At 35.4% G+C, this 72,089-nt stretch overlaps 1 protein-coding gene across 1 annotated transcript; it reads right to left on the bottom strand.

Moving 5' to 3' along the window:
• Window positions 1-19,490: 19,490 nt before the first annotated feature.
• LOC145690622 (uncharacterized) lies at window positions 19,491-59,868 on the bottom strand. Its single transcript, XM_081765688.1, has 4 exons — window positions 59,656-59,868; window positions 48,429-49,398; window positions 31,791-32,888; window positions 19,491-20,046 (listed from the first exon to the last, which is right to left on the bottom strand). The coding sequence occupies exons 2-3, from the start codon at window positions 49,352-49,354 to the stop codon at window positions 31,826-31,828; spliced, it is 1,989 nt and encodes a 662-aa protein (XP_081621814.1). The 5' UTR covers window positions 49,355-49,398; window positions 59,656-59,868; the 3' UTR covers window positions 19,491-20,046; window positions 31,791-31,825.
• Between the last annotated feature and the right edge of the window lie 12,221 nt (window positions 59,869-72,089).

Genomic DNA, 72,089 nt, shown 5'->3' with positions numbered 1-72,089 from the left:
GACTTTTCTCAAAGCATTTCCTTTTCCTTCCACTTTCTCATTCCACCAATTCTTATATCATTTTTCTTACTTTAATTATCTTCTCCCTTAGTCTAAAATATCAGGATTCTAGAACACTGGTCCGTATACCAATTGAGTGGTGATGAAGAAAGCAATCAAACTGGTTAACCTGCCTTCACTCGCTATCGCTTGCTCGACATTACTATATGAATTGTGTATTGAGAATTGATAAAGAAAAGAACCAAACTGGTTACTAATCCAAATTCTCCTCTATGTGAGGACCAGCAATCTAGAACCTTCCCGCCTAAAGGGCGTAATAGTGGGATGTTAAATATTTCATTTCATTTTCTAATTTAATTTAGCTCTTCCACATAATATTTTATCTGAAATAATAATAAGATATTATCAAGTGCTCGCAAATCTGGGAGCGATCTCGGAATCTACCGTAATGTGCGGTAATCTTATTAAATATGTTTCACTACTAGATCAGTTGTTGAATGTTTCATAATGCTATACTAAATTCCATAAACATTCAAGCGAAATAAGTAAAATTGATGAGACTGACAATTTAAACCGCACAGTATTGCAAAGCTGGCGGTGTAAATATTTACTCCATTACGCAAACTCTGTTTCAAATACAACCATTATTATACAGTTCATTTTCATAAATTTGTTCTTATAGCAACTATATCATTTCCTATTTAAATTCAATTTATAGATAATTTTGTGTTACATATCAGCTGATACTCATGCTATAAACTATACAATAAGTTAACATTCGATGTAAATAAATAAGAAATGTATAATGTTACAGATTCTGGAATTGCAATTTAATTCAATTTTAAACTGTATACATTTTCTATATGATTGTTTCGTTTACTTTATAAAAATCCAGATTATGATTTACACTAACTGTTTTAATTAAAAATACAAGGTTATACAGGGTGCGGGGAAAGTCCCGGAACGGTCCAATATCTCGCGAAATATACAGATCAGCAAAACAAAAATAACACGTGTTAAACAGTTTTGAAAAATCTATCCAATGATACCAAACGCAACCCTCCATTCCCACACGGGGGGTAACTTTAAAATTTTAAATGGAAATCCCCATATTTTGTTGCACATTTGGATTCTTCAGAATAAGTAACAGTGATTTGACCCAAAATTGAAAACAGTGCCTTCACGGATAGCACTTGAATAAACACATAAAAAATGGAGGCGGCAAATCTTTATGAAAATGTGGTCTCTGAGTGTCGAGCTCTGGGTCATGCAGTTAGCGTACGGGACTGCGGCATGAAAGGTCATAAGTTCGATTTCCACGCAGAGTAAAATTTTCATGTGATTTTTTTACCCACATAACGAATTCATACATTTTAACTTCCATAAAATAATGCATTTGTCCATATTTATTAATTTGCAAGAAAATACAAATGGTGACAAAAATGGCTTATTTTTGTTGTAAATAACCCTACTACTAAGAACTACTTCATAAAGCTACTTTGCAAAACAATTATCGATATTGTATTCCATGTAACTTCATCTTCGCACACACTGTTTTCAATTTTTGATCAAATCACTATAACTTTTTCTGGAGAATCAACATATGAAATAAGAAATAGGGGTTCCCATTTAAAATTTTAAAGTTATCCCCCGTAGTCCCCAAGGAGGTAGGGATAGGTGATTGTGTTTTCTATCATTGGATAGCTTCTTTAAAACTATTTTATTATTGTGTTATTTTTGTTTTGGTGATATTTATACTTCGCGAGATATTGGACCGTTCCGGGAATTTTTCCGCACCCTGTATACAGTATTTTATCGCTCTTTCGCACTCTCACTCTCTATATTACAACTGAGTGTTGCAATAGGTATCAAGAACATGAATAATTTTCATTTTGGACGTATGGTTTAAGGTTGGTATTCAGATCACAAATCTGTTCTCATTATAACGGATGTGGTATTAACGTTAATAAGGATCGTTAACGTTCCACATTTTAGTGTCTTCGTATATAGCCTAATTGATGAACATAGTGAATAAATGTGACTGAGCTTTGAAAAGTGATTGTTCATCTGGTCTTGTGTTTTTAAGCACTTCAAACTAGACATTTATATTTTAAAAAATATTTCACTATATTGAAAAAAAAAAAGCGTTCTGCACTCAGGCTCGAACTGCCACCCTTCGGTTCTAGAATTTCAATAGCATTGCTAAACCCGCTTGGCCACGCAGGCATGTTACGAAATAACTCTTTCTGATATTAGAAATAGACTCGCTCCAAGCGCAGGTTTACACTTGGAGTTTTAAATAGCCATTTTCTGTTTTTTTTTTTTTTTTTTTTTTTTTTTTCAGTAATTTCAACTGAAGATATTGATTGATTTCCCATATTGGAACTTCACGTGAAGTGTGAATTGTATGTTCATCTCAAAAATACATTATTTTCTGTTCCTTCAATTTTACGTATTTGTGAGTGCTCCTAATACCTGTGCACTGCATGGAGTGAATTTCCCTCGGGATATTCTTCGCGTAATTATCTGACAGACTAAAGTTTCATAACAATCACAGTTTTTTGCTTATAATTTTCTTATTTTGCTTTATTTTTTCACATAAATCATAAATAATTATTCATTACTACACTGCTTTGTTAAGGAAAGCACAAAGAAGCTATAATATATTAAGAAAACTGAGTTATTAATGAAAATGTGGAAGTTACAGTATATGCGAACTTTTTTTTGCGGATGACGATACAGAAGTGTCCCTTGCACAACAATCTGTACACGATTATGGTCCCTGTAGCCCAGCTGCACGATTCCTACCGAGATCTGAAGCGGTGCTGTGTTTATTACTCCTGACTCTTAAGGATAATAAACGGTCTTATTGGGCAGTGATATTCCTTGGAATACCTCCGTCGAACTTCCGAGAGACGTCTTCATCATATTGGAATCGTCACCAAACTTCTGAGATAACATTCTGTGGGATACCGAATCCACGCAACACTTCCAATTGGATCTGGCCTTCCTCCAGTGGTTTGTTTCACCATCCTCCTACACATACACTAACAATAAGGTCAACAATACAGCTGTATGTTTGCTATATTTGACTCCTCGAACACAACTGTCGGCGTGTTGAAACAGCACTCTCGTTAAACATCCGGTCAATGGATATATACAGCACCGGCAAGCGATAACATCGAGAATAGCATGTGGCAAACAGTTAAAGACTCGTCCTGGGATAAATTAAATGCATTTACGACTTTTCTAACAACATATTTTATGCAGTTTCTCAGTGTTAAGGTTTGTACATGAGTATTTGAAACTATTATCAATTTCCGCTATCTTACTGATGTATCGTATTCCACATCGCTAATTATAAGGGATTGCTCTCATATAAGTTGCGGAGTACTACCGTCAATATTCTCTACTAGGTAGTAATATAGTTATTGATATAACATTTATTTTCGTCCTTCATTTGACTTCTCTGTATTTAAGGACATATTGTATGCAATCTAGAGAACTCGTGCGATCTTGAGTGACCTTAGCATGAAAATAGATTTTGGCTTGCTTAGTACACATGTGGAATATTTTCAAGTACACACCTTTGATTCGCAATTCGCAAAGTTCGGATTTAGACTAAGTCAAATTATCAAAAACAAATTACAAACTGCTTAAAACAAACATTAGAGGAAATACATAAAAGAAATCTGTTTAAAATTTATTTGAGGTAAAACGTTAAGTACATGCAGTGTCTACTTATAACAAAGATTTGATGAAATCTATGATGGACAAAAGTTCGAACTCATTACTATTAGTTCATTATAAGGGAAAAAGCTAACGCCTTAATCGCACTGGAATATCGCTTCTCGTAAGATTAGCGAAGTCAGGCAGTACCGGGTTCAGTCCGAGGAAAGATGAGAGACCGTCCGTGTTTACATTGCAGCATCCACCCAGTGTTATAAGGCCAATTGGAGATGTACTTGAAATAAATCAATAGCGAACTCTGGTTAAGAAAGCCAGAATGTTGTTAATTACTTCATTTCAAAAGCATAAGTATCACAAGCCAGTGGATACGTCCTGACCCCTAAAAGCTGCGGTGTCATGAGTTTGGTTAAGGAAAAAAACAGTAAATGAAACTATTAGCAAAGAAATCATTATACATAATTTATTTTTGTACTTGTTCAGTGTAGTCTACAGTTTTGATTATATTGTGAAAAAAAAAAAAAAACGTTAATAACTGTTCATGACATATGAAAATATTTTACACATCTTTATTTGTAATTTTAAACTGAAACATGATCAACTTTCTCAGTAGCATGCAGTAGAATATAACTCAATTCAACTCTCTATGAACCTAATTCAAACTGGTAGAATTATCTCAATTAACTCAGAAAATACTACCCATGACAATGATCCATAATAACTACATATAACCCCCTACAATATTATCCTTCACCCTACAATATTTACTCCTATAAATCTGTAATTATAACAATTTGTTCACTCACGCCGTGTTCTTACTACATATTTCTTGTAGCTTCAGAACAAAGCGACTGATTTCAGTAGTGTTTCCTATAAATTGATGTGACAGTTGTATAAATTGTACATTATAAAAGCTGCACTTACATTGACAAATTTAACCAGCAATCAGTGACAAGAAAAGATTCATTACAAAAACGTCACTTTTCAATGTGACTATACATTACTGAAAAACCTCTTCTCAGAAATACAATAGATGCTCATCCCATACATGTTCTTTTATGAAAACTTCGAAAACAATAGACCACTTTTGTTTCCTTCATGATGTTGAGGAAATATGATTCCGTGTACATTAACGGAAACAGTATTCTAATGATCCCATTTGTTCCATGTTATTAATAAAAGAACATATAGTATGTGTATTACCATTTTGACTGGTGGGTGTATATGTTGGTAATCATTATCTACAACTTCAACTTCTTTGACTGAAAATCTACCTTCATTATCATTATGTTCTAAATGTAATACAGACATAAATAAATAAATAAATACTGTATACCATAGCTTCTAAAGGAACTTTAAAATCATTATACTTATTCTCGAAGAAAAGTTATTTTGTTACAATTTCCTCATTCAGCACACAAGAATAGTTTTAGTCAATCTACGCAACCTTGTGCCTAATTAGATAAATTGAACAGTAGAGAGATCTAGTGAGTTTAAGTGTTGCTCATATCAGCAATTTCCAATTTTTTTCGATTGTTTTTCTTAGATCGCACTAGAATAAATGAAAAAAAAAAAGAAATGAAATCTTTGAGTTTTACGTCCTACGATTATGCCGGTTAGGCTAAAGGAGACGGTTATGATGAGTAATGAATGAAATGGTGGCATGAAGAAAGTGGGAGGAAACGGGAAAACCCCGAGGAAATCCACGCACACGGTAGGAGAATAAAGTAAGCTAACACTAACAGTCTTTATTTTATATATATTGTGATTCAAACGTCCACAAACGGAAACTTCACCTGTGTAAATAGATTAAGGTGCCTTAACCGAAGATACTTTCCGAGTCATGGCATCGGCGTTACATTTTATAATTGGCATGGGAGTCACATGAGATATCAAATAAATGAGAACTTTTCCATACATGTAAGTCTATGATTAGTTTATTGGTAGCTGTAGCGGTTCAAAGTTATCTATACTTAAAGCATAATGAACATTTAACCAACCTTTAAAAAACGTGGGTACAAGTAAAAAATAGTTTGTTTGTGTTTAAGTACGATACAAAGCAAAGCTTCTACTTATGGAAAAAAATACTTTACCTGTTATAACTACTATTTATTTAATTTGATTTATTATAAACCAATGTTTTTACGAACACATACAATATTACATTGTATCTATCTATATAAGATCGATTAAGTTTTATTACTATGAGGGCTGCTGGTAAGGTTCGCAAACTATTACTTACAGTAGAGCTTGTGTTCCGCTACTATGAAATTCGGAAGAAAAGACCTTGGTACATTTAAATTATCTTTTATTGTTTGTTTAAGCCGATTCGTTTATTTTCCACAGCAGTTTGAAGACGTACTTTTATGTGACAAGTGAAAAACACTTTCCGACAATATTTTCTTATGTTTTCTAATGTAGTTTGAAACCCAATCAATGCATCGGATGAATTTATTTAGATTTTGGGAATGAAGCACTATCCATTGGTTTTCCGAATTTCAGCGTGGTTGTACACTTCTCAGTGATGAATTTCGTGCAGGTCATCCATCCACGTCTGCTGTTGCTAGTAATGTTCATGCTATCTGTGAAATGACTGAAAGAGATCATTTTCAATAAAACTGTCGACTTAAGGGATCATTATCCGCATTACCTTGTTTAACACCTAATGGCCTTTTCTCCATTCTCACACATGGAAACTAAGATGCTTATGAGCAATTTGTGTTGCCTGAAGCAGCTGTAGACGTATTCCGAACAGCACTTTCTGTGGTATTTCTTCAGTGTGCTGTGAAAAACGAAAGGCTTAATAAAAATCAAAGTTAATTTAAACATAGAAAGGTCTATTCTTCCAAATTTTATATCGGAAGAATAGCGCCACTGTAATTAGTAGTTTATAGAAACTTTTCCACCAACCGTCGTAATTAAAGTTAAAGTTATGACAAGACAAATAAATTAATGCCTAATTTAAAATTATAGTTTAAATAACAATTTCATAAAGCATTAATTTGTTTGGCTTGACACAGAAGACAAAGAAGCCATTTCAGGACTAACATCTGCAAAATCGAAACATACGGTTCTGGATATATTGCAGCACCTCACAAACTGAAAATATTTTTTTACCCTACATCATCACTTAAAATCCGGGTCTTAACACTGAAAAAGGAAGGCTAGACAAAGAATGGGATGATGTTAATAATTTTGTTGACAAACTCACAAACTACTTTTTACGTATAGGAATGCAATAATTATTCTGTACATTAAGGGTAAACAAAATCACTAAATAATTTTTGTCCATATATAATTGATACAAAACTTTATTGATTTCATTGTTGAGGATATGGTTAGATTTAAACAAAAAGGAATTTCATTATAAGGAAGGTATTATATATATATATTACTACAAAAAAGACGAATATATATTTTTTAAATATCCCTAAATTGGATTCAAACTTATCATGACAATATTGAATCCCCAAGACTAAATCGTATTTAAATGCGTGGAAATTTCTATTACTGTGCTGTAGAGCAAGAAGACACATTCTTTTCACGAAGTTTTCAATAGTGACCAGACGGCTGGTAATGTTAACCTGTTAGGAAAAAAAAAATCCTTCATAAAGGCTTAATGAGTGTACTTTTAAGTCATATATAAAAATACGACATAAATATAAAACACTTTTACAGAGCACTTTCGTTATTTTATGATGTAATAGAATATATTGATTCTTACAATTTAATTATTGCTACTGATGTGCTATACTCAAGGTGGCGACATAAGTTACGGGAAAGAATTCCGATTTTTCCCGGTTTTCTAGAACATATTTTGAATTTTTTGTTGCTATAAAAAATGGATGTTGATGGAAAGACAAAACCAAGAAAACAATAACGATGTAACTTAATATATTTTTCCCTAATGAACTAAAAAGAAAAAAGAATTAATATAAAAACATTACATCTTTTATTATAAAATTACAAAACATTTATCTAATAAAAATTCCTGCACAAAGAAAGAAATTAAACATCTTCCTGAAACTTGAATCAGTAACTTCAGTCACACGATGAAACTTTCGTCATATATGAAAGGAAATCTCAGTGGAACACATATCGAAAAAGGGTGGATGTACGTTTAAAATTAGCTGCGGTATATTAACAATATATTTTTAGAAAAAGTCAGTAGTATTATATAATTCATTTCACTTTTGAAATGTTTCATTTCCTTATCAATATTGCGGATATTTTCCATTATTCTAGTCTTCTTAGCTTCAAGCTCGTTCACAATAAACTTTATTTTTCTGTCTTCAGCTTCTTTTCCTCCTCCTCTCGTTGTTGATTTGTTGCTCTGCAAAATGAGTATGAGCATTTCGTGCATAATGAATCCAGGATTTCCTGATGGATAGTTTCTTCAGATCACCCAATATGCTATCGTAAATAAAACCCTGTTGTTGTTGTTGATTGCATTAAGCATTTTTCTTCTGCCACGTACATCGCCTCGATCCACTGCATAGATTAACTTGCATTTGTCACTCCATAGTGTACTGAAGACAAGATATTAATTTACGCTAATTTGAATTACAAATTCTGACCCTCCTTTTTTGTTATCTTTCATTTCACTGAGAACTGTTAAATAAAGAAATCCTGTCTCTGTTATATATTTTTGGAGAGGGGGTGCTATGCTAGTACAGATGTCCTCATGAGGACACACCCTTCAACCCCTAGAATAGTTTCTGAGCCCCTCTCTCAAAAACTGCATTTCAGATACAAAATATTCTTTACATGTCTTTTCTTAAAAAAAAAAAAAAAAAAAAAAAAAAAAAAAAAAAAAAAAAAAAGTTTTATAAAACTTTGTACACATTGAAACATTGAAAAAATATACAAAAATTTGGCTCATAAAATGACTAAAGACAGAAACACTGAAACTTTAAAATTTGACCTCACGTACAATAAATATTGTTTGCAAATTACTCCATAATATGTCAGAATAATTTTAAAATAAGAATATATCGTCGGCGGCAATTCAAAACCTGCTATGTGCATTTTGCAGGAGAAGCGAAAAACAGTATCCTGGTTAGCTTTTTGGCTTTATAAAAGTGATGTTATAAGTAATATTTGATGCTGCACGTAACTGGTACCTTCTCAAGTAACTTGAGAAGGTACCAGTTACGTGCAGCATCAAATATTACTTATAACATCACTTTTATAAAGCCAAAAAGCTAACCAGGATACTGTTTTTCGCTTCTCCTGCAAAATGCACATAGCAGGTTTTGAATTGCCGCCGACGATATATAATACGCAAATTATCATTAAAAATGAATGGCTAGTAATGGTAATGTACCTATAAATGTGTAACAATAAATACTGCATTATAAGCACAAAACACAAAGTATTACCTGACCAGGATATTAGTGCAGTTTTTCGCGGAGGGCGCTACTGTTGTGTTTACATCAGTTTCTAGGTAACCGCGGTGGGACAGCGGAGCGGAGAGCGTCACTCTGCAGTGTATCTAACGATTTCTAAAAGTTACAGTTTACATGTTACAAGTAGCCTAATCTGTTTCGCTTAATAAAGAACGCCATAAATTATATAGTTGTTATTGAATGCAGGAATGGTTATTCCTGCAGTAATGCAGATGTATTGTGGATAATGGCATGTGCATGGAAATTAATAATTTAAGAACAACATAGTACGCAAGTGAGTTTCTACCTGTATTAGGCAGACTGTATAAAAATTGATTACGTTTTACTTGATTTCATTATAAGACAGGAGCAACATGTAAAACGCATGGAAGACGATGCCAATGACTAAAAGATTAATTAAGGGTTGAAAGCTTAGAGACTTGCGCAATACCTTGTAAATGTAAGTTTAAATCAAGTTAAGGCTCGCGATGCTTGTGTTTGTTTTAAATATATGTTTATCGGTTCACAAATTATTTTTTCGAGTTTTAGCCAAGGAAGAGTTCCGATACGTTTCCATTCGAGAACTGTGGAAGTCCTCTCTGTTGGTCTATTAATTAACGCATGTGCCTTTGTTGTACAGCGGGGGACACTTCTAAATGGTACACCTTAGCCGTAAATCTCCATATGGCTGTACCATTTAGAAGTGTCCCCCGCTGTACATGGTTCTGGGTTGAAATACCAGTAAGAGCTCAAAAATTAATTTTACAATTTTTCACGTTCATTAATCATCTGTCTCCTCTAGCATAAAGAGCATTATCATGGGACGTTAAACTAAAGAAATTTCATTTTCTCGATAGTGTGAACCCTTTGAGGGAAAAGGTGAAGAAGAAATTTTTCCTTCATTTTTTAAAGGGCTGGATAGCTTGCCTTTCGGGATTGACTTGTAAAATCTGATTACAGCGCATATTTCTTTTAGAATTATTATTGAAATCCAGCATTTTGGTAAATGTGAAATAAAAGTATTGATGAAACATCCGCATAAGCGCAATGTAAGTGTAAGTATCATTGCTTCAACGCATAATATACTCACAACTTTTATTTATGAGTACAGAACTTTTCCTTGAACTCCTTCTGAACTTCTTTCAGACTCTAGGTCTCAGATGACAAAGAATTAATTTTACTATCTGTTTTCATACACAATATAATTTTAAAACTTAGGAGGCTAGTGTTTTATTTGTGCCTGTAATACATAATCATTTGTCGATTAACTTCAGAGGACTGAGTTTAGCCAGTAAACACAAATTGTATATAGTTCGAACATATCAGGTGGTGGTCTTGTTTAACAAAACCTGCCCCTCCCCTACCTTTATATGAAAAGCCTTTATCATTGTTGTCCACATATGAAACTCAAATACAAAGGCAATTATCTTTAAACAGCTGTATTTTTATTTCAAGTCTAAGTATTAAAATGTGCTACGTATGGTTGCAAGAGTCTTTTTTTTTTTCTTCCTAATACCGAACTTAGGTACCTAACATTGGCACTCATCATCATATTCATAATTTGATGTAAGAAGCAGCCGCGTGATTTCCAGCCAATTCTTTCATCGCCGGTATCTTTGAGCAATGAGATAACAGTGGAAGACAAACTCTGTTCTTTAAACTTGATACTTTGAAAAACTTATGCAAGTGGTTTTGTTATTCAAATACGTATCTATTCACTCTAATCAGTTTCAGAAGTAGCATTAATTTTATAATAACATAATGCCTGTAAAAGTTACAATGAAAATGTATTTTGTATTTCTTTTTTAATACGTTATTCATTTTTTTCTGAATTTCATTGGAGTTCAATTCCTTGAAGAGACAAGGAACCTTCAATTGTCAGGCACCCAACTTTAAACTTTAATCGCTCCCCTATTGCCTCCAATGTAACACTGGGTATATTTCTGTTAAATATAGTTTTAAAAATATGGTAGAAATACTGGATTTTTAAAATTATCAAACCAACTAAATAATGACAAGTTAGACATCAGAGTCTACCATCTCAATCAGGCGAGGATCCAAGTCTCCTTCGGAGGTGATTAGGAGTGTGGCGGTGAAAGATTGTCAGTTTCTCTCTGACCGGACTTTTGCAACACATCCGAAAATGACCTCAATGCAAAAGAATTTTGTTACTCAAGACACTGCTTAGACAATCGATCGGAGATCACATGGTCCAACTTGGTCACAATTTTGAAGACGTCTTATCTCAAAACTAAACAATAGAACTTGCGCAGTTGTCTAAGTATAACTTTGATTCACAAAGATGAACTTCGAGGTTTTGTTAAAAGAAGTAGGAATTCCTTACACTCGAATGCTACGAAGTTTCTAGTGTCTCTTTGAACAATGCTGAGGTTAGTTTATTCGCAACTTAATGCCAAATTAATAAGGAGGCTGTATGTACTTTTTTTCATGTCTCTTAAAGTGTTCTGGAAATAACTTCTATAACTTTTGAAACTGTTTGTCTTAACTTGAACATGTGCGTGAAGTGGTTTATTAAGAACAGGACAAAAATAACTGTGATAGATTAATTACAAGTAATCCAGTTAGAAACACTGTTGTTTGTATTTTAGTTCCAAAACCGGCGCCCGCACTCGTTCGCTGGTCAGGTAATACGCTTTCGTATCAATAAACGTCTACCATATTTAAAGACCAACAATCCGACGAACTTATTCGATAAGTGTTGACCAAATGTATACGTTAATGTGTAAGTTTATCACTTTTCGTAAACTCATAAGTAGTTCCAAAATAAACCTCTTCACGAAATAAAATTCACCACAATGAAAACACAGAAGCTAAGATATGAGTAATTATATTCCAAAATCCTATCATTTGTGAAATAAGCTATACTAACTTAATGCAGGGCAGGAAACAAAATCGAAACTAGTGGGAACGAACGAACAAAAATGGGGGGGAATATATAAATCGAAAATTAATTTCCTATTGGATCGTTCATAGAACTATCGAACTACATCTTATGGATGATTCATCAATATGAAATTCCACTGGACACACTGCGTACAACTGCACAACCTAAGTTTGATACACACAAAACAGATAAGTTTCTAAGTTTGAGTACGGCAATTAATAAAAAAAAAAAAAAAAAAAAAAAAAAAAAAAAAAAAAAAAAAAAAAAAAACCAAGCGTTCAACCGCATATAAAATCGTCTTAACATTTTCACTTCAAACGTTGTTAAAATTGAAATTCCCTGATCTTTCCTTTACTATTCCCGGTCTTGTCAAATTCCCTGAATTTCTTCGATTCTCTAGATTTGTCGCCACCTTATATACCCTAGATTGTGAACAACTATCAAATATCTTTACAATTTAGCTTTAAAAATATCATGAGGAAAGGCATTCGATTATGCCGGAAATATCGATGAGGAGTTGAAGGATAAAACTGATCATCATTACAGCAACACACCAAGGTTAATAATGTGTTTGACAAGGCATATGTTTTTAAAGAAGTTAACTGAGAATAAAAATTATGCTTTAAAAAGTATTCTTTGGTTGCTTCATTGGTCAAGATTAACACTCCATACTCTTAAAAAAGAAAATGTAATTAAACCACTACTTTAGTACACACTGAAACAAAATTGAATTCAACCAGTTGTTTGTTTACGCTAATAGAAATTCGACCCCATGCACATTTTCTAGCAAAAAAAAAAAAAAAACAAATGTTAATGCCAATAACAATGCAATTAAACAAACTTGTGCCAAAGTAACATAAATAAATATATACGAGGGTAAGTCAATAAGTAACGGCAATATTTTTCTATTTCTTTTCAGGTTGCCTCTACGGCATTGTGTGCTCACCAGACGCTAAGTGTCACCGTTGGCTTCGCCTGTGGTAGTAGGTTGCAGCGTTATCAGATCAGTTCGCTTTGCGCTGTTGCGAAGTAAAGATGGCAACGTCAATCTCTGTGTGCACCAAAAAAGATCAGCGTTCTACCATCCGCTTTCTGCGGTCTGAAAGTCTATCCGGAGCGGAAATTCATAGAAGACTTTCAGAACAATACGGGGGCAATGTGTTACCACAGCGAAGTGTGTACCAGTGAATTGAACAGTTCAAAAGCGGTCGAACGAGCGTAAAGGATGAGGAAAGAACAGGGCTTCCAGTTACAGCAATAACTGATGACATTATTGAATGAGTCCGTGCCCTGACTCTGAATAACAGGTGAGTGACTGTTGATGAAGTGGCAACTTACATGCAGATTAGTCATGGTTCTGCATATGACATCATGCAGAAGAGGATTAACTTTCAATGTCTGTGGGAGATGTCAGCACCTACTGGACCGTTATACTAACAAAGGATTACCGTTTCTCAGGCGAATCATCACTGGAAATGAAACGTGGCTTCATCACTTTGAACAAAAGAACAAATGCCCGAGCATAAAATGAAAGCACCCCGGAAATCTCGCCAAGAAGAAATTCAAGAGTCAACCTTCTACAGGGAAAGTGATTCTCAGAATATTTTGGGACTCACAAGGGTCACCCCTGGAACATTACCTGGAAAAGAGGTCAACAATAAACTGTAAAAGATACAGTGATATGGTGGTAAGGAAGTTAAAGCCTGCAATTCATAATAAACGCAGAGGTCGATTGTCGGAAGGCGTTCTTGTGGTGCATGACAATGCGCGTCCACATACCGCCGCCCACACCGCCCAAACTCTTCAGACGCTGTTTTGCAAGGTGTTGAAGCACCCTGTATACAGTCCCCATCTCGCCCTGCCGGATTACAATCGATTTGGTCCACTTGAAGATGCTCTCAGAAGATGTCGATTCAGCTCCGATCAACAGGTGAAGGAAGCAATGCATTCGTGGCTTACTGTGTAAACAAAATTCTTTTTTGTAGAGGTATCGGAAAGCGTGTGCAATGGTGGACAAGGTGCATTAAAAAGCAAGATGACTATGTTGAAAAAATGATATGAATAACAAGGTATTCTTGTGCTAGTAAATAATAAAAATTGATTACAGATACTTATTGACTTACTGTCGTGCATATATATGCAGAGTGTAACAAAAAGGTACGGCAAAATTTCAAAAGTGGATTTCTTGTGGGCAGACAAGTAAAAAATTTCATATGACCATATGTCGGGAAATGCATCGTTACAGTTACGACCATTGAGCCGCCTGACGGTGTGAAATAGTCACATTCTGAATCTGGAAGTCCCTCAATGAGACTCAATTTAAACTTTAATAGTTCAGCTCCTAACTAAGCTAAAAAGACAATTTTGATATCAGTCTACCTGAAGGCAGGAGTAAAAGTGGATTTGAAAAGGTAGGGGGACGCATAACATTACACCGTCCCTCGTGCCTATCTATGCCTATTGTAATTTTTAGGAAGTGGGGGGAGGCCATATTCTTTGCAAGAGGTGAGATAGCATCCTCTCGCGTTCCCCCTCACTTTTACCTCTGCCTGAAGGATGAAGCTTTTCAATGATATGCATTTTCGCGGGTGGACGAAGAGCCAAGGGCAAGTTATCCAATGCATTCGGAGTGTGGGTTTCCAGGAAGTCTCGATAGATGTTCCCCGTCAGCCTCTACGGGAGTATGTGTAGATCTAGTAAAGTGTCACCGACAACACCGTACCACACACTAAGAACAAACTGTTGTTGATGTCTCCTGAGACTGATCGGATGAGGATTATCGTCCATTCAAGCATGTACCTTATGGTAATTGAAGATCCCTTCTTGTGTGAACTGAGCCTCATCTCTAGTGAATGGAAAAATGAGATTAACAATACACTGCTGGAGGTATCACTGGCAAAACCGTACTCGCGGCAGGTAGTCGGTTGCTAACAAAGACTGCATTAGCTGAAGGTGATATGGATACAGGCTCGCTCGACGACATACACACCATATCTGCATGTGGTTTACACGTAGTTCATTCTTCAGGAAGACATAGAAACCAAACTTATCTTCCTAGCTTAATTAGAAGCTAAGCTATTGCGGTTTAAATTTAGTCACATTGATGGGCGTCCAAAAAGTGACTGCTTCTCACCGTGTCGGATCAATGATCGTAACTCTGTAACGATGCATTTCCCGACATATGAACTTCTTTACGTGTTTACCCATAAGGAATCTATACCTGAAATTTTGCCGTACCTTTTTGTTACATTCTTTGTATATATAGTATGGCGCTAAATTCGTTGTACGAAAGCAGAGGACTGATTCCTGAGAATAAAACAAACAAAAAAGTCCCAATAAACATAAGGCGAAAACCCCATCGTTTACGTGTTATAAGCTGCCGTAAACATGAAAAAATGAATTCTAAAGGTCCATAGGTCCAAAACCATGGGACCTACTGTAGTCGGGTCAAGACTTCACTTAGGAACTAGTATGTGCTCTATCCAAATTACATGTTTTAGAATCCTAAGGTACTCACGCAACAATTTTTATGGAGGTAGTTGGAGAAAAGACCAAGGTAATCGTTAAGAATTAGCGGGAATATACTGTGGACCACCCGAGCTCACTCTTCTGGCTTTCCTTCTATGTAGTTACTTGAAACAGCTTGTTTGCTTTTAAAAAAATACACTATGCACACCACTTTCCCTATTGCATCATAATGGCCTGTATTGTTATACTCCCACATCCTCTAGAACCTACCTGCTGCTATCTCATCAAAAGCTGTAAGCCTTTAAATGTAAACAAGTTTTGACCTGTTACAACTACCAAGAAACTAGAATTACATTTAACGGATTTTTTTTTCTAGTTTGATATTCCACATGATTTCCTTGTCATTTATAAAATGTGAAGTCGAGTCAATATAGAGGATTCAGATTGCAACTGCGACCATGGCATGGAAATATCCTTTAAAAAAAAACCCTAACCGAATTAAAATCTAATCGACGACGTTGGATCTGCTGTAAACCTTATCCTTTTGGAAAAGAGTATCTATGGACTTTTCAATCGCTTAAGAAAATAATATAAATATCAGCATAGTACTTCAATCGTTCACATGCAGAGAGCGTACGAGTCCAATCTATTTGTAACATTACGCAAGATGTTGAATCGGAACTGAATACATCTGTATATACATATATAATATTTTCAGGTTCTGAGTATGATTGTTTGATACTAGCAGACAGATAATGAATATATCAAAAGTGCCGTAGATATCGCTACATCACATAAATCTCTTGAAACACTATGATACCAACTCATAAGTTACCATACTACTAACGTGGCTTTGTTATTTGTCATGTTACCACACATTATGGACATCATTTTTACTGTGTGCTTTTATCTTTCAAACTATGGTACTTAGTAAACGAAACTAAGGACCTTTCACACCAGGAAAGATCACTAAGCTTTCTTCGAATACGCTTCCAAGGGGGCATCTATTAATTTAAAAAAAAAAAAAAAAAAAAAAAAAAAGAAAAGCCTTTACTCCTATATTAAGAACAGAATAGATCGTCACGAACTATCAATATACGGTAAAATTAATTGCAACAGGCTACGAAATCCATTATATCGTTAAGTCCATGATTATCTTGTTTACTTTCTGAAATTATTATAAATAATAATAATATTACAGTCCCACAGTGGAGTACATAAAATTTTACCAAGAGGGGAGGGGGCTCAAGTGCACGTTTATATACATTACGTGTTCACCCAGTTACATTCATATATTGATATGGTAATTTTTTATTTTTACAAAATATCTTATAAACGCAGAGGGAAGGCTGAAACCCGTACGCCACTGCTGTCCCAGGATTCGTATTATGTGTCACAAAAGAAAATGCATGTTTTTCGCGAGATAGTGTTCTTTACCCCTTGAAGCAATGGAAGATATGAGAAAATCAGTTTGCTTAATAATGTAATTGACTACATGAAAACTTTTAAAGCTGTGGATTTACGCAATACATAACACAAATAGTGTAACAAGCAAGTAAAAGAGAAAAATTGATATACAGTCCATGTTCGAATCTTCATCAATTACACTGTTTTTCGTCAAAGGAACAGCTATTTAATGTAATATTAATGTTTTAAATACGGTTTCATTTTTAGGTTTTTTTTTCAAGATAATAAGGCTACAAGTATGATTCTAGATCAAAATAAGGGTTTTCTAGATTTTTCAATTAATAAAATATAAAATAAACCCACATCCAAAACTAATTATACACATCACTGAAATGAAAGTAGCGAGAGTCTACCAATTGATTCAATCAGCATTTGGGTCTCCGTCCATCTGTCTGTCTGTTTCACCGAAACTCTCGTAAATCTTATTTGATTTTAATGAAACTTAGTATATGTCTTCCTCCAATCTTTGAAAATAACCTTATTGTTTGATGTTGATTGAATCTATCAAAAATAAAACGGTAAAGGGGAATAAAATCCTCCCTATCTTGCTAGTTTTCACATAAAGAAAATTATTTCCTGGTAGCAGCTACGTCAACATGATGTGAATTCGACAAAACGTAGCACATACTTTGCTTAGAGTATGCCAATCATCATTGAGATAATATGATATTCTACTAAGAAACTAACTTTCTTTGATAATTTTACAACAATGATTTAATTTTGATGCAATATGGTGTATAATTTCCTTTAGGCTTCCCAATCACTCACTGCATGGGATTAAGTTATGAAGAATTTAAGGCTAGTAGCAGAGCGCATATTTCCTTTGAGGTTTTCAATGATTCCATCTGGATACAGTTGAAGTCAGTAAAAATATAAAGGATGGATTTACTTAATTGAAAATAAATAAATAAATAAATAAATAAAAAGGTTTACGATAACATTTTTAAACAAAAATTCAATTTTTAAACAAATATTCGGTTTTCGGTGAATATGGGATAGGTGTATCTGGAGCTTTTCAGTTATCCTCCAACGTTTGGCTATAGAATCAATCGAATATGGAGGAATGAATTGGACTCCCTCCCTAGTTTAGAAAATACACCTTACGATAGGTTTCGTAAAAATAATTAATTTTCATCGTATATTTAAACTGGACCTGATCCGACTGAACGTGGGCTGAATCTTTGAAGACAGATTCATGACGAGAAGAATGGCTCCGTACTTCTTGAACCAGAACCTAATTTTGGGCTGCTGATGCTGCTTGCGGTATTAAATTTCTAGTCCAATCTCTGTCTGTCTCTCTCCTCCACGTGACAGCCAGTTGCTTCCTCACAGTTCTAGGATCATAACCAAAATTTCTAGCAATACGAAACAACTTATCACCACTAACAGCTCGATCAATGAGCAACAATCAAATCTAAACAGCTGAAGGTAACCAGATGTCCGTTTTGCTGTTGTGCTACGTGGTTAATAATAATAATAAAAAAAAAGAGAGAGAGAGAGCAAAGTGCGACGAAGATTCGAACACTTGTCGTGTGGGCAGGAATCCTCTACGGATCCAATGAGCCATAGAATAACATGTAGAACTCACATGTACTCTATAAATATGTAGCTAATAGCAGTAAGTTTCAAGCTGTGAAAGAACGTAGTTTTTTCCTCTTTTTATTAAGTTTTAAGATGTTTCTATAGTGTATTGCGTGAAATACAAAGAGAAATTAATGCATTTATGGATTTTGTTAGCGATTGGGCCTTTAAAACATTTAATTAAATTGTGAGGTGGTGGAAAGATACGTGTGCCGATTTCATTCCCATAGTAAGGGGCAGAAGATACTATCCTGCGAAAAACAGCTATTTTGTTTTGTGATGGATAATATCTAACCTGTGAGCAAAGGTGCAACAAATTTCCGAAATCTATTACCTTACCACCAATTATAGATTAATCAATTACGACAAAACGTCCAACTGTCTTAGTTGTTATACAGTACTAGAACGGCGCCACGAGCTTGGTCATTTCTATGTCATTTTTAATAAATATGAGCCAGCAAAATAATATAATGAGTAATAATAATGAAGCACAGCTGAAATCAAACTATTCGAGGTAAATCGAAAAAGTATTTTTTTTTTTTCCTGATTTTTGCAGAAACTCTACACTTCAAATTAAGGTTAGCCGAATTTGTGCATAATCTAGAAGTAATCTTGCTACTCAATGTGTGAATTACATTGCATGACTAACAACACGTAGAGATGCGGCTTAATTATGAATCCGAACCTCACTGAATGCGGATTTGCCACATCAAAGGTGGAAACGCTGATTTTATTGATCCACTAGAAAGCTTTGTGTAGTAGTGTTTATCACTCCAGATAGATGTAACCGATTTTAAAACGTTAAATGGGAACAGTTCCAAACAAATATTGGAAAGTACTGGCTTCTTTTATCTTATCGGTGGCTATATTTGGTGTTTTATGTATAACCAGGTGTTCTTGATGGTTTAGTATAGCATCAACTGTAATGTACATCTCTTACAGTTTCAACATCGCCATATATTTTTCTTCAAGAAAATACTACCATTTGTTCAACATAAATATTTATTTGGAAACTAATAAATTCACTATCTATAGGTACTCAATGCCGTAAAAGAAAGAAAAAAAAAGTATTATAAAAACTATTTACAGAGGTTCTCTTGCATAGCACAAATATATTAATTTTATATATAAAAATCATGATTAAAAGATTCAATTTGCTAGGGAAATACAATTCATCAAACTTAAAAATTACATGAGTGTTTATGTAACACACACTTTTATTATTGAAGTTTATGAGTGTCTACGTAACATATATGTTATATTAAAAATATTTTCAAAAAGGGCAGAACATGAGCTAATATACCTGATCGCAACAATGTAACTGTTTTATTTATTTATGTTTAAAAGTATGAATTTAATTATAAAACAACAAGTAACTTCTTGTTTCTACAATTACATCTCGATTTTTGCAATTCTAAAGCCATTTCCTTCTTCATAAATACGGGCTTCAAGCATACTGCGTCGATTTACACGTTTAATTCACTTTCTTCCTTTCTCTTGATTCGGTCGAACTCAGTCATCTATTAACTTTCTTGTTATTCTGTGTGCATTCTGAAATGCGTACATAGATTACATCAGAATCTTTATATAAATAACGAATACAGTAAGTGTGTTTCAGTGGGATGTCTCACCTTTTAAGTAAAACTTTGCTGGCAGATGTACAAGTACATAAGAGTGGTATCTCTGGGCAAAGAATTTATAGTTTATAAGATGCACTAAAAGTGTGCCTCCTCTCCGTCTTTCTGGGACTACCTTGCTTGTTTCATCTTCTTATCACATAACCATCAAAATTAAATACACAAATCAATACTGTGTGTTTATTGTGAAGAATGGCTTACAAATTCTGTTACCGTCACAGGAAGAGGTTACCAAAATCCGGAAACAATGTTGATATCCATATATCAAAGTATGTTTCCTAATATAGTGAAACAGATAGCATTGTATATCCAGATGAAGGGTACACACTGCCGGAACATCTTGTAAGTGTACATTATTCTCCTTAAGATATCTTTAATTTACATTTGATTGTATAATACACTGTTATTCATTTCGACAATATTCATAATTAAAAAGCGGAGCATTCCACTGAAACACCCTATAACAGTTAAATCAACAAAGTTAAAAGCAGTGCAGTTTCTTATAAGTTAATAACTAAAATGTCACTGGTAAACAAATGTTGCTACAACTATAGAATGGATACAAAATCAAAAACTCAATAACAAATGAGAAATAATACATCTACTTTTTTTTTTTTTTTTTTTTTTTTAATGATCTTTAACATGTAGGCCAAGAGGAATAGCATGAGCTATGACTTTGAGGTTCGCAGTCAACGCGGTTAAAAGATACTGGTGGTACCAATAGTGTTGCTAACTGGCTCAATCGTACACTAGAATTTGGCAATGTTCCGCATTACTAGGGAGAAATGATAAATACGTTTTGAATCCATCCCAGGCTTCCTTTTCTCGTCTTCATTCAAAACGATCTGATCACTTATATTCATTTATCCCAGTATTTAACATTTATTTGCCTTAACCAAACGTTCAAATGCACTAGGTTGATTCATTGTTTACTTTTACTTTTTTAAATACATAATCAGCGTATATTGTTTTAAATTACGTAAAAAGTACATCACACGATCTGTATTTTGAGCTGCGGTGACTCAGTGGTAGAGAACTCACCGCTGGTGCATGGGGTTTGTGCTTCAATCCTAGGTCGCCAAGTGGGGGTGGATAAACACCGTCTGCATGGGACTTCTTGAATTTCCTCCTGTTTCGTTCTATTTTCTTGATTCATCATCATCAGGTCTTAATTAGCCTCGGCCATAAATGTGGGACGATGAAGAATATATTTAGTCCTGCATTCTACAGACCTGTCAACTTCTTTTCTCCTCATGCAGTGAAGTTTGTTACTTCCTTTGGTAAAACAAAATTGTCCTTCTGTATTCTTCCTCCAAGGATGCTTATTTATGAAACTCAGATTTGGGAGAAGGGCGTCCTGAAGGACACAAATGTAGCCGAATTAAACAGCGTTTGTTCCGTGAAGTGTAGTAACGTTTGGTATATCCCTGTACTGTATTGTGTGCTGATTTGCTTTCTTTTTATCACATGGAAGATAAGAAGAATCACAGCCAAAGCAGAGATTTTCTTTTTTAATGATTTTATAAAAGGAGAGGCTGACAGAAACCAAGCAGTGTAAAACAGATACATAAGGATCATTCTAAGAAAAATTAGGAATTTAAGTATCTGGTTTTTATTATGAAAATTAAGGAATTAAAAAAATTAAAATAAAAAATAGGAATTGAAAACAGACAAAAATATTTTATATATTGTTCAAATGTTGTCCACAGAGTGTGATTTGTCACGTCTGTGGACTGTCATCATTCACTGTTTTGTTTGTTCTCAGCTTTATATTTCACATACTAACACAAACCTTAGTCGTTAGCGTACATTTTTTAATTGAAGAACCATTTAAAAAAACGTTTTTCCAGACAATAAAGTTGAACTTAGTTTTCATGCTCATTGAATTTCAGGTTTAATGGCTGTAACCATAGAAATAGATCACATCTCTGGACAAAAAATAAAGTGTCATTAAGTACCCGAGGTACCAGCACCATTTTGTGCATACTTTGTAAACAGCCTTCAGGCAGCCGCTTAGTTCAGAGAAACATAAGGTGATGAAAGTTTTGCCAATTCTCTGGCTACAGTTAAATTTTGTGCACACTTTTGTCGCATCATGTCTGTGGTGCAAACAGATTTTAAATAGTAAGGTAAATTCATAAAATAATTCAACGAATTAATAGTATTAGGTGTTATGGCTTTGATGCACAACATACATAGCATAACCTCACAAAGTACATGGTCTAAAGTAAGAGAATACAAGTTTTGACATGTCTGTGGACATCACATCCGTTGACACAGCCTGCCTGTCCATGGACGTGACACTGTGTTCACAAATGTGACAACACACCATTGTGGCTGAAATTTGAAGAGTTTAATAATGTATTTAAGACAAAGTATCTTGCAACCAGAAACTACCAGCAATTATAGCCTGTGAAGGTTTCTTTCACCAGTAATGAAGTAAAAACCTTAACAAAAGTTACCTTATTTTTAATTCCTGTTCATGCTTATCATTCTTTAAAAAAATAAAAATAAATAAAAAAAAAATCAAGCAGCACCGGCACTGTGTGGCCAATCTTGAATTGTAAATTTATGTTTACGCATACATACTACTGATACATGTATATAAACATGGCTGAAAAGTCCCAGATTTTCCATAAAGTGGCGGTGCTACGATTTTTACCCCCATCATGCGACACACCGGATGTGTGAAATTTTCAGCTTAGGATTGAAAAGCTTAATCTGACCAAATTTTCATAGTTAATAGGTCAAAAAAAAAAAAAAAGAAAAGAAAAGAAAAAGAAAAAAAGAAAAGAAAAGAAAATCATGTCACTAAAGATGGACCTCGAATCATACAAAAGATATACAAACAGACAATCACCTGTAGTAAGCGTTAATTGGTTTTGAAGTTTACCACGCTTCTTGAACAGTATAGGCAACATGAAACCAACATTAAATATCAGTATCATGTTACGAACAGCATTAAGAAGTCCTTGGCTGATGAAGTTTTTGTACACATCGACTTCTTAGAAAATTACCAATGTAAATATGGCGAAGAGGTTCCTTACACTTTGGAGGTTGTAGGAAGCAGGTCACACTGCACACTGTTGTCATATATTACCAAACTGCAACAGAAGAATCTGTCCAACATAAGTCAATCTGTACTTTGTCTGAAAGCACGCGACATGATCTTGCTAATGTCACGCCTGAAACCTGTATTTGTAGCAAAGAAAAGAAGTGCTTAATGTCCACTTTCTGAGTGATGGACCCAGTACACAATGCAGGAATAAGAACATGTTTTACTTGCCCAGCACTTTCATAGCAGAGGAACTAGAGGTTGACAGCCTTCATTGGCATTATTTGGAGAAGGGACATGGGAAAGGGGAACCCTGATGGTATAGGTGGGTGAGTCATGCAAAAACATTCCGAATACCGATGTTCTTGTCTCAGTATTCAAAGAAAGTAGTACCGTTGATATTTACAGAATCAATCCAGAGGAGATAGAGAGTTTGGATAAACTTCTTCCAAGTAACGAACAGACTTTTCAAGCAACTATAAAAGTGCACGAGATCACATGAAGTACGAACAACAGGACCAGTATTCAGGCAAGACGACTATCGTGCATTCACTGCAATGCTGGGCAAACTTGTTTTCGCTACGGGATTGGACAATTGAAAACTAATAATCCGAAGTGTATCCTTTTTATTGCTCATTACAGAAGATAATTAGTACTATAGCGTCAGCCAAACTGGCGTATGGCGTCAACCAATGAGTCCGCAGCGCGATGTTGCCAAATCTCCGGCAAGAAAGGCATCTTCCAGAGGGCGAATATTGCGTATATCAAATGTATGCGTCTCACTAACAACATCCAGTATATTGTAACAATGCAAAATTTTGATACTAATAGGATCATTAATGTATGTATCTTATTAATATTATTATTTTCTGTTACAAATGTGGTATAAATACTATATTTCGTTTGGTTCGAATATTCATTTTTTTTATTCACATGATAAGCAAATGAATGTACAAATACTTGATATTAGTTGGCTAGGTACGTCGTTTATAACCCCATTTACATCCATCTGAGAATCAAACTTAGGACTCCGCAAACCGAAGGACAATGCGCTACCATTTTATATTATTTTATTTTAAATTTCGAGACAAAGAAAGTCGGACATTAGGGGAACATGAATAAAAGTACACCACGAATATATGTATTGAAAATTTGAACGTGATTTATCTAGAATCCTCACATTTAAACCCTAAGAGAATAAACGCTATTTTGCTTATTTATTTGTCATAAGCAGAAGCACACGAGCAGTCACCCTACCACACAATAAATTAAAAATCAGTTTTTTACAAAGAACACCAACTCTCTACCTTGGCGGTAAATAAAATAGCAGCATTGTTTCACTACACCCACATACACTGAATGCACACACGCAGACGATATTTGGCAGAGTAGTGGTATCATCTGCACAAAAATTGTAGAATGATCAATCAATTAAGTTTACTTGTCTTCTGTTTTTGATGTAAGATTTTCAATTCTATAATCTTGCAACACTTGCAGAGACTCGCGTCTTAGCTGTCGGCTGCCCCTCGTTTCTTTCCTTTTCTCTTTCCAATCTGGATCCTAGGAGAAAGTAAAGCCGATACACGAGGTGCGCAAGGACTTCTAGATTCAGTTAAGCTGTGTTTTCAATACTTAAATTGAGAATATAGACAAACAAAAACCTACAGGCTTGAATACTGAAGGTGAGAAGGCTAATACAGGTGAAGAAAGTGGATTATGGGTTCGGATGAAAGAATATCTCGATAGGAATAATCTTTGTGTGCGTGCATTGCCACTCGAGCAGATTTGGTTTTAACTAATTTGGAATCAACAATTTCAGAAATAAAAGTTTGGAAGAGCAATGCTACTTATTATAGAGGATCTGCTGTTCGTTTCGAATAGCTTGAGAAAATTGGCAAGGAAAGAAATGTTTCAATTAGGCATTTTCTTGCTTATTTGTCGAAACTGAATCAAGCTATTTGGAATAATTTACCATGTATGCAAAAGCAACTTACCATGATGTACTGGACTTCTATCATTGAAAATGCAGAAGTAACAAAAGTAGAAAAAGCGACTGCCAGAGGATTCCTGCGTCTTTGGAAAAATGGGGATCAACAACAATATCCCATGATAGACACAGAGCTCCTTTTTTAAAAAACCTGTCATACAGGGTCTTACTTTAATGGAACAAGGACCTCACTCTGGTGGTTTAGAAGAAGGATTGCTTAATAACGATAATGCTACAAGCGATGAAGAAGAAGAATCATCTCATTCTGGCTTGGAGGCTCTTCCTCAAAGACGTGCTGTCAACTTCCTTATACCCACTAAGATGTGTTCGGAATAAGGACAAAAGTGGTATTGAGTTGCAAAGAATTTATGATGAGCAACAAAGCATCCTGAATGCAATAAGTGCACTCATCGAGCCAAGAAGCGTGAATGGAGAAGTTCAAGCAGCACGCATCAAAGTTGAAAATTTATTTCAAAAATTTGTTTTTTTTTCTTTGTAAGAGGATATTTGTTGCTGAAAATTTTTTTGTTTCTTTGAATTTGAGTAACTCCACGCAAAATTATATCACTATTTAAAAGTGTCCAGACCAAACTTTTTTTTTTTCTTCTTTCAAAATTGGTGCAGTCTTATATTTGTTTGACCCCACATAATATGCTATGGCCGAGAGAGCAGTATTGAAAACAAGTAAGCAGTTGAGTTATTCAAGGGTAGCTCTAAGTTCAAGAATGCATATTGCTCTTAGTGGTGCTGGAACAGCGTTTTATGATCCTAGGCCTGCTGTGGCAAGATTTTTACGAACTATCCATATATCCATATATTAAAAAAGATAGAAGACCAAAACACCCAAATCCGGAGATATGTAAGGACCAAGAATATATCAAGAATTCTTTTCAAAAGTCTAGTGTGAAAGTTACCATTGTCTCTTGTGTGGTGTGCTATTTTAACTGAGTCATATTTTAGTTCTAAAGCTAGTTAAGATTTTCATTGTGATTTTTCAAAGTCAAGAAGTTCAAAAATTTTACTTTTAATGATTTGTAAAACCATTATTGTTAATTCTGATGTTAATGTTCCATATATATATATTTCCCGTATGTTGTGTACCTCTTACATTGATATGTTGCTATGATTCTATATGTGATATTAATGCTTTAAGGTAATTTATTATATGTGTTCTTTAAATGTTGTCAAATATAGAAGTCAATGAACTCACTGTAATTAGCTGACTAGATTCAGTGTCGCTAAATTTATAATGATGACTTCTTCACTAATAGAATCTATCGTTGTAATTTGAAAATAAGGTGTTCAGATAACGTTATTCAGTCTCTGCGATGCTAGTAAAGTGACATCGGAGGGGTGATTTTAATGTTTTTTCTTTATAGCCTCCGCTCTGTTGATTATCACGCCGGAGCACGGAATGGTGACGTATAATATGTTTTGTGTGTTTGGTGTGTGAGATCACTAACTCACGGGCGGAAGTATTAACATGGTGTAGAATAACAAAAAGCATCAACTTGCATACAGAAAACTAAATATATCGCCAATATCCAATTTTAGTCAACACAACCTCGTTTTGTAATTACTAAGTGAAGTTGCCCTGATATCCGCACAGAAGTTCTCAAAGTTACACATATTTGTTCACTATTTACTATGAATAAAAGAAATTAGATATATTCATAAGTTTATATAAGTTCAGTACCTGCATTAAATTCATAAAATAATAATGCATCCTTTACTTAAGTTTCTGGATCTATTTCCTTATTTGCTTACTTTAATTCTGCTTCATACTTGTCACATCTGTGTTATATGCAAAAGACTTTGTATATTTTCTTAAGGAAATTGCAAAACTATGTGTATCTGATATATCAAAGAGTGAATTCAAAATTTTGTTATGCCATCAAAGTATGAAAGAACAATGGGTAGACTGTGTAGAAAAAAATCAGTTGTATTATATGTTATTTCGAAGTTTTTATTGGTAAATAAAACATTTAAATCGAATTTATGTGCGAATCATTGTTGTAATCATTACTCCCCTTTTAGCATTTGTTTTGGCCTCTTGCGATTACTTTTGGTACTTTATATCGTCGGTCATCTTTAGATTACAATTTTGATAGAGTTACATACCAATATTTCATACTGGTATTTTTTAAGTTATTGTAGTTTATGTTTCTACTATGCTATTGTTTCACTATTTCATTTCAAATATTCTGAATTTCATAATAATAATAATAATAATAATAATAATAATAATAATAATAATAATAATAATAATAATAATAATAATAATAATAATAATAATAAATAAATAAATAAATAAATAAATAAAAAACTAGTAAACTACATTGATAAAAATATGGAACCTAGAAGTACTAAGGTTTTAATACGACAGTAACCATTACATGATTAAGCCACTAATCATTAAAGATTAAACGATATATTAAGTACAATGTCACTTATACTTTATCAAATATATTGAAGTATGGTACTAAGTGTGACATTCACAGCTCACATGTTAAGCGATGCGACTTGAATGTGTGACACAATATGGTAGCGTGTAACGGGGTCTTACGAAGACCTTTGACTTGATACCTCATATCATGATGCATGATGTTCTTAAGTTCTAATGTCGCCTACGGAAAATGTCTTCAATATGCACTGGTACCTTCCTTCATCGAGCAGAATTTGATTTAAAACACCCATTTTTATTTTACAAAAGTCAACTAATTTAAATCATTTTACCCTGATTATCAGTTATGCAAAGAAACACGGAAAGCGGGAAGCTGGATGCAGATTTGATGATGAAAAACACGTTTGTCGGTGGTGCGCAAGTAAAAAGAAACTCTTAAATAGTTCGAAAAGTCAGTGTTCATTTCGACGGCAAAAGTGGAAATATTTAGACATGGAAAAAGCCTTGTTTGATTTTGTTGTTTACAACAGGAAATGTTGATATGCCATTACAATTGAAAATGATTCAAATTGAAGGCTGCAAAATAGAACGTAAAAGAAACATTTCGTCAATAGAATTTAAAGTTTCGTATGGGTGAGTTCGGTGATACATTTGTGTGTTTGTTATAGTGCCACAATTGCGCAAAAACTGATTCAAGTTTACGAAAACAGTTGGAACTCTTTTCAGCCTACGTGATCCAAATCCAAACATTTTTATTTACATTCCCAAATAAGGAATGCAGACTAAACGTCGGTTTATTTTCGTATGCCGAACAGCACTACCGTAATTAAAAAAAAAAAAAAAAAAAAAAAAAAAAAAAGTAGGGGAACGTAGTGTGCAAATACGTACATGTGGTACTGAAAAGCAGTGTGGCACAGTGATGTTGAGCATTACAGCTGATGGACGAAAACTGCCACCGTATGTAGTTTTCAATCGGAAAACTCTCCCCAAACGAGAAACTTTTCAACTGGTATTATTGTAACAGTTCGTGACGTTGGGTGATGACCAAAAAAAAACTGGTCCTAGACTGGATTTCAGCAATGTGGAATAAACGGTCAGGAGCTCTTCTTCGCTCAAAATCAATCCTTCTGTTGGATAGTTTTCGCAGGAGATTGGTGACCGAATGAAACAAAAACTAAACAAAGGAAATTGTGACCCAGTGATTATTCCTGGCACCATGACAAGTGTGTTGCAGCCACTGGACGTGTGTATCAATCATCTCTTTAAAGCCAGCGTACGACAATTCTATAGAATTTACATCATGAACAAAGTAACTTCGACGTCAGAAGGCCGTTTGCAACGTGCGTCTGTATCAGAAGTGTGCCGTTGGATTTTGGCTGCTCGGCGGTTAATATCGAAAAAATTTGTCATGAAAACTTAAAACTGTAATTTTCAATAATCTTAATGGAACTGAAGATGACCTTTGTAATAGTGACTTTGAATAGGGGTCTGGATCGTCTAGCGAGGGTGAAAAATCGGACGCTGACGTTGCTAAGATAGTGGGAAGTGTCTGTGCTTGATTTAGGTAGGTACAAACAAGTTGACGCAGTTTTCCGAAACGAAGTTGCTTTTCTTCTTCCAATATAATATATACCGTATATATTATATACACTGTTTAACAAAGATACGTATTCATGTTAGTAGAAGTATTAAGCGTACAAGCGTTTATTGTGCCAGTATAAGGTGCTACCGGTACTCAATAAAGGTGGAAATTTTTGCAAACAAGGTTAAATTTTTCTACTATTTTCTTCTTACGTATTTGATGGTTTACAAAAAGAATTGCAGCAACTTGTAATAATATTAATTTCAACGCACAAAATACATGTACGTCAGTTTCAAATTGATGATTTATGATTTGAGGAGGAAAAATCTCGATTATAGGCCAACTTATGATTTTTCAAGCCAAAATTTAGGGAAAAAAGTGCGACCCACAATCAGGCAAATATGGTATCTGGTGTTTTACATTTCCTTTCTCATCCACAATGATACCTGCTCTTACAGCTTTACATGATTGCTGCAGCACTGAAATCACATCTTTCTACCAAAGATCGAAACAGGAAATGTTGATATGCAAACAGGTATTATAATCTAAAAGACGAGGGAGCCACGAGGCGCTCAAGATGAAACTGACCAAACCGGGAACATTCTATTATACAGGGTGTCCATAAAGTCCTTTGCCACCCTTAAAACTCGGAAACGGTGAAATATATGTCAAAACGAGAAAACACGTATTTCATCATTTCAAAAGTACCACGTATTGAGGGAAACAAAGTTGCCCCAGGGTTCCTCGGAGGGTCCCAAACACGGTCCAACTCAAAATTTTTAAATGGCAAGGGGGGTCAAGTAGTATATCGTTTGAAAGCTATTTACAAAAGAAAGACGATGGAATAAGTTTCGATGTTCTATAGTAAACCTGTACAAAATGGCGGCAGGTCAAAATGTTAATGCAGTTTACATTGAAAAGTCTTTGGCCACCCCTAGAAATCTGAAATGACTCAACAGGTATCAAAACTGAAACACATGTTTTTCATCATTTCAAAAGTATCACCTACTGAGGGAAACAAAGTTGCCCCAGGGTGCCTTAGAGGGTCCCAGGCGGGGATCAACGCAAAAGTTGTAAAAGAAGGAAGATGGAACAAGTCTTGTGAGTATACTAGCCCTTTGTGAAATGGCGGGGGACTGAAAATGTTAACACAGCCTTGTAAAGCAAATTGTAGTAATATTAATAATAGTACTACTACTTGTAATATTAGTAATAACGTCAGAAGTAGTAGTAGGCACACTTCTACCTGAAATAGTATTGTCTCAATTAGTAATCCAGACATGGCATCCAGTTAATTAAGCCTTTCAATAAATGTGACTGTTTACATATCTCTCAATTTACCCAATCCCTGTTCTTTCGGATACGGTTTGCATAGCCGTTCCAAACTTGAATCATCTTCATTCTTTTACCGATAACTTTCAAACAATATGGTACTTGACCCATTTCCTATTCGCAAATTTTAAGTTGCACCTCACTTGGAAACCTGCAAGGATTCTGGGACAAATATTTGTACATCGAAAAGCTGTACTGTACAAATAAGGAAACACTTTTTTTTAGCGTTTTGACCTCTCATATTTTATCATTTCGGATCATTGGAAGTGACATGGACTTTTCGATGAAGGCCGTTAACATTTTAATCCCCCCGCCATTGCAAGCAGGGTTGGTATTGAAACATAAGACCTCTTCCGTCTTTTAACAATAGTTTTCAAAAGATACTTGGTCCCCCTTGTCATTTGAAAATTTTGAGTTGGACCCCGTCTGGGACTCTCGGAGGAACCCTGGGACAACTCTGTTTTCCTCAGTACATGGTACTTTTGAATTGATGAAATACGTGTTTTTCAGTTTCGATATCTGCTGAGTCATTTCAGATTTCTAGGGGTGGCCAAAGACTTTTCAATGCAAACTGTATTAACATTTTGACCTGCCGCCATTTTGTACAGGTTTACCATAGAACATCGAAACTTATTTCATCGTCTTTCTTTTGTAAATAGCTTTCAAACGATATACTACTTAACCCCCCTTTCAATTTGAAAATTTTGAGTTGGACCCCTTCTGGGACCCTCCGAGGGACCCTGGGGCAATTTTGTTTCACTTCATACGTGATACTTTTGAAATACGCGTTTTTTCGTTTTGACATATATTTCACCGTTTCCGAGTTTTAAGGGTGGCAAAGGACTTTATGGATACCCTGTATATCATTAGTGGATATTCTGCAAAGTCGAAACACATTTCGGCATTTTATGTTAAAACAAGCTTAAAATACCACTTAATAATAATAATAATAATAATAATAATAATAATAATAATAAAATTGTACGTCTGAAGTCCTACACAAGAATCTAAATCCTTGTTAAACTTCGAACAGATATAATACATCTATTTGAGAGGTAGTTTCACAATAACGTACAAATATATTTTGTCAAAGGTTTTTACAAAATGTGCGATTTAGAACAAACCTTAAGTATATATTATCATCATTTCATCATTAACAATTTCTCTGACACATTTTTATTTGTTCGTTCACTATAAACTGATATTAACTTCCAATCTTAACGAATCCAGTAAACAAATATTAGAATTACTTGTGAATAAATTTATATAAAGTTCATGAACAACTTTCGTGTACTTACCACATATAGAGACATTGAAAAGTACCTTCCTGCTATCATTCTCCTTCAAGTGCATGACTCTCAACATGTTTTTTAAAATGTGCCTTCCATCTGAAATCTCGATTACAAATGTCACAGGTATACGGTTTTTCGCCTGTATGAACTCTCAAATGCCTTTTAAGACCATAATTAGCTCTGAACGCTTTCGAACAGAAAGAACAAAGATACGGCTTCTCCCCTGTGTGAATTGTCATATGCTTTTGCAGGGACGAACTATCACCGAAGCCTTTCGAACATATCTCACATGAATATGGCTTTTCGCCAGTGTGAGTACGAAGATGTTTCTTGACAGCGTTACTTCGACCGAATTTTTTGTCGCATACAGGACAACTATAATCTTTCTGACCTGTATGAGTTTTCCGATGGCATTTCAAACTGGAAGTGTTACGAAAGTGTCTATTGCAAATATCACAGCCAAACGGCTTTTCACCAGAGTGGGTGCGCATATGTTCTTTTAGGTTCGACTTGCATGTGAACACTTTGGGACACAGCTCACATCCAAATGGCTTCTCGCCCGTATGAATGCGCTCATGCGTCTTGAGCTCAGAGTTATACCAGAACAGCTTCCCACAAACGCTGCAGCCGAACTCTCTTTCACCGGCATGTAATTTGTGATGTCTTTTCAAGTCGTATTCGGAACTGTAAAATTTGTTACAAATCATGCACTGGAAGTTTTTCACAGTCGAATGAACAGATTGATGATTACGAAGAAGACACTGGTACCGAAATCGTTTGTGACAAACATCACACTCGAATTTTTTCTCCTGAAAATGTATGTAAAAATGTTTCTTTAAGCTAATTTTAGTTCGAAAACTTTTGTTACACAAAGAGCACACTTTATCATCAGCTTCCAAATCTGACTTCTTTTTGAATGCACTATTAACTTCATCTTTTGTATGCGCATCGAGGTGTCTCTTATACAAATAGGTCTGCATAAAGGACTTATTACAAATACCGCAGGTATATTTAGCCTTCTGTATTCTCAAATTTCTCGAGACGCTAATGTTTCCATTCTCCTCTGTTTTAATCTTTCCTGTTATCAAGTCAATAAGATCCGATCTGGAAATAATAATAGAGAAATTACTATAAAAACTGAAATGATAAAATAAATACAAGAGTAAAATTAATATTAGGCATAAATTTATGTGATACTGCGAGTTTTGAGAATTGAAAGATATGGACAAAAGCGTACGAACAGCACCATAGAAACTTTCGGTCCCGACAATGAACACTGAGCGCATTTCGAATGCATGTTAAGTGTTCTTTGGTATAGTCCCAACATCTATTGGATCAGTGGCCTAGCCCAATTGCATTGAGTAAATCGGCTGGAACTTGTCTTCGGGCAGAATATGCAGACAATGCAAATTCGTATGATACAATACCCATACCTTAGTTACTAAGGGTGGTTATCACTAAAAGTTTTTTCAGGAGAAGCAATAAACTAAATCAAAATGTGATCTTAATAGATACCCGCTTTTTTACAACTGCAACAACTCTGAAACTAGTAGGCTTATCACCGCAGGAGCTAGACACATGATAGGTCATCTGTACTTAGTAATATAGTGAAAGAAAGTAAAGAGCTCCAAAAATGGACAGCCGCAATTAGTGAAAAATATATACATATAAATTACATACATATATTTATAAATACATATACTTGTTAGTGAATTTATTTACTTATTTTATCGCATACACAGTTCGTTAAAAAATATAAATATCTATATTTTTCTCAAATCAACCGTTCTTTCCACCTTACATTGATTATGCTGCCACACCAGTCTTTAGAACATCTTATGGACTACATTATGGGTCAACAACCAACTTCCTTTAAAGTCGACTTTGAAAAGCACAATTGAACACTGACAGAATGTGTTAGCTGTAGTACAGAATCCATTTCTGTTGCATGTCTCAGTGGTCAAAAATTGGTTTCGTGCAGAGCAAAATTCAAAACGCTGAATTCTTTGGTTCTCACTCAATATGTGTGGCGTTCATTTGTCTTATTCTTTTAAACTTTCTTGGTTTCTCCAAATGGCGTACTACGGCTGAATGATCAACGGTTCATCCGCAACATTTTGTATTGTTTTTTCAAGGAACTTCTTCGGCGATCGCCTTCAATTCATCGTCGTCAACAGAATGTCGTCCAAGACTTGTTATCTTTCAGGGTTAAGTCTCCATTACGAATTTTCAGAACAAACGTTGCACGGTGTATTCGTTCACAATGTTTTCCCCCCATATTTCATTATAGCTTCGAGCTGTTTGTGCGGCTCTGTAAGGGAGCTTAAGTTAGAGTACGAGGGTGATTAAGAAAGTAATGCCTCCAAAATGGGTGATATCTTTATTTGTTTGACAGATACCACCGATACAGATATCAGTCAAAAGCTTGCAATGTCAGCTACAAATGGGAGTATCATTTTTCAACATAGTCTCCATTACAGGCAACACGTTTTCGCCAACGCGACTGGTTTAAACAAAGGTAGTTTAAACCAGCTATTTTTTTTTTCAAAAAAAATAAATAAATAAATAAATAAAAATGGTTTAAACCAAAAACTGAAAAATGTTCGTAAAAGTGTACGTGTTCGTAAACTCTTGATGAACACAGTTTTGTGGGTTATCACGTTTCACTCCCGTATATTATTCATATTATATTCAGACCTATATTCCTTATTCATTACTCAAAGAAATTATACTAGAAAAGCAACTTTTGCTGTTTTTATACGTTTATGAATGTTTCTTTCATGATTTTTTTTATAGTTTGTTATTATTGTCATGAAATTGCAACCAAAGAAAAATTCTAAATATTGTTTCGTTTTAATAATGTTTACTATTGATAAAATACATCGAAATGTCATAATATTTTTGGAAGGGGTGTCATACAAACCCCGCGAGAGGCATTTATTGATATCAAAAGTATCTTTGGTATCTATTTATGTATAAATGGGTCAGGGTCAAAGTGGTCTCAAATAATTCGTATCTTTATTCACTTTTCTTACTGATATGCAAAGTAAGTCGGTGTATTTCTTTAACTTGGGCTAATAAAAGTCGTAGTGAACTAACTTGGACTAAATTAGTTCTTCTGTACTCTGCAGTATTTTGAAATTTCCGTATGTAATTCTGTATAATGGTTTCACTTGCGCAACTATTTATCTTTTTGTCCTTCTGAAATGACTCTTGACAATTATATTAACAAGTATGTAAAAATCTGTACAACGTATTTTTATCAGGAGTCCTTCATGAGTGAGTCGGTAGACGTATCGCATTTGTGGCCAATTAATCGCAGTTTCGCGCTCAAATGGATGACAATTTATCTCGGATGTAAGCCGAGAAGCGGTTTGGATTCAGCTTTAAGTTTATGTGACCCCTTCCAGCATAACCCGGTTGTTGCATAATAACACCAAAGCGAAACAAACTTATTTTTGTCCATATGTGATAAGAAAATTATTTAAACAAAAACGGGTTTAAACAAGAAAAAAAAAGTTTTTTTGGTTTTCTCAATAAAACCCACGGTTTTTGCCAACCCTGGCTGCTGGTGATATCATTACCGAACTGCTGTTTCCACCTCTCCGCATTACAACTGTAACGCTGGATCTTAAGGTGCTCCTTGAGTCTGGGGAAGAGTCAAAAGTCGCAGAGCGTAATATCCGGACTATAGACAGGATGAGGCAGAATGTGAAAACACTTTGCCAGCAGATGGGACAATTTTTATTATTTTATTTATTTATTTATTTATTTTCGGAAGAGAGGACATCTGGTAGTACTCCATCGATTGGCGCTTCGCTCCCGACTCGTAATGATGTATCCACGACTCTTCGCCGGCGATGAATGTTCCTGGGCGCACAACCTTTCGCAGTCAGAATTTCAATGACAGACAGTCCGCTGTTTCAACCGGACACCATTACTGGATGCCATGGATTGCTCCATTACTCTGGAACAAGAAGAAATAGAAAGGCGAAACAAATGACATTTTATAGCTTAAACATCGTGCATTAATGATAAATAGTTCAGAACGTTTGCAATACTACTGGCCAAGTAGTGAGCTTGAATAACCCATGTACATATGGCGAAAACCATCCTGTTATTTCGCAAGGCTAAATACAAACGAAAGCAGAGATATATCCTATGGTGTATGTAACCAAAAAAAAAGAGACATTAAGTTTCCAAATAAAACAACAGAGACAGCATATTTTATGACTACAGTCATATATCAAAGCGAAGAAATCAGAAATCCTGCCTTGGTTTGACGAAAACACAATATTTACATTAAAGTCTTGCACTCTCTAGATTTAAATTCCTTGACCAATTATTTAATCCTTTCCGGTTTACAATGAGGTGAAGTAAAACTGAAAAGCATGAAAGAGCTAACTTATTGATTAGTGTTTCAATGAAGAAAGAAAGAAAAGAAAAAACCATGCAACCAAATCAAGAAAGATAACTATGAACACAGCGAAAATCTTTTATTACTGTGTACTTTTCCCTAACTTATGTCGTCCTTCTCCACCCCACCCCCACACACACACAAACCTGTGACTGATTTTTTGTACGGTATTCGTTCTTTTGTATGTGTGTTAAAATTTTATTATGTAATATTTGTACGATTGTGATTGAATAAAGAGTTCTACCTTACTCCCACTACAGATAAATAAATAGTCGTTTTGCCTAAATGACTAGCTCGTTCCTTTGGTTACAAGCGTAGCTCTTACGTTTGTTATAATTGTTTCGTATATATAGGGGAGGAATAATCTACTTTTATAGCGGCAATGAACACTTATTTTGAGGTTAATTCTTTTTTGTTTGTGAGTTCTGAATGGCCAGGCAACTATATATCATCATAGACTCTATTTCATCATATATAGAGAGCCTACAAAATAAAGACGGTATTTCAGTAGGAAGCAGAATGATTAGGTGTATACGGTTTGTAGATGATAATGCGCTTGTTACAGAATTTGAAGAGAAAATCAATAAGATGTTAAAAAACTTGAGGAAGGGCTGTGAAGAATATGGGATGAAAATAAATGTTTCGAAAGACAAAAGCCATAGTGAATGAATTGATTGATTTTGAGTTTTACGTCCCGTTCAGCAGCGAGGCTATATGAGACGTGGACCTACTGATTAACGTGGAATCCGAACCACATGAGCTCCCGCCGGGAATCGAACCCGAGTCTCCCGCACCAAAGGCGCGTACGCTAACCGCTTAGCCACGGAGGAGCTCCCATGGTTAATGAAGTGAAGAGGTCGGTGTCAAATATAGAAGTAGGAGGGGAGAAAATAGAACAGGTTACTAGTTTTCGGTGAAATAAAAACAACGATAGCAATGGCGAAAGAAGCCTTTAGGAGAAAGAAAAGACTATTTCGTGGGACCCTAAATAAAGAGTTGATAGAAAGACTTGTAAAGTGCTTAGTGTGGAGTATTGTGCTGGATAGGTCAGAAACATGGACATTACGCAAAAGGATGAAAAACGACTGGAAGCTTTCGAAACGAGGGTGTGGAGGAGAATGGAAAGAATTAGCTGGGTTGTGCGGAAAACGAATGAGAGGGTGTTAGAAATGGTGGAGGAGAAAAGAACAATTTTAGATATTATAAGAAGAGGAAAAGAAACTGGTTGGAACATTGCGTAAGAAGGAACTGAATCATGAGGGACATGCTACAGGGTATGGAGGCAGGAGAGAAAGGGAGAGGGCGAAGGAAACTACAATTAATAGATGACATCAAAACAGAGAAATAGTACGTGAAGATGAAGAGGTTAGCGGAAGACCGTGAAGCATGGAAGCTTCTCATTCCAGCAAGCGATCTGCCAATAATGGTAGAATACCTATGATGATGATTATACGAAATAGCTTTCAAATCATGGTCACTCACTGATGTCAGAGATAAATTAATTTCTTTGTCCATGTGAATGTGTGGCTATAATTAACTAACAAACTATCTGTGGATTATTCTCTTTTCAGTTACGTTAGTGTAAGTGTCAATAATGGAATACCAGCTTCTGTTCAATCCGTCCTGGTGATTTGTTTTCGTGATTCTTGTGAAGGAAGATTCAAATATTTTATTTCTAATGCAGAAATTTGTTTTTGATACCTGTGTATTTTCTATCATAGTTATGTTTCCCTTACATATTTAGTCAAACTTTACGGTGTACTGGTGTTGTTAATGTATACAGACTCTGGTAGACAGATTTCTTGTCATGAACACCGATTGAAGTCCGTGATGATCTGTGGTGAAATTCTTTTCAACTTTTAAAAAAAAAAAAAAAAAAAAAAAAAAAAATCTAGCGCTGTCTTAAGATCATGTCAGCAAACAAAATTCTTGGATTTGATAGTGACAGGAAAGAAGCAAAGCAAACCTTCCTGATTTCGTCGTTTTCGTTTTATGCTTTCAAACATTTTGTCTATGTAGAACAAAAATTAAATTTTCAAACAAATCTTTAATTTGTAAATATAAGTTTAGAGCATATCTGAAAAAGTTTTTCCAAACATTCGCTTTTATTTGGATTTAATACGCTGGTTTTTCGTGTCCGCTGAAGCTTAGCTACATACTTTCATGAGAAATCTATTCTTCCTGTAAATGAAGTGATCTCTGTAGACGATGATTTGTACTATACCTTATCTCAAACTCTATTGCAACTCTGATCTTAACACGTACAACATTTAGCCGGTTCAATATGAATTTCGGTTGTAAATTTTCTTGGTATATAACACTATATTATCTACATATCAGGAATAGAGATTTTCGTTATTATACTTTCACGACTGAGAACCACATGGGAAAGAAAAGGAGAGAGGACGTTGCAAATAATATATAAATTATTTTTTCCATAAGCTAAAAAAAATCTCTCTTACGACATAATCCAATAATATAATGATTTCTTTAACCTTAAAATTACATACGTTACTACCCTTATGTAGCTGACTAACACGACTAAATAAAGATCAACAAAGGCATGTCAAAGAACGATGACCTAATGTTATTTACATACACAAAGAATGAAATTTTACTGTTTTACTGAGTGGTTGCTTTGGACTCCTCTCTCCTTCCATGCACACATCCATACATACACATTTTATAGATATGAGGGGTGAACTATATGATTTACACTTCCTTTCCTCGTTCCAAGCTCAGCGGACCACTGAAGTCGAGAAGGCATTCACAGGCACCTCGGACCTACATCTACCAATTTGGAGCGTCACTGGCAACGGGGAAGATAGCAGCGTCCTATGCAGTCCATTCCTTGAATCCTCCTTTGAGTGTTACTAACGGACAACATGGAAAGTGATCATGGAGGACAGCGCTGAACATCTTGGTTTCTATTAGGCGATTTGTGTTAGTGTGTGGAGAACTTGCATCTTCGCGAAAAACGGTATACAACTGGGAAGAAGGTTGGAAAGTGGGTGGCATCTCAACGAAAAAGAGGAGCAATTCTGAAAGGAAAGTGACAGTAAAAATGACAGTAAAAACACCAGCGTTCATTGCCGTGGTAGAGAGAACCATTGAAATGGAGGCTCCCACAGGACTAACCAGAAACATTATGCAGCGCTCATGCACAACCACTTAAAGTTGGGGCATCCAAAACTCTTGACTGCTGAGCAAAACAATGTCGTGTAGACGTGTGCAGGGAATTTATGCAGTGTCATGATTATCATCCCGAAGATTTCATGTCTAGGGTTGTGACTGGTGACTTGACCTGGCTGCATTACCATGAGCCGACAACGAAGCAGCAATCAATGCAGTGGAAACATTATGATAATTTACCGCCAAAGAAATGTCGAACAACACCTTCAACTAAGAAGCATATGGCTACAAGGTCAATCCATGCAAAGTGATCGAGAAAAAAGAAAAATTGCCGCTCGACCATCCTCAAAAAATCTAATTTTTTCATGAATGTTTATCCTATATCCGGGTACTTCAAAATCACAATTAATTATTTTTTACAACATCCCATGGCGACAGTCGTTGCGTCGCCATTTTGCGTTTTATCGATTTTAGGTGTTTACGTTGTTTTGAATATCTCAGTATGTATTTGTACTACCAAATTGAAAACTGCTGGACGTCTCCAACTCGTGCAGAGCTAAAACTTTGGTCTCTTAACATTTTTTTTTTTTTTTCCTAAAACCACTTGAAGGGGGTGGAATCACGGTCTGCAGTAGCAACATTTTTGGACATTGAAGACATGTTTGAGAAGAGGAAAACGTAGAGGTCTGAATTTGTATGTGCATGTAGTCCGGGGTCATAAGTTAATATATAAAAATTTACAGACCTGTAGCTGCTCCCAAAGTCCTATAAAAAAACTTAAATTGGGGAATTATGCCAAATTAGCATATTTCACTGTCCAATATCTCCAATGGGCCTGGATAAAAATATCTGAAATTTTGGGAATAGTTAGTCTTTTAGTATACCATAACATACAAGAAAGCGTGTTTTGTGTTTTTGAGCAGAAGAGGGTCAAAGTATTAAGTAATGACGTCATACTCTAGGAGATGTTTTGTTCATAAAATCTTTTTCGGACATTGAAAACATGTTTCGGAAGAGGAAACAACTGAGGGGTCATAAGTTAATACACAAAAATTTACAGACCAGTAGCTGCTCCCAAACGCCTGAAAAAAATTGTAAAGTTGGGGAATTATACCAATTTAACACATTTCGCTGTCCAATATCTCCAATGGGACTGGATAAAAAAATATCTGAAATTTTGGGAATAGTTAGTCCTTTAGTACACCATAATGCACAACACAGCGTGTTGTGTGTATTTGAGCAGAAGGTCAAAGTATTAAGTAATCACGTCATACTCTAGGAGGTGTTTTGTTCATAAAATCTACTGGAAATTTGCTGTTGTGAAATAAAATAAAGTAGGATGAATGGTTAGTCCAGTCAAGGCTCTCAAGCTCGTTTCTTTCCTCTAGTTGTGACACTGTCTTATCACACTCACAGCAGCACTGGTGAAGAATGCCGCTATCAGCAGAAGGCGAGGAAAGTCAAAATGCAACCTTGACAAAAAGTCCGTAGGCACTCCATGCTCTTGCTGCTTGCTATATCAATCATGTTTATTCTTGTTTTAACTATCAGCTCATGCAGGAGACTGTTGTTCTGTCGTTTGATCTACATTCTCAAGTCACTGAATACTTACTCGCTGTAAACACTGACTGTGGAATGTAAACGTCATTACTTAATACTTTGACCTCTTTCTGCTCAAAAACACGAATCACGCTTTGTTGTGTGTTATGATATACTAAAGGACTAACTATTCCTAAAATTTCAGACTTTTTTATCCAGGCCCAGTGGAGATATTGAACAGTGAAATATGCTAAATTGGCATAATTCCCGTATTTTACGATTTCTTTTCAGACCTTTGGGAGCAGCTACAGGCCTGTAAACTTTTGTGTATTAACTTATGACCCCGGACTACATGCACACACAAATTCAGACCTCTACGTCAGTTGTTTCCTCTTCCGAAACATGTTTTCAATGTCCAAAAAGATTTTATGAACAAAACATCTCCTAGAGTATGACGTCATTACTTAATACTTTGACCCCATTCTGCTCAAAAACACAAAACGTGCTTTGTTGTGTATTATGGTATACTAAAGGACTAACTATTCCCAAAATTTCAGATTTTTTATCCAGGTCCATTGGAGTTATTGGACAATCAAAAATGCTAAATTGGCTTAATTCTCCAACTTTACGATTTTTTTTCCAGGCCTTTGGGGCAGCTACAGATGTCCCCGGACTACATGTACACACAAATTCAGACCTGTACGTCAGTTGTTTCCTCTTCCGAAACATGTTTTCAATGTCCAAAAATGTTGCTACTGCAGACCCTGATTTCACCCCCTTCAAGTGGTTTTAGGAAAAAATGTTAAGAGATCAAAGTGTTAGCTCTACACAAGTTGGAGACGTCCAGCAATTTTCAATTTGGTAGGACAAATACATGCTGAGATATTCAAAACAACGTAAACGCCTAAAATCAAAAAAAAAAAAAAAAAAAAAGAAAAAGAAAAAAAGAAAAAAGAAAAAAATGGCGCCAGCCCGTGTCGCCATGGGATGATGTAAAAATTAATTAATTGTGGTTTTGAAGTACCTGATATAGGATAAACATTCATGAAAAAAATAATTTTTTGAAGATGGTCACTTAGAACATGCTTGATCACTTAGAATGGATTGACCCTACAGTATTCTGGAACACAAAAGGCATTATTCTGATCGACTGGCTGGAAGGTGGAGTCACGATTAACAGTGCACCATATGTGGAGACGTTTACGTTGTGCCATTCAAAAGAAGCGGCCACGAAAATGGTCAAAAAGAATGCTTCTGCAACAAGATAATGCACTTTTTCTCACTAGCCGGGAAGCCAACTGTTGCTATTGATCAACTAGGATTTACAGTGCTGCCATACTCTTCCTATGCTACAGACTTGGCTTCCAGCGATTACACTGTCCGGTAAAAAGGTAAAAACTTTTGCGTGGTTATCGGTTTGGAAATACTAATGAAATTGAACAAGCTGTCCAAACATGGGTGCGTGGGACACCAAACATGGGTGCGAGGGTCCTCTGAAGCCGACATATTTTGGCAGAAGTGCATAAAGATAATGGGAGATTATGCTGAAAAGATGGACACATCAGTTGCTGTATAACTTGTATGAATATGTCTGAAAAAATAAAATTGTAAATCATCACAGTACGCCTCTCGTATATACTAAATATTTAGCCAATGCTTTTGTGGGGGTAGGCGACCTCATTAAATTACAGTAAATTACAATGATAAGCAGAGAAGAAGCACCTTTAATTTCTTCTTTAGTATTTTGGTTTGAGTTGAGTTTATCGTCCCGTTCAGCAGCGAGGCTACATGAGACATGGACTTACAGCTTAATGTAAGATCTAAACTGAGGTCGCTAGAAATCGAATCCGAGTTTCCTATGCCGAAGGCACGTACGGTGTCCACACAGCCACGAGAGAGATCGCCTTGTCAGTAGCAACGTCCATAAACCACAACATATCGTCGTTCCAATGCCAAAACCGCGAATGTGCAAATTTTGCTATTTTCACCTAAGTGCAGTTTCATGTTACTTGGGACACACAGATTCCAATATCAAAGTCCCATTTATGAAATATAAGTATATTAGAAGTTATAGTCAATTCGTAAAACATGTACCCAAGTCTATATACTGATTTTTCAAGGTAACTTGAATATTAAAATGCTTATTACTCAAAGTCAAAGTTAGCACATTCGCGGTTTTGGCATTGGATCGACGATATCAAAGCAATAGTGATGGCTTCGGTGATAGTAATGGATTCTTCTTAACAATCAGACAACTATGGTCAGTTGAATCATTAAATTAACCATCTCATTTATTTATTTTCTTTTACATTTTTTTATGAAATGGAATAAAATTCTTTAGTTTAACATATTATGCCTTTTAAATTAAACAAAACAGTTACGCCCTTTAGAAATGATTAATAAAAGTGAAACTGATTTTTTTATGCTTTTTAAGCGGGAATCAAACCCGGAACCAGTACACAAAAGGCATACGCGCTATCTACTAGACCACCGGGGAGGGCTTTCTTTCTTCATGAAAGTACTTTTATGTATTTAACACAATTTCATTTTTATCCACTAGAATGCAGAACATTCCATTGGTACTTCTTTATTTGTTAAAAAATCTATTATTAACTGATGAAAAGATCATTTACCTCTTATACATTATTTATCTTCAAAACACTTGTCCACTGCATCTCTAAATAACAGTGTTTTACAAATGTTTGCTTTTTAACACTTGTATCTAAGAAACACTCCCTTACAGGCAGAATTGACCGCCCTTTGACACGTATAAGAACAAATTCGTTTTGGATCTGAACGCCTGTAAAATTGAAAATTAGATTTTCCGTATCATCACGTTCATATAAATATCTATAATCTCTTTTATTTAATTTTCTCCCAAATTGTCAATAGTGTTTTTTCTTCTGACAAACACCACCTTTACAAAGACACTTAGGTCTCGGGAGAGGAATTGCTTGCTACAGTGAAATTTAGAGCTATGTCGGGGATAGTGCACTACCATCCCTAGTGTAGCAGCAGATTACTGAGAACGCAAAACGAGCTAAGAAACCATGTTACAGAACAAATGTTGCAGAATACGAGGAAAAGGAGATATGGAAATAGGTTAATACAGAAGAGGGCAGAAAGACATTTAGAAAGTTAAACGTTACGAAGAGATAAAGACAAAGCAAGGGAAAAGTTTTATAAAAGAAAATGTGAGAAGAAAGCTATATTCGAGATAAGGAATGAAAAGGTAACTGGGATAGATAATATATACCAATCACAATCATTTAAAATATGGGAGACAAGGGCAAGAAAGAATTGTTCCGATTCTGCAATGAAATGCACGAAACACGTAAGTGGCCAAAAGATTTGCTGAATACGATCATGATATCGTTGGCTAAAATACAGAACCCAGAGAGATGTGAAAACTATAGAACTATTAGCCTCATATCACACACAGCAAAAATTATGCTTCCAATACTGAACAGAAAGTTGTGTGGAAGAAGAAATGAAGACGTAGAAGGTGAACAGTTCAGGTTCAGGAGGGATAGAGGTACAAGAGATTAAGGATAATCGGCGAAAAATTTTACTGAAAAATGAAAATGCTGTATGCTGTATTTATCGATCTACAAAAACCTTCTGACCGCCTGAAGTAGAAACTGTTGTTGGGGATTATAAATGAACGTTGGGTTGAATAAAGAGATCGAAGATTCATATGAAACAAATGAACCAACAAGTAAATGTTAGAACAGGGGAACAAATGACAAGAGGGAACAGAGAGATGTCTCTCGCCGACGTTATTTAGTATTTATCTAACTGAGATAGTGAAAAAGAGCCTACATAATGAATATGGTATTTCGGTAGGAGGTAGAATGATTAAGTGTATACGTCAATCCATTCTAAGTGATCAAGCACGTGCCGCTCGACCATCTCCAAAAAATCCGATTTTTTCATGAAGGTTTATCCTATATAAGAGTACTTCAAAACCACAATTATTTTTTACATCGCATGGCGACGTAGCGGCTGCCGCTATTTTGCGTTTTCTCGATTTCAGGCGTTTGGCACTGGGGTTATTTGCGTAAAATTTTCTTTTTCAATAACCCCACAAATTTAATTGTTGTTAAATTTTTTCATAGTTTATTTCTTTGTTTTGTAATTGTTCTGTGGTTCCTGTGTTCTTTCCTTTTTCCCTTTTCCTTTTCACCTTTTTTTCTTTCAAATATGGATATCCAATAAAGATAAGAAAACAAATAAATGGCAATGATGATAACCCGTTCCGGTCAAAAGTTTCAGATGCTGAAAGACGGGCCTGAGCCAAAAAAGCCCGGTGAAGTTAATTTGTGTGATCTTGCTGGGCACAGTCCTTTTAAAATCAGATAGTTATCACAAAATTCACGTAAAAATATCACTGTTTCATCTGATGTATAGGACTTGCTTACGTCTTGTTGCAGTCACATCTTGTTCATCAACTACCAAAAGTACTGGAAACTGCTGAATAATGTCCTGATACAGAGCTGAGTTCACTGTTTCCGAAAGAAAAAATAGTTCAATGATTCGCGAAAGGGACACCGCACATGGGGAGTTTCGTCTGAGGGATACGGGTTTTCAGCGGACCATTATCTAAGTGTTCTGTGAATCAATGTGACTCGCCAATTGGAACCAGGTCTAAAGAAACATTGTTGCGTGTGAACTGTTGGAACAATCGACAGTACTTCATAAACATCATTCGCCGAAAAGCTCGGCCTCCTACTCCGGGCTTTATTCCGCACACTCTGAGCTTATGAAATCTGTTGATTAATCCACGAATAGCTGATTAATTAACTTTCTTTCTTAAATGAGTCTGAAATTGATCGTTTGCCATACTGTACAATTTCGTTTCGAAATACGCTTCTAACATAAACACACGGTTCTCCAGTGACAAACTCATCCTTTCAACTAACGTAATTGAAACGGTCATCACATCGCGCGTACTTTTTCTCTTCGTCAATCTCCAGGCCATCTAGTGTGTAGATCTACAGTCAAGATCGCATCGCATCACTTGCGACCTGTATTACTGATATTATAGCACATCATGCTGAAAATTATAAATTCGGGGGACTTTTCAATCGTTCTGTATTTTACACATATGATATGAAAACCGTAATTTCCATTTCAAACTCACTAAATTATGGTTTGACGTATCGTTTGTCTGCTGTTGAATAAAAAAGATGAAAACTGCAAGTGAAGATATGAAACAAACTAGTAAGATAAAGAGAAAGGGAAGAAACGGAAAAACTTTTTGTTCTTCCGTGCAAAATTGACGGCTGCAAATTTGCTATAAAGACCAAGGAAGCATACACTGACGAAAGTGTATAAAAGATCCCTTAGGGAACACGCTGCTTACAAACAAATAATTGTGCGCCTAGCCTGATACATTTTCCGTATGATAATGCATGCGTCCAGAATTGATGCGATGCCGGACGCCATTCTGTATAGTAAACTTTCACAAGTTGGGAATTGTATTATTGCTATGTTTCTCTCGAAGGAAAAGAAAATCAAGCAATTGGGCTAGCAAAGTTATATATTCCATATAGAAGAAACTAGTATCATTCAGTTGATATTGCTAATTTTGTACGTTTTATACGGTAGCGATGCATTTATTGTTTATTGAGCTGAAATAATACAGAGAGTAGTTTGTGGTGAATATACTCATGTATTGTATCAAATGAAAAAAATTGCATATAACAATAAAATAAATAAAAAGTATTCACAGCTTCCTTAGATTTGACTAGTAGGACACTGGAATTCATTTAGAACTATTACCATAGGTTTTATACCATACAATACACATATGACAAAATTAACCATCAGAAACTACTTCCCAAAATTCTCTAATTAGCAAGTATAGTATGACGAGCAAATGCCTCCATTGTTACTGCTAGCAGTATTTTTCATTTATCCTTCAGCGTCTTTCACATAATTTTTTTTCTGAATTAGAAGTCTTGCACGAAATTCGAACATCTTGTATGGGAATCTTAGTGAACCATCTTCCCCCTGTTCCCTTCCACTCTAAGTCAAGTATCAAAAAACGCTGACACATGTTTAATTAATTTATTTTATTTTAAATAAAAAGTCCAAATGTTAAATTTCATGTCTCTAACCTTTAGAAGTTCCGAGATTACACATTTTATTATAATTGCAGCTCCCATCCCTCTTATTCTACGACAATTTTCAAAACTCCTTCTTAATGCTACCTGAAGTTACAAAATCTACAGTCCAAACTTCCAAGTTTCCAGCTTAAGTAGTTTAGCCTAGGCGTAGAGTAGTCAGTCAATTACGAGTTCTTTTATATATAAAGAGGTGAGTTGATTTTGAGTTTAACGTCACTTTCAGCAGCGAGGCTATATGAAAAGGAACCTACTGATTAACGTGGATTCCGAACCACATGAGCTCCCGCCGGGAATCGAACACGGGTTTCCCACGCCAAAGGCGCGTAGGCTAACCGCTTATTTATATATAAAGATTAGCCTTTGGCTAGCTGGAAGCTTCGCCCCTGACTCCCGCCTTTACTCGACCTACGGCCTCGCATCTCTTTAACCCACAATTCTACCAAATTTCAAGTTTCTTTTCGTATTTCAACCATCTAAAAAAAATAACATTTTGTATCCTAAGAAAACGGTTATTTAAATAACATGAGAATTTCTTCACCCCCCCCCCCAGACCCCTTAAAAACTAAAAATATTCACTTTTGGCAATTTTCCTCTGAGTTAGTCCCGGAGGGCTACAAACATGCCAAATTTCATCATTCTAATCCTGCCGGTAGTGCCTAAACATTTTGTCGTGTAGAATATGTCCCATATAAATAACATGGGGAAGATTTTTCAGTTTTCCATAAAACAATTCTACAGTTGGATTTTTCTTCTTTTGGCGGTTTACTTAGATAACGCTAAGGAAAACGTACAAGTATACCGAATTTCAAGTTTTTATTCTAATTCCGAGTATCTAAAACTTAAGATTAGGGGTCCAAAAATGGGCTTATGAGCTTAACATGGGTATTTTTTTCATAACCCCTTTAGACTCCCTTAAAAATTAGAAATATTCACTTTTGGCAATTTTCCTACAGGTTAGAACCAAAAAGCTACAATCATGCCAAATCTAATCATTGTAGCCTTACAGGAAATGCCCATTAACTTTGGGGTGTGAAAGGTGTCTCATATAAACATGAGAAAGATTTTTGAGTTCCTCATAAAACCATTTTAAAGTTCGACTTTTTAATTTTTGTGATTTACTTAGGTAACGCTAAGGAAAACGTACAAGCATACCGAACTTTAAGTTTTTATTCCAATTCCCAAGTACCTAAAACATGAGATTAAGGTTCATAAAAAGGACTATTTAAATAACATGGGGAATTTTTTCATCCCACCCTTAGATCCATTAAAATGAAAAATATTCACCTTTGGTGATTTCAACTTTCCACGTCAACCGGAATGCAAACGTTATTTTATGTCAGTTCTTGTAGCTTTATATATAGTTAGGATCATTAATACGTTACATGTACAGTATAACTAGACAAGTTGAAAACCATTTAAACTTACTGTGCAAGATCAGGAATAATCATATCATTTTCTTCAATTTCAACTTTAACATCCGCCTCGCACACTAATTCACTGGTCGAATTCGTTATAGACTGAAACTCTGGTCTTAACGTAACTGGAGCCAGAACTTCCACGGCATCTGTAGAAGACAGATCGCTAATCACTTCAGATTTTATGAATACCTCATTTATGCATTCAAAATTATCTGTAGTCTTGCTAAGTTCTTGTTCATGATCTGTGTGAGATATTTCTTTAGTTATTTCAATTTCAATCGGTTCTTGTTTGATTTCTTCTAAAAGGTCCATGCTATCAATTTCTGTTATGCTTAAAGGATCTTTATCGTCATTAGAAGTACTATAAGGGTCCAAACTAACTGATTGTCCAGTATCATCAGTAGTAACTTTTACCGTTGGAGACTGATTAATTTCCAATGAAGAGCTATTAGTCATTTTGTTAGTCACATACTTTGTTCCAAATAGTTTTTCACAAATGATAGGAGGTAACGCTGCAATTAAACTTTCTTTATTTTTATTTATCCTTTCTAGTTCTTTCGTCCTTTTAGTTTTACGAGAAACTGCGTCTGATTTCAACCCATGTTTCGACTTGTTCTTACCAAGAATAGAATTATTATATTTATGAACAATTCCTGTAGCTTCACCTCCGATCTTCGGTTTCACCACCAAACGAGGATCTTTCCTAGGAGCAATCGTAGCTGCTTCACCTACAATCTTTGGTTTTACCACCAAATGAGTGTCTTTCTTAGGAACAACTTTGGTGAGAGGAGCCGAGCTATTTCTTTTAAGCTTGACAAATCTTTTTCCATTAACTATTTTCACTGAATTATCTACCACTTGAGGAGTAAGTTGAACAAGACCTGGAATAAACAGTGGATCCTTCTCCATCGTGGCTCCTTCTGGATTAACCATTACTTCCTCTTCTAAATTATGTTACTCATTAATCAATTAAGAACCTGAAAACAGGAGAAAAAAGACAAAAATTAGTTTTTTTTTTTTTTTTTTACCTAGAAATCCTTAATACTATCTAGTTAGTTATTTTTCTACATTTTTAACTCTGACAGTTTTGCAAAAGCTTTATCTCATATTACAGTCAATCACAGTTTCAGTAACAAATACATGAGCTCTTCCAGCAAAATTAACATATCTTTCAATCGGACATGATTTTTCATTACATACAGTACGATTCTAAGAAATATGAAGTTACATTCAAACACAAAATTTTGCCTCTTATTCATAGTCTGACTTGCTAACATTTTAAACACTGGACAATTTTCGCACGTAAGAACAACAATCCAGTAACAAGAAATCGTACCTTTGACTGTATTTTATTCACCTATTTTAATTACGTATGTTAAATGGATTCTCTGATATAAATTTCATTTGGAATGGCTTTTCGACGTAAAAAGGGTGAATGCAAACTTTTGAAAGTTACGAAAACTATAAAAAGTACAGAGTTCATGCCTTCATTTTCCAACATAGTTTTCTTGTTTTTTTAAAAAATGTTTCAGCGTGCTGAAGAGCCCTTATTGGAGTAGATCAAAAATCTTAGGTTGTGACCACAAGAACTCCACGGCTGTAACGACCTCAGTATCTGTTGCAAAACGCTGTTCATCTAAAGTCGTTTTATTTACATTCGAAATTAAGTGAAAATCGAAGAGGATTAAATCTGGTAAGTAGGATGGATGTGATACGAGCTCAAATCCGCATTCATGAATAATTGCTACGGTAACTGCTGAGCTGTGGCCTAGAGCTTTGTTGTGGTGCTGGAGAACTCCTCCGGCCAGTGTTTGCGACCTTCTATCTTGGATTCGAGCATTAAGGTTTTTTACAAGATCAGCATAATATTGTCCTGTAATAGTTTGATCCCTTCCATTTTTTTTTATTTACTTTGATTTTCGCGTCTCTTTCAGCAGCGAGGCTATATCAGATGTGAGCATACATCTTAACATGGGATCCGAATCACATGAGCTCCCGCCGGAAATTGAACCCGGGTTTATCAAGCCAAAGGTACGTATGATAATCGTTTAGCCATGAGGGAGATGTGACCTCTTCGAAGCTAATCAATACTATACCTTGGGTATCCCTCCCTCCCAAATAGTAATTCATCACCTTGACCGCGGAAGTGGTGAAGTTTGCTTTCTTTGGGGTTGGGCTGAAAGGTGCTCCCACTGTTTGGATTCGGGCTGATAGTTATAACCTGCATTTGTTATGATAAAGCAGTTCACATCGCTGACATATAATAGGAAGAGTAAAGTGGGTAGATATTTACACAGTACTAGAGGGCAGTTATTCGTTCTTTTCCTGCTTGCTATCTTTTACGTTAGTGTTTATATATATATATATATATATATATATATATATATATATATATATATATATATATATATATACGTATCTTGCACGTTTAATGTGCGATAAATATATTTTGGTAGTAAATGGTCTCAAACTTGGATAATAGTTTTGAAGTCGATTACAAATACCTATCTTATAACATTTTTCTTTCAATTACACACAATATATCATGTCTTCCTCTAAGTTAAAGTTAGAGGCAAACGAACATGATTAAGTAAATTGCCAAATTCTTCAGTTGCTGTTTTCACATTTTCTGGTTATAACTAGTTTAGATCTCATAGATTTGCAAATGTTAGAATATCAAAATAATACACGCAGACTCAACTATAACACATTTATTTTTCTTTCCACAGAATCCGTAGAGAAAGCTTGCGGGACAGTTACAGAAAAAGAAGTGGAGACGACAATTCAGAAGTGATTGTGACGAGCGAAGGAGAGACAGGAGGGAAGAGAACAAAGGTTAGTTGCTTTAATTTATTGGGCACGTGAATTTTTAAGTAATAAAATTCCACAAACATTCCAAAGTAGTAAATGATTTACTGTTGTTTTAATGAATTGAGCAGAACATCAGGTAGACGAACAAGATAATGTACAGAATAGAAACTGAAGTTTAGTGTACTCTGACAACAAACTCTACGATACTAAGAAGCTATGTTGTATTAAAGAAATAGTATACTTGCTTACAGTCGCCCATTTAACTTTATTTAAAAATCTATGTCAGGGTGTTTACTCAGAGTCCAATACTTTTGAAAAGAAAATTCATAGTTTCATCAAACAGCTTGCTATGCATATGTATTCATGCTACATAACTAGCAGATTAAAATACGAAACTATAAATAAGTGCATAGAAATGTTGAAAACTTTAGAAACAGAATTCTAGCTTTGAGCTTTGCACTGCCACCTTTACATACATTATTTCGGAAAGGAGGGGGGATATACTAAATGTATCGGTAATACTCATTTTTATTTGAAATTAGGTTTTGATTTGTTCGTGATTGTGAATTGAAGTTTTACCAGCCGCCATTTTGAAATTTTTTAATAGATCATTTTGATTTTCACCCAAATAAAGTGTTGTGAATACCCATGTTGTGTAAAATCTGGTTCCGATATGTTGATAATTGTGGGAATTACGAGTTCTTAAAACGTATGGTGTCCACATTCTGGAAAGTCAAGGAAATGGGTTTCAGTCAGGGAAACCAGAAGAAACTGAAAAAGTCAGGAAAAATGGAGAAGGTGGCTTTGGATTAGATTTGATCCTGTCTTATTCCTTTATAATTAATGTAGAAATTTCCTATTTTCTTTACATTTCAAGTTGATATAAGCAAAGATATACTAATTTTATAAACCTAAAATGTACTAATTTGGATATTAGGATCTAAAATAGCCTAAATTTGATTTTAAAATCCTTGACATTCCTAAATGTCTTAAGTGCTTTTGAAATTGAAATTAGTTTTACACACTAAATAATAATCGTAACCTTTTATGGTGAATATGGTTTCCACATCACAATGACAAGGCTTCCTCCAAGTGCTATGTTCCTTTGTAATTTGTGGTGGGTGGGGTCGATAAACGGAAGTCAAAATATTTCTTTCTCAGTGCCATTCTGAGAACGTGAAATGATGATGTCACGCTCTTCACTATTTCAATATAGGATTTTTTTTCAATAAAAATATATTCCATGTACTTTTAGAAAAGTAAATAGGCTATGCTTTATGCTGTACCAGATTTGCATTCGCATTAACAAGTCCAGATAACGAATATTTCCATTCCCTACAATACTTGCTAGCTTAAAGTTTATTTAAAAATTCTGGAAAGGCGAAGTTTAAAGTGCGCAATAACTTACAAAGTGTTAAAATAACGCCCTGAAAAGGATTCATCTAAAAATTTTAATTTACACTTTGTGGGAGTCTAAGGATTAGATATAAACATTATAATTAGAAAAACTTCATATGTGCTTTGGACGCTGATTCCTGCAAGGACACTGAACATATTAGATGCAGTGCACCCACATATGATACGCATCAGAGGGTATCTACTTTTCTTCATTTCCTGGAGGCTTATTTTTTATTTGACGATAGAAAACTTCGAATCTCTTCTTGGTTTTATTCATATTTTTTCACCTTTCTTCCAACACTTATAATATGTAATTCTATAGTAGGTTATCATAAGAGGAAAATAATTTTAAGGACATGCATTTCTCAACTGATTTTCATTGTACTGATTATTATTTTTTCTTTCTTTTTTCCCCTTATCTAGCATAATTTTATAAGTTCCATAATTATGTGATTATATAAGTTCCATAATGGCTTTCTTTCAAACTTGCTATTTTAAGTGTTTAATCTTTCATAATGCTTGAGTAAACACATTTTAATAATAATACATTTTGAAATTTGTAGTTCAATTTGGAATTTGGAATTGTAACTTTATATAGCTCTGAGTCTCGTTTGTATAGTTTAAAGCCAAAAGGTCCCAGGTTCAATCCCGGTCCCTGTTACGTAAATTTTACTCTTTAAAGTTAAACATAAAGAACCTTACTTAGCAAGTCCATAATTCGATTTTAATTTTTGATCGTTGTGATGTTGATTATACCTAGAATTAATTTTCCTTTTTTTTTTTAATTTCAGAAAAAAGAAAAGTGAAGCGTAGGAAGAAAGAACTTCATGAGGTGTCAGCCAATCATTGGGTGTAATGTAATATAATACTTAAATATTATTATATACCTATATCTATGTAAACTAAATAGGTTGAGTATATACTTTTTCTACTAAGTTAAAATAAGCTTGTTTTTAAAAAGTATTTTGTTTAGTTACAGTATTATGCGTCTATAATACATTTTATAATTTCAACAATAATTGTTATACAAACAGGTATAAAAAACTTTTGATATCATTCTTGTGCGAAAAAAGGTCATTACAATCTTATTCAATATATTAAAAAAGAAATATTGTGGACCACTCTATCTACAAAATCTCTAATATAAAAAGCAATGTTAAAAACTTCAAGATGTACTTAGAGGTAACCTCTTACTCGTTTCTTTCTATGTTATACCTTTCTTATTATTTAGTGTATATAATTTCAATAATTTCAAACGTTCTCGGTCATTAAGGGACGTCATGATTTGAGTAAAGTTAATATTTTTCCTATGAGTATGATAATATGCAAAAAAAAAAAAAAAAAAAAAAAAAAAAAAAGTTTCTGGGGTAGTCTTAAAAAGTTTTACTCATCGTATGTTTAAATACGAGACGTGAAGCGTAACTGTCTTGTCTGTTGTCTGAAACTTTAGACTGAATCGAGGGAGGTTTTCACATCAAACTTAGCAATGGGGAAAGTGGGCGGCTGGGAAACGAAGATGTTTAGATAGGGTTTTCAATTTGTGATATTTTTCTATGCATTTACAGAGTGTGGAAGAGGATGCAGGTTTCAAGCTGTTAAATTAACAAATTGTATTTAATAGCATTTTGAGTTCTTATTTTCGGGGAATAAAGAAGCATTATGGTACTTTTTAACCTAGCTGTAATTAATTTCATACATGATGTGTTAGACAAAAATAAAGGATTAATTCATGTAAAATTTAAACTAGATTTGCTATTAATACTGAATCTTCGAATAGTTTGACCTTTTAGTAGATAAAAATCGAAACCCAATTATCTTTTAGGTACACGGAACCAGAATTTTGACTGGAAAGGTACGAAGTCCTAAACGTATTCTTAAAAAATATGACCATAGTAATGTCTCATTGTTTTTTGTTTGCAATATAGAACTTTATAATATAAATGTTGACGTGTGTATTTATTGACTGATAGTAAAAATTGATGGAACAGGGTTTATTTAGATATCACGTTGGCATGGTAAAATTGGTGTTAGAAATAGATTAGTTCAAGATAGTATGGCTTCCGTAGTGGACTGTGAGTAAGTAGTTCTTCTGTGGCAGTCCTTTAGAACATGCAGTGGAAGTGCATAATTGGTCGGTGTAGGGACCAAAATCAATCACAATTTGGTTCAGGTTCCAATGATATCCACATATGGACATCCTCCACGTCAATTTGAAGTCCATAATTGGTCCCTTTTAGCTCCGAAAATGGACTTAATGTGTACGTTGTGGACGTCCAGTGGATACATGGCAGCTGTCCCAAAGTGACAGTCCTGTATACGTCGTATGGACTAGAATCGCACGTTCTCTGAACGTCCATTGGACGTAGGTACGTCCATAATTAGTTCGTTTTGGTACCAGAAATGGACATAATATGTACGTTCTGGACGTCCAATTGACGCACGGCAACTGTGCCATGTGTACTATCCAGTGTACATCTACTAGATGTCGTATGGATCAAAACTACACGTCCACTGGACATCCTGTAAATCCTTGCCCGAACGTAAAATGGACGTACATTGGATGTCGGTGTGCTGTGTGGGTTGTAACTCACGGCATTCCGCCCGGTGGCACGTATTACTTTGGGATTCGTCTAGTTATAACATATCAAATGCAAACACAACTGTTTCGTTCGGATCTCAGCAGAGCCGATGATAAGGGCAAATGAATGATGATGGTAGATCTGGTGGAATGAGAAAGTGGGAGGAAACGGAAGTACCCTAGAAAACTCACGGGAAAGATGTCCACTACAAGCTCACTTGGTGCGAAAGAACCAGGGACCTGACGCACCAGAGGTAAGCGTACTGAGCCACCGTGCCCTTTAATATTTATGGAGTAGGAAATCTTGTACTATATTAGGAAGAAATATTTATTCGTGAATCAAGCTGCAGAACTATATTTATTACACTAAAATTCAGGTATTTATCATCTTTTTTTTTTTTTTTTTTTTCATCATTTTAAGATACATACTTGGTTCTGGCCGAGGATTCGGGGCAGTAGGGGTGCAGCATAATTTTCCAGAAAATGATAGAATTTCGCTTATTTCTACTTAGGTTAGTTTAGGTTAGTTCAAGTTAGCTTAGGTTAGATTTGGTTACGTTATGTTAGGTCTAACTAGGGATGATTCCATACCGGGACCAAGTACCTTTAGGAAACCTATACATCGCCTGAAAGCTCTTGCCATGAGAAGTACGAAACCGTTTTTAAATCACGGGCAAACCCGCAACTTGACCCTATAAGGGTTCGTTTTGTTGGTTTCTGTGACGCTATGTATGGCATATTCGACAGAATAAAAATGAACGTTTAGATGTATCACGCAAAAGCACCTGAGTCCATCATACTTTTTTTGGGCTCATTGCTAGAACGTGATTTGGGCAAGGGTTTGATAATATCACTTTGTGCCCTGGCCTACCCATTTGTTCAGTGTTGCCAACGAACTGTAAATACAATGTGGAAGATGGTTTCTGTACAACTGGATGTATATCCATGAAACGTGACATAAACATTGTTAGTCATTGGAGAAAATATACTATAGACGTATTCCTCTCCCAAGTACTCCAGTTTGTCAGTGTTGCCAATTTTTTTTCTAAAAAATGAAAAGTTGTAAAACAGGTTCCGTGCAATGAAACGTTTATACGCCAAGCTTGACTGAAACATTACACGACACTATAGCAAAAAGACCTTGAACATTATCGTCTACCAACCATCCTAGGTTGCCAGTGTTGCCAACCAAGTGTAAATATTATAATGTTGCAAATGGTGTGTCATTGAACGAATATAGAAGAAATGTGACAGATGCAGTATTGGACAATGGAAAACATAGTGCGAATGAATCTCTCGTGTCCCAAAACCCCAGTTTGGCAGTGTTGCCAACCAATGCGAACATTTAAGATTTTCACATGAAGTCGACAGCATTGGCAGACATAATTAGACTGTAATCCATACTAGTTTGTAGTATGTTAGTGTAAACCCATAAGGATTCATACTGTCAGTGTTTCCAACCATTCTAAAATACGTTTTCTCGAAAGGTTGCCTGACCATTGCATGCATAGAGACAAAACTTGAAATAAACATCATTCGACACAACAGAAAACATACTGTGGTTGGTACCATTCCCCAAGCACCTGTCTGTCAGTATTGCTGACGTTTTCAATATGGAAGTTCTTCAATTAGCAGTATACGAGCTTGGCGGTATTTTTCTATTGTCTAATAATATGAACATGTGGCTGAACATATATCATGAATATGAACCTGAACTGTTGACCATGCAACAACGAACGGTACTGGTTAGGAGCTCGTGTAGAAAGAAAGGGTTGGATGAGTCATGCATACATCTGGTCATAGGAGCTTCATTATGACATGGTGAGGCAACCTTTCGAGAAAATATATTTTAGAATGGTTGAAAACACTGATAACCTAGGATGGTTGGGAGACGGTAATACTCAACGTCTTTTCACTATAGTGTCGTGTGATGTTTCTGTCAAGCTTGATGTATAAACGTATCATCGTACGGAACCTGTTTTACAACTTCTCATATTTACAATTGGTTGCAACACTGACAAACTGGGGGTACTTGGGAGAGGAATACGTCCACAGTATATTTTCTCCAATGACTAACGATATGTATGCCACGTTTCATGGATATACATCCAGTGGTACAGAAACCATCTTCCACATTGTATTTACAGTTCGTTGGCAACACTGAACAAATGGATATACGTCAGGGTGCAAGGTGATATTATCAAGCCCTTGCCCAAATCACGTTCTAGCAATGAGCCGAAAAAGAACATGATGGGCTCAGGCGCTTACGCGAGATACATCTTAACATTCATTTCTAATCTGTCGAATATGCCATACATAGAGTTAAAAACACCAACAAAGCGGACCCTTATAGGGTCAAGTTACGGGTTTGCCCGTGATCTGAAAACGGTTTCGCACTTCTCATGGCAAGAGCTTTCAGACGATATATATGTTTCCTAAAGGTGCTTGGTCCCGGTATGGGATCATCCCTAGTAAGTACTTGCATCATCCATTTCTCCTGTAAATTTTGTTTTTTACGTGCTTCTGGACCCCTTCTGCTCAACATAACCCATCTTTTCTTGTATTAAACATAATTTTACTGCCAAACTCACACACCTAAATATCACTTAATAATTCCAAATCCTCGTTTCTTATTTCCCCTGTAAATATTCCTATTCTTTATAAAACCGAGGGGCATCTCTAAATTTAACCCCAAGAAACTTTTACAACACTGTGAGTGAATTTCGTGTAAAAATAATTGCACATAAGGTGCTGGTGTAGTTTTGGCGCACCACATTTTGAAAATATACAGGTAAAATTCAATATTATACACGAAAAGATATGTTCATAAGGAACAAATTTCTGCAGGCGACATAATGAAATACAAAGTAATACAGCTGTAATTTAGGTTTACAAACATAAGGTTAGTAGTGTAAAATCATTATAAGTGCTTTATGATGGATAAAATATGCAAGTGCGAATGAAAGATGAGTCTCTTAGATGCTATTTTCCACTGACAGTTTATTCCTGCATAGTGTAGATAATCTGTACTTTATATTTTTAAGTGGAGCGTTACTAGCATGAAACAATGATAAAGCACTACTGATACTCGTATCACTGCACTATCCTCGTTTACGCACATAACTACAATCGCTAGCCAGCTTCGCCCTGCCTTGACTCGGCTAGACAGTATTCGTGCTTGTTAGTGCCACTTAGCACAGTTGGTTTGTGTTTTTTGCACAACAATTTTTTACGCCACACACACGGACGCCCTATTTATACGCAAATTGCAAAAGAATTGTAAACTTTCTACAATTTCTTCTGGTGGTCCCGTGAATGTTAGAGAGTTATTTTCATTTCGCACAGCGGAAACGTTTCCAGGGACAATAATAAGGAAATTAGTGAAAGAATTATAATTTTTCAAAAATTCTTTCTATGGTGCCTGGTCTCCAAAAACACCAACCAACCTGTGCTAACTGGCCACTAAAAAGAGCACCAATGCTATGTAGCAAATCATAGCCGCGCGACTGAGGGAGGTAAGAAGCCCGATAGGGCTCGTCGTCTTCTACCTTTATCACAATTTGCACAAAAACAGGGTGGCTACTAAGAAGCACCATTCCTACGATCACAAAACATACCTGAGCGAGCGAAGGGGGTTAGAAGCCCGCAGGGCTCGGTTGTTTGCTACCTATATGTCAATTCAGACGTTTTATTTCTCCCAACATAGGAAGTTCCCATTTTCTTCTCGTCTTGCGCTGATACTTTTGTACTACATCACTCATCACCGGCATTACTCACGAGCAAAATCTTGTAAAACTATGTGAAGAGCATGAATTAATGAACGTAAGAACAAATTGTGGGAAGTGTGCAAAGAAGGTGACAGCGAAGAAACGTGGAGAAAGTTATTGTTTTCACTACGAACCAAAGTACTAAGGTAAGTGTAAATATATACAGAGTTTAATGAATGCCGTTATGTTAGGCCCAAGTAGTTGCATCATCCATTTCTCGTGTAAATCTTGTTTCTTACGTGCTTTTGGACCCCCTGTGCTCAATATAACTTGCAAATCTGCACCATAAATTCATTTAACTAAGAAAAGTAAAAGAAAAACGCTTTTCCAATTTGACAGACTATTCCTAATCTGCACGTCATAATGAATATGGATTGCTATATCTCATTCTTAACTTCATCGGTCATTACGATGTATGCTCATCTTTTATACTTTTACTAAACGGTTTCTTCAGTTTACCGTAATTTAAAAAAAGGAAAGAGCTAAATTTCAGAAAGACAGTAACAATTATCAGATTTATTACCAACACACCCAGGTCCCTCTACAGCTTTAATTTTATCACTAACGCAAACTACTTCTGAAGTTTATAATGGTCTTAGAACTAAACATTCCGTTGAGTGTGGAAACATTCACTTTTGAAATTCGTTCGTATAGTTCACTCATAAATGTGTATAACTTACCTTCATCATATCTATATCAATTGCTTCGCCTATTTCTTTCCAAGTGTTTCATCTTAACATTCATAAAACTACAAATAAATTATTAATACATAAATAAATTCTACATTCTAACGCAAATTTCCAAATCCAACTCAGATTCGGCCCCTATCTATGCCAGTGATGCCAACCAAGTTACTGTAAACAAAAATTCCCTCATATCGAGCCAAATTTTTCCTCGTTCCACAAAAAATTCCCATATTCCGAAAATCATTTTTTTTTAAAAAGCACGAAGCCTTTATACGAAGTTTTATTGTACATTTATACATCGGCTCAAATCTCTTTTCAATATTGGGGGGGGGGGTTAAGACCATTCCCATATTATAATGATGAATATGATGAATGATGAGTGTCAGTGGCGTATTTAAGGGGCTATCGGGCTCAAGCTCCGAAATAAATTTGTTAGTTTTTCGCATTCCACGTACAACAATAATCCTTCTTCCATTTTCTTATGCTCTTTGTTCAGAAATAAAACTGTATTTGTCAAATTTCATTCCATGTAAGAACTAAGTCCTTTTGCTCTTTCTTTCGTCCTTTCTATTTTTCTGTTTATTTTTCTCGATGTTACTTCCTTTCGTTTCGATGTTTTATCATACTTTATCGATCGTTGTCAGTTGTGATTCAAGTCGGCCGTCATCAGTAACACCAAAACTAAGAGGAGTTGGTAATCGAAACTGGTGTTCCATACCAACTTCCGCTGATATCAACATGAAGGGACTTCAGTTATTATAACGCAGGAAAAAATATATCGTTTAGTTATTTTTAAAAGAAGGAAATGTTTGAATTAAAGAAAATCAAAACGGGGGAATAATTAGCCCGGGAAATTAGGTAGACCAAAAGGGTGCTTCTTTTTTCTTGTATGAATAGAATAAAGGGTGAGATTCACTCCTAAATTTTTGTATCATATCATATAGGATTTATTGGTCTACAATTCTTGCCATTATAACTTCAATTTATGCACAAATTAAAATATATTAATTCTCAAACTCAGGTGGACAACTCCCACTTTCTTCCCTGTGTTGGGCATAGCCCCTCGAAACAAAATCCTAAATACTCCATTGGTTGTCTTCAACATTGGGAGGGGGGCAGATTTGAGGCTTATTCTAGGGAGGGAGTTCTTAAGTTGACATAACCACAGCAACAGGACATGACGTCACTTAATATCGTCACTACCCTGGAGCACTTAATGCGCAGTGTATCCATAAGCAAGGCAGCTCTGTTGACAGTATTACTGCTGAGATAATATGCCAAGGTGCATTACAATTTAAGACATACCTGGAATTTGTTCGTGTACTGGTGGACAATAAAAAACACATTATGTTGTTACAGCGGTTGTGTGAGTTGCGTTTTACATTTAACAAACGAACAAGATTATACACAAACAATGCACTGAATAATACGAAAATAATTGCGGCATGTCCCATCAAAGGCGGGAAGAACGCCGGAATTTTTTTAAAAAACCTCATTTCGTGCTACGCACTGATACATGTATCAAGATTGAAATTTTACGTTTCCTCAGTTATGTTCTATTTTATAAGTGTACTGACATTCATGATATATCAATTTATTTTAGCACCAAATGAACTCTTGTAGGTATAGTAAGTGTTTTGGAGTGGCAAAAACGGGATTAAGAATACGTGGACATTTTTAAAATTACAATTTACAGATAAAAGGTGTTAATTCAGAACAAAAGACACATGTTTAAGGAATTTATTTATGAAGGCGCAGAATATGTAAGTCATCTGTGAACATGGATACAGCAATAAGATGTTGCTCTAATTCTATGAAACTCTCCATAAGGGCGTTATTCCAGGGCTGCAAACTAATGTACAAGGGACTTGAAATATGACTATTTCGCTGCCTGAACCTACCCTAACCTAACCCGAACTACTGCTACTCTACTACTACTAGTATACTATTATTATTACTACTACCATTACTGCCTTACTATATTACTACTACTACTACTACTAGCCTATTATTATACTATCATTGCTACTACCAGGGCCGAAACCAGCTACAAAGGTTTGGGAGGACCGTGAATATGTTACGGGGGGCCAAGTCTTTAAAATTATCTTATAAACATCTAATTTGTGTTTTTGTATTAATAATAAAATTTCTACTGCCTTACTACTACTATACTATCATTACTACTATTACTACTACTAATTGTGCACCCATATATATTTTTTTTTTAAATGTAACTTTTGAACAATTATTTCTTGTAGCGCCCCTGAATTTTACCTGTTCCTGGTGGATCACTGGCATGTGCCAACACATGTACAGTCTAGAAGGCGTGATGACACTATTTTCATCGAGGAATGTGGGTTTCAAACTAATATGAATTTGCCCACGTATTATTGATCTGAAGTGCGGAAACTGCTCTATCCCAATTTAAGGATGCACATTAACACTGATGTAATAAAGTAATTATGCAGCCTATACCTAAGCTACACGAGGTTTACGTCTACGCACCCACCGTTTCAACTTTTGAAGTATTTCGTTTTATTAGCTTATCGACGTCGACCATACCCTAGACGCCGCATGGACAAAGTCGCACATAGTACGAACTATTCGCAAAATCAAAGTAGGCGAATCACTTATCGACAATTTTCGCATTTATTACTGCCTTAAAATGGGGAGGTCCTTAAGTAGCATGAATTCCCGCCTATATCTGTGTGTGTTGTGGATTACACGCACAACACTTAATGGATTTATCAAGAAATACTGAACCCACAGGTTCAGCACTCACATAACTGCATTGCTTATGAACAAGGACGCCCATCAAGGGGGGAAAGGTGGGGCGCTCGCCCCCTCAGAGGAAATTGTACTTGGGAATACTGAAAACCCAATAGAACTTTTACATTAGTTACAGCAAAATTTGAAACTATATTTGAAACGTCGCTTATACTTGCCCCCCTTGGAAACCACAACATGGGCGCCCTTGCTTATGAACTGCACACTAACAAAAATCCATTCTCCGGACAGCGGTATATTGTACAAATATACGAAATCCTCTTGCTTACTACAGAAATCAGTATGGAGCATATGCTACATACGCACTGCCCTTAAATGTTACATCATGCCATTGCAGGATGTCTGACATCTAACAGTTTTCCGTATATCACCTATGTTACATTCTGCAGCTAAATTCTATTCTACTATGGACATTCTGCGTCGATTTGTATGTGAGATCCTGACCGCCTATATAGTTTCATACGGAAAGTACGTATAGATGGAACACTTATACGGAAAGTAAGTATTATAAAACATGCGTTTTCAGTTATACGTTTGCTGTACGTTAAGTCCAAAAACTACAGGAATTACGCATGTAACCTACCGTTTTGAGTACGCTACCTACAATATTTTTCTCAGTATGTGTTTTGAAAACTAGCCATATGACGGATTACTGGGAGAAAGCATTTTTTGTTGAAAATCATTACTGTTTTCTTAAATGTTTTTAAGGTTAATCTACCTAAAGCCAAACATACCACTAACTAAAGAGTTTCAGACAGTATTGCTGAGCATGAGTAGTCGCTAATGCTCTCGCCTTTGGTCCTGGGCTCGATTTCCGGCAGGGTCAGTCGATCGAAAAGGTGTAACAGCTTTTTCAGGCTAGCTATCCTAAATGAGGTTTTTCCTGGGATTTCCTCATTCACATCAGGTAAATACCGGGATGGTATCTAATTTACAGGTCTCAGGCCGCTTCTTTCCTTGTCCGTTCCTTATATCCCTCCCCCGTACCGTGATTGTGTGCTCGCCGAGGATGTCATCCATCCAACCTGACGTGCTTAAGGCCATAGATGCCGGTAATGGCCATGACTTGTATAAATAAATAAATAAATAAATAAATAAATATTGACGAGCGAGCGCTAGCAAGCGAAGTCGGGTTAGAACGCCGCAATGCACGTTATATTTGTCCATTCTAATTAATAGCAAATAGTAATTGAAAATTTTTTCATTCAGCACAAGGCATTTCCAGTCTACTCAGTTCATAAATTACTCACATATCAATATCAATTATCTTTCCGCAACTTGAACTCATTCCACCTATAAACATTGTGTTTTTACGTAGTTTTGGTCCCCCGTAATCCTATAGAACCCGAGAAATATATTACATACTTCTTTCGTAAATTTTGCAAATTCAAACTCATAAAATAGGACAGCACCATCGTTTTCTACGTACAGGTATGTCGTAAACGTTATATAATTTTTAAAAATTAGTAATACAGTCCTCTTACACGCAGTCATTCATTTTAATCATAAATTACTGTTTTTATGTTTATGTATTCTGCACCTGCATCCATTTATCCAGCGCCGTAACTTAGATTGTTTTCTTGGGAGGGGGGTAAGCATTAATACCCGTATTTGGTGCTCCTAGAAAAAAGTTGTTTTCTAATCTTGGGCTCCCTCTTTCTATCTTTCTCTTACTCTTTATGGGCTCGGGTCGTTAGTTACACCTTTGATCCCGTTCCATACATGACAAATGAATTAAGGGGGCAATATTGCCAAATATCAAAGCCATACGAATAAACATTACTTCTAGGGCCCCTAATAGAAACTTTTTTATTGAAATGGGCTCACGACTCATTTTTGTTTTATTTACCTTTTATGTGTTGTTTTTTTTTATGTAATATAGTGGACATATTCGATGCTTCATTTATAATTTCATGTCCGTATCGTATACGGAGTAAGAAAATGTCTTAAAATGGGTCCCCTCGAACGGCAGGGAGCTTCCTTGGGGAAGCATTTGCCCTCTCCCTCCTCAAGTTACGGCCCTGTCACTTATCACATACTAGGCTGGTACCCAGCCCAAAAATCTAGGGGAAGCCCGGTAGAAGTTTGGGAGGGAGTCCCGATCCAAACGTATTATAGTTAATCATCATATTATAGCTCAGCGTACAAATTTTCGACTAGAAATTGGCGACTAGAAATTTAGAGCTGGCGACCACTGAACTCACAGGGCAGCGCATTTTCTGTTTCGTAAGAAAATAATTGTCACTGAGTGAGAGAAAACACGGAATGTGAAGTCTTTCTTTGTCAAACCAAAGGGCGTTTGGTGGAGGGGGACATTTCAATTTTTACGTGAGAGATACTGGCGACCATTATTTTTGGATTGGCGAGTGCGTCTGACTTCGAAATTTTGCACCCTGTTATAGTTCATTTGCAAGCGTACTGTGAAAATTTTAGGGGACCAGTACCGTAAAAATTTAGAGGGGCCCGCCCCCCTAGACCCCATGGATAAGGGCCTGTCACATATTAATATGATGTAGACCTGTCATTAACTTTTATGTCAATTATATATTGTAGATCTCCAAATTTTTTGTGGCAACAAATATTTCGCGGAGCACATCATCAAATATCGCGTGTGGAAATGCTATGTTTTCATACAAATATACAAATATCTCTTTAAGTATATTACTTCATTAACAGATAATCATTTTTTAAAATGTTTTCTTTACCGGTCTGTTACTCTGGTATAAAATTAATAAGTTGACACCAAATCAGTTGCAAACACTGCTCAACTTACTATCACATTTAGTGACGTCATATTGTGTGGTGCTCTGGTTTTGTCAACTTAAGATCTCCCATTCTAGGGAAGGGAGATGAAACTCAAATTTCTGAGGTGAACCTGTTGTAGAGTATATTATACAGCAGTGGCGGCTAATGTTAGTGTTGCTGCGTTGCGCAACGACCAAAGTATTTCAAGAAAAAAATATTATTATCAATAGTAGTAAAGAACAGAAAAAGTACTTTTTAATAATTGCATATATACACTTTAAATAACATATTTTTCACTTCTGTAACTGTCTGTTCCGTTAATCCGTTTTAAAAAGCGAAAAATAATCCGTCACAGAGTCTCTAATTTATATTGTGTTGCAGCGAGCATACAACGACCAGATTCCTTTAGCACGGCAATTGGAGCAAATGTTAATGTAAATGTTAATGTCTCCTTTCCCCTATCTCAGAAGTTAAAGGGACTGGTCATTGCAGTGCTTCTGCAACACAGCACGGTTTCCAGTGAATGAGAAGGTTTTTCACGCTAAATAAGATTTCTGAATTTTCTTTCAGAATGGAATTTGTTTTTATGCATTCATATTTTTAAATTACGGGACCACACTGAAGCAAATCAATATAATGAAAATTTAAAAAAATGATAGCAGAATTACAAAATAAGAAAGAAAATATGTAGTAGAGCAGAAATCAAATGAAAGTAGATCCGCATTTACAAGTTAATTCTTAATTTATATAGACAATGAAGGTTTCTTCTACAGTAATTTGTGAACCAAATATTAATAAGTCAATATGCAGAATCCCCCCCTCTGTGGATAGTATTTTAGTATATACATATTTCTTTTATAAAATAAGTATATTTTATACTCTTGATAAAACTGTATGGTGGGGAACGCCACATTGAATTTGGGACTAGTTAGCAATGCTCAGAGGCGTAGCCACGAGGGGAGTCCACCGGGTCCGGACCTCCCCAAAATTTTGTAACTCGACCAGCATTTGTAAACTTTCTTAACGAATTATACTTGTTTAACAGATAAATGATTGATGTAAGCTAAATATTTTATTTTACGCCTCATCATATACTCTTTCTTTTTTTATAAAAATAATCGCACTATCATTTTTTCTAAAAATATAGTTGACAATAATTAAGAATTACTTATATTTTCGGGTATAGTATAAGACAGGTTCGTTATTACGTAGACGTATTGGACCTTCCTCAAATACTTTAGACCCCTTCCAGCTAACATGTTGTTCCTATATCTGGTGGGTTTCAAGTTTGCTTTCCAGAACGTATAACATTGATAAACATTGTTTCCTCCCATGTGGAAGTATATTGTGTTCATCGTGCATTGCGTAACAACCAAGACAGATGATTTGGAATGTAGCTTTTTCTTTTACGCACATGTGTTTGTGTGTTGATGTATGAATAGGGTTGCCAACTCTGTAAAATAAAAAAAAACGGCACTTCCTCAAAATTCTCTATGATATAGGTCTCAGCGTGAAGTATCTCTGTTCGGACCTATCCATGGAAAGGAAATGTACTATCGTGAACAAAAGCGCATTAACACATATATTCTGTATGTCCTTAGAACATTCACTAATAAGCTTAATAGATACATTGTCTATAAATGAGAAACTGAAATTCATCAATCGGCATTGATCAATTTATTGTATTTACCAGTAACTATCATTTCTTTAAAATTATCGAAACAGATGAACAAAAGTATAATAATCTTCACGTGACAATTTTGGATTCGGAAAATGAAACTCACTCTTTAAACATATAGTCTCTACTTCAACTATAGGAAATTGCTTTAAGAAGTCCTTTTCCACTCTTAAATGTATAAAATTCCTTGAAAGTAAATTTCGAATTTTCCCTGATATAGTCCCTGTCATCTCTCTAAAATTTTCTAAACAGGTGAACAAAATATATTAAGGGACAGCCATTAAAAATTTTATGGGGGCCAGCCAAAGTTTTGGGGGTCCCGGCCCCCCTTGACCCCCCGTGGATACGGGCTTGCTTCAGTCTACACTCAAGAGGAATTCGGATCACTGTCAGGGACTGAGTTTGCTAGAATTAATTGTTCACAATAATCTAGAAAAAATATTAACTGTACCTATGGCGTCAGTAAAAGAAGAAAAGTTTTATTCACATCAAAAAAAATTGACACTTTCAAGAAATTGAATGGCCCAAGAAAGTTTATCACAATTGGTTATGCTTTCTATCGAAAAAGACCTGACAATAAGAATACTAGAGCTCAATCAGCATGTATTAGGCAGATTTGTTCCAATCAAAGAGAGAAGAATGAACTTACTAATTAAATAAGGTGATTAATCGGATTAAATGTTCTGCATTTTTTATTTTTTTTTAAACAGAATTTTATTTAATTTAACATGTCACATAGCATTTGCATCTAAAGTTATGCTGATTAGTCAATGAGTCAACTTTATATCTTCTTTCTTCGATCGTTCGTACTGCAACACCCGAAACCACAATCCACCGGCCGCCACTGCTTACTGTGCAGTAACATATAAAATTTCAATCAAATACTTTCCATTACTCAATAAAATTTGGTTCCGAGCTTTTTCTAAAATAATAATAATAATAATAATAATAATAATAATAATAATAATAATAATAATAATAATAATAATAATAATAATAATATAATAATAATAATAATAATAATTGCAACAAATCTAAACATGCTAAAATGGAAAGTAGTTTTTTGATTGGTATGGGTTAACACTTTGAAACCTAAAGGCTGGAATATATAAAATCAAAGTGTACACACATATCTATCTCTCTATTTATTTATATACCGTATTTACGCGTGTATGCCGCGTCCCCGTGTAAGCCGCGCACCCTCAATTTCTGGGACGTTAAAATTGAAAAAATAAAAACTCGTGTAAGCAGCGCACATCAATTTTCTGAAGAATAAAAAGGTACACTGTATTTTTCATCCTACTTTTAATCATTAAAATTGTTATACACAGAGACAAACCAACAATACTGTGATTATTAACAGAAATCACTCCCGTGCCTAGCTTTCTTCGTCGCCGAGGAGCTGGAACACGTATCACCATCGGACTAAATAAAGTCTTCGCTCCCATCGCTGGCAATGGAAATGCAGCATTTTTTAAAGCTGCGGACGACAAGATCCTCTGGAATTGAATTCCATGCTTCAATAATCCATTCGCACAAAAGGCGAAGTGCAGGTTTCTTAATTTGGCCAGTTGGCGTAGTTTCGTGTACTGCAGTTGCCATCCATTCAGTGTACAGTCGCCGCAAGTTGTTCTTGAAAGGCCGGTTGATGCAAAGAGGAAAGATGAGCTGCACTCATTAACTTGTCATTTTATATTAAAACTTTCTACTCTTGTAAAATTACTCAATATTAGGTTTATAAAAACTCCCCGTGATTTTAAATGCTTGGTGGCTCAGTCAATTCTACATTTCCTCGTGTATACCGCGCACCCTGTTTTTTGACTTCGTTTTTGTGCAGAAAAGGTGCACGGCATACACGGATAAATACGGTATCTTTCCATCTCTCTCTCTCTCTCTGATTATATATATATATATATATATATATATATATATATATATATATATATATATATATATATATATATATATATATATATATATGGACACTATAAAGCAAGTGAGTTAATAGCATACGGTAGTGTCGGGGATGGTGACACCTTTACATCGAATTTTGCTTGTCGTGTAAACATTATTTGACATTAGTGTCTTCATCTTCGACGTACCTATGAGCAATTTACTATATATTCGTGTATTGAAACTGGTGAAACAAATTTCAGTTTCAGAATGTAAAAAAAAAAAAAAAAAAAAAAAGCCAGGGTCGAGAAGCCTCAGACAACTAACAGCAGAGATATTATCTTGTAAACTATTTGTCCTTGCCTTGTGAGCTTATTTGAATTTATTTTTAAGACCTTTAGGCAACTTTGGCCGAATGGATGATGATGGGGAAATTAGTGGAATGAAGAAAGTAGTAGGATACTAGACAACTTCGAGAAAACACACACATTCGAAAACTGAAATGAAATCTTTGAGTTTTACGTCCCACGGTTATGCCGGTTAGGCTAAAGGAGACAGTGATGATGAGTAATGAATGAAATTGTGGAATGAAGAAAGTGGGAGAAAACGAGAGAACCCCGAGAAAACCCACACACACGGTGTTTGTCCACCACAAAGTTCACTTGGCGGGGCTGGGATCGAATCCGAAACCCCAAGCACCAGAGGTGAACGCTCTACTACTGAGCCACCGCGGTCCCCATACACATTCAATGTTTGTCCACCAAGAAGCTCACATGGCACTAACCGAGATCGAATTGACTACTACATACACCAGAGGTGAAGGCTTCACGGTGTAGCTACCGTGACATTTCTTGTCTTGTGTGTTCTGGTTAATTGTTGTAACTTAGTTGTATCTTGATTAGCATTGTGCAGCCTGCTACATTTTACTTTCGTTTCCATGGTATGCTGCTATATTTTTACGAGACAAGACGAGACAAAACGAGTCGAGACGGGACAGAACCTCCCGAGACAAGACACGAGACGGAACGAGCACATTTTTTCGAGACGAGACATGCTTTGTACGAGACGAGACGAGACATCCTGAAGTCTCGTCTCGTCTCGCCTCGTGGCAACACTAGAGCACAGTTGTCGAAACTACAAAAGTGTGTTAGCGGTTACAGGCTGAGCAATGTAGCAAACAGTGGTTGGCTCTTCGCTGTTTCTCCGATGTCTCGTTCGCGTAAGTAATACGGTAATAGTTAAGATTAGTTTCTTCGTCAGTTGGCGTGACCAGTGAACTTCAAGAAAAATTATTAGAATTCAGTTTAAGAACCGTTACAGTATGATTTTTAACTGCCAATGCTGTCGGAGTTGGGTTAACTACACAAAGGGATTCTACGAAATTAAAAATTCACAGTAGAAAAACTGTGTTAATATTGAAGGAAGAGGAAGGATAACATGAAAGCTAACCTAACCTAACATGACCTGTTGTAACCGTAGAACATCGGGAAAAAATACGTATCACTTAGGAAAAATATCCGTAGAACCATCGGTAATATATCAGATTAGGTCCTCATGCCATATAGCTTTGCCGACGATGCATATCAGTGTTTTTTGCTTTCTAGTGACGTTCACAGTCGCACACACGAAGTACAAACACGTTCAAAGACACTTAAGGTAGGACGCCCCCTATGTTAAACATGCGCGAAAACCAAACAATTGACATGTGTTTTTAGCGCATAAATAAGGGCGGGGGTTTCCCCATAGGTCGAAAGATACACTAAACCAAAATACATTGATCCTCACATCAAAGCTTACCCAGCGTTATATTATTACGAGTCTGGTTTATTTAGGTTCATCGAATCCTTCTTACTACAACCCTACGTCAACGACAGCAAATACTGTCAAAATGATGCAAAACTACCTCTTTTTGGGCACTAATTTCTATTATTTATTATTTTCTTTCTCACGTATCTATTATATTCACATACAAAACATATCTTCCAGTATACAGACATAGCAAACTTGTCTGAATCGGACTGTTCATTTTTCCGGTGTTCGATGGGCGAAAAATGACCTTTATCAGCCCATCTCGTTTGATTTTTTAATATAATCATACTAGTGTCAAGACAATTGCTGCAAATTTTGATTAAGTTATGTAGAAAAATTCTGAAACTAGTGAGGTGCAAGTCAGAATATAGACTGCTTAGGATTTAAAGACTATTAAAGCATCCGAAACACAATGTCTCATTCCAATTACATTTAGGCAGAACCTGGAAATAACAATGAAAAATATCTTCTAAACGTCACGGGTGATTATTCCATGAATGCAACCGGAATCGTAGATTGTGTTTCCTATGCTTTAATAATATTAAATCGCAAGCAGTTAATATTTTGACTTTTATCTTGATCACTAGTTTCAGAATTTTTATACATATTTTAGCCTTATAAAAAATTTGCTACAAACATTACTTTCAAATTTGCAACAAACATTACCTTCTATATTTGAAACAAACATCACCTTATAAATTTCCACCAAATATTACCTTATAAATTTGCAACAAATATTACTTTATAAATTTGCAGCAAACATTACCTGATACATTTGCAGCAAACATGATATTGTGATCGTGAAAACACTTTCTGCAATGTTGCTGCAAACCTTTTAATATTTTCACCACATTTATCAGCTCTTTTTCGAAAATTTTGTCAAAGAAAATTTGCACAAAATATTTGCAGCAAAGTCCTGGCAAACTTTGTTGCTGTGCAGTCGCAAACATTTCGTTTGTATTGGAAGATGTTTTCATTTTCTGAGGCAACTTTGCTGCAAATTCAGCCAGCGTCAACTTCGTTATTTGCATTGAACTTTCGGCAAATTTTCTCATTTGAAAAGGCGTTTTTTGCAAACTTTTTAGTTTGCCTTTGCAAATTTTTAGACATTTTTAAAAAAATTTCTGTGCTATCTGGGTCGGTGCGGGTGAGTATTTAATATCATACCGAAGGTAAGTAAATGATTTCTATTGTGGGATGTGCGCTAGTAGCTTTTTTCTTGGGCTAGTAAAATGTTGTTGCTTATTTGCATTCCTGTGTTAAAGTATAATTGACATAATGCAAAAGAGGAAATGTAATTCTTTAAAATTATCTTTCCGATCTCCCCCCGTAAGTGGGTGAAGCAGGAATGAATGGCAAAATCTCAAATGAAGACTCAACTTTTACTTGCAATAGGTATGGTTTGTCTGAAATACTTGTGTCTATAAGTGACTGGTACAGTAATGAACCAATATTGTGCAGACGACTTTTGAGCAAAACCAACGTTTCTACACATTGTTCTAAAATTACATTGTTC

Source organism: Thermobia domestica, chromosome 7, assembly GCF_964235325.1.
Source record: "Thermobia domestica chromosome 7, izTheDome1.hap1.1, whole genome shotgun sequence".
Taxonomy (NCBI): Eukaryota; Metazoa; Arthropoda; class Insecta; order Zygentoma; family Lepismatidae; genus Thermobia; species Thermobia domestica.
The sequence above is the reverse complement of the archived record's forward strand: the minus strand, read 5'-3'. Positions and strand labels throughout refer to the sequence as shown.

Coding starts and splice junctions, on each gene's coding strand:
- LOC145690622 (XM_081765688.1), bottom strand. CDS start 49,354: ATGGTTAATCCAGAAGGAGCCACGATGGAGAAGGATCCACTGTTTATT. Junction 32,889..48,428: donor ATTATTCCTGATCTTGCACA/GTAAGTTTAAAT, acceptor TATTATTTCCAG/ATCGGATCTTATTGACTTGA.